At 45.4% G+C, this 71,903-nt stretch overlaps 1 protein-coding gene across 4 annotated transcripts; it reads right to left on the reverse strand.

Moving 5' to 3' along the window:
• Positions 1-5,594: 5,594 nt before the first annotated feature.
• Positions 5,595-35,255, reverse strand: TFAP2A (transcription factor AP-2 alpha). Of its 4 annotated transcripts, XM_033154544.1 has the most exons (8): positions 29,676-29,973; positions 25,350-25,376; positions 23,666-24,100; positions 19,800-19,851; positions 16,519-16,750; positions 14,095-14,213; positions 9,474-9,615; positions 5,595-7,432 (listed from the first exon to the last, which is right to left on the reverse strand). In XM_033154544.1, the coding sequence occupies exons 1-8, from the start codon at positions 29,724-29,726 to the stop codon at positions 7,144-7,146; spliced, it is 1,347 nt and encodes a 448-aa protein (XP_033010435.1). In that variant the 5' UTR covers positions 29,727-29,973; the 3' UTR covers positions 5,595-7,143. The 4 variants fall into 4 exon arrangements, with proteins under 4 accessions (XP_033010435.1, XP_033010439.1, XP_033010438.1 ...); XM_033154548.1 differs by lacking the exons at positions 25,350-25,376; positions 29,676-29,973 and adding an exon at positions 35,125-35,255; XM_033154547.1 differs by lacking the exon at positions 25,350-25,376 and having other exon boundaries at positions 29,676-29,970.
• Between the last annotated feature and the right edge of the window lie 36,648 nt (positions 35,256-71,903).

Consider the following 71,903-nt stretch of genomic DNA (forward strand, 5'->3'; position numbering starts at 1 on the left):
GTCTTCTCTTTCACGGTGGGGGGGGGCTGTTTTTTTCATTCTTTAAACGTGAACCACCGAGCATGACTCACGGGAACGATCAAGAAGTCCTCCTCTCGGTCTTCCTCCTCCTCCTCTAGCTTGTAGTAAGAAATCAGGTGCGAGGGGATGGGATGGAGGCTATTCTGCAGCGAGAAACTTCTCACCTCTGCACGGTGGAAGGGTGTTGGGTTTTGGGGATGGGGAGCGAGCGAGAGAGAGAGAGAGAAGGGGGGGCGATTAGTAATCCCGAACCTCTTCGCTTCCCGTCGCAACTCCAGCAGCAGCGGCGATGATGGAAAGTCCTTTGTCATGCCCGGCGCTCCCCTCCCACCCCCCAGTCGTGATCTAACGATCTGCTTCTGCTTTATGGCCCTGACCCCTGCGCCCAAGACTCGCCGGCTTCTCCCCCTATAATGGGCCGATAAAGGGGAAGGGGTTTTAACTGGGGGGTGGGGGTGGGAAGGGGAGCAGATGTTGGTTTTCCAGCACTTGTCTAACCTGATTATTCCTTCGGCACGTTAGGCAAGCGGGAGTGATGGATAATGACGCTTCCATCACGAAAGAGCCCCGTCGCGGCCGGCAGGGCTGGCTGGGCGGATGACGGCGCGAAGAGGTGGAGCTGATGAGATCAATACAGAGGAAGAGATCAGCCGCCCCGGCCAGTAGAAAAGCGTGCAAACGAGTTGATAGAGTGATAGATTCGAGGGCGCACACACCAAACATGCGTGTGCTGTGGGCTGCTTTGTCTGTATGGGCGATCTAGCCAGATGTTGTTGCTGCTGCAAACTGCGTTTCTTAAGACGAGGCTAATGGAGAGCTGCGGTTGAAGCCCCTGGTCCAAATCTCGACTTATTCACTAGATAAGCTTTAGACAAATGGTTATCTCGCAGCCTTGCCTCCTTTGGGTGTAATATGCCGATAAAAAATAACGGACCTACCTCGCAGGCTTGTTGTAAATACCAGTCACATAATGGATGCGAAGCTCTTTGAGCGCTCAGGCAGTGCTGCGCAAATGCCTCCAGAGCATGAGACTCTTAATCTCAGGGCCGTGGGTTCGAGCCCCAAGTTGGGCAAAAGATTCCTGCATTTTAGAGGGGGTAGGACTAGATGGCCCTCGTAGTTCCCTTCCAACTCTACGATTCCATGATTCTAGTAGTAGTAGTAGTAGTAGTAGTAGTAGTAGTAGTGAAGCTGACAGTTGTCTAAATTGTACGTGGTGAGCGATACACCGCTCAGCACTAACGAATGAAGTGACGAAACGGAAGTCTTTCAAGGCAGCGATCGTTTCCCGCCTCTTTAACTCCATTACTGCTGCGCCAAAAACAGGGTTCCTGGTTTTCTTCTAAAAACTCTCTCGAAACATGCATATTCAGCTGTTTATTTAGGCTGTCGTTTTCCTCCGTTAAAATCAATGGGATTCATTCATTCATTCAGTTTCTTTGGCTTCAAGAAAGAGCTGAATTGCGACCGTGCAGCCCAATGCTCTGTATGCTGATCTGGAAGAAAATCCCACCGTCTTCAGATAGGATTGTATCCTTACAGCCCAATCCTGTACCTGCGCGCCCAGAAGTAAGTCTCGCCGAGTTCAACAGGCCTTCCGCCCCCTTATAGGACCGGAGCCTTAGCTGTTAATGGCAAAGCCTTCGGGCGTTAATACTCCAAGTTGAGAGGGGCTATGGATTTTGCAATGGCACTTCTTTATTTTGGCAGAGTTTATTCGTGAGATATACATTATCCTCATCTTGGTTTTGGCAGTGAGTTAAGTGGCATCCCAGCTAACGAATGACATAACTGAAGAATCAAGCACATTTTCTACTTCATCCTATACTGTACATGTTTTGGAACTTCAGCCCGAAACACATTTACTTAAGAGTAGGTTCAGCCGGTTTCAATGAAACTTAATCCACATTCTGTGATCTAGCATCATAGTTGTTTTAAGTCGAACTCAGCGAAATTGTAGCTTGCCTATGTATGTGTATGTTAGAGAGAAAACGAGATATACCCATTATGGAATTTACAGCGATTCCAAGCAAACAAGCAAAGGCTTGATCTGATTATGCACTTAGATTTAACATGGGCAATCAAAGAAATCTCCTTTATATTTAAGGATTTGGATAAATGAATATTCCTAGCAAGTGAATAAAATGTATTCAATTAACTCAAAACCTCCTGCACTTCTGAACTGAAGTGGAATCGACTGTAATTGATTTATTTGAAACCAGAGGTTAAGGACTGAATTAGCTAAGTACAACTGGGTATTTCAAGCCACTGACTTATCAAATGTCAAATCTCTTCTATTTTAAATATTATTTCAGCTGCGGGGCATTGCTGTCCTGATGGCTGTTCCACCAGTTAAATCTCAAATTATATTAATATTCGATTTTGGAGGTTGGAAGGGAGGAGGGATAGATGATGATTTATTACAGAGGAGGGTGGTAACCATTCAACTCGAAGAAGCATTGTGCTACATTTTAAAAAAATGCATAAATTAGCATAGCATGAAGGAACTGAGCTATAACTCATTAACATTTAACCATTCATCCTAATTTCAGTTAATCTAAAGAGCAAAGAAAAAAACATTTTAGGGTTAGCAGCTAAAAGCATGGCCTAGAATTTGAAAGGCTGAAACAATGATTGATTACAATGTGTAAAATACCCCCCCCCCCCAAAAAAAAGAGAATGTGAAAGTAATTAGCACGATTTGGTAACTGCACTTTGGTCACAGCAGATGAGCCCCAAACTTCAATGAGCAGCATTTCCATTAATTTCACATGCAAAAGTTACCAGTTCCCTTTGTTGTTGTTGTTTTTAAAAATTGTAAACAAAATGAAATAATAGTAGGATAGAAATCATTCAGTAATTTCATTCAATTTCTCTAAAGTGAAATAGTGAGGGTACCTTACTAATAATCAACACCATAGTTTTTACAGATGCTTGTTACTTGCACTGAAAATGCAAATGAATGAGATTATGTTCAAGTAAGGATCTAAACAGCTACACTGCACTGAAAATACATTTCAGGCTTATTCAGCTTATTTTGAGTGCAATGGAAGTCAGCATATATCAATAGTAAATTTCAAGAAAACTATCAATTAGCAACTCAATTATAATGTTCTTACTTCAAAGTAGACCCACTGATTTCAATTGACTTTACTTTGAAGTAAAGGTACTTAACATTGGATTGTAGGGTGGGAGCATAGAATGCAATGGCAAATCTCTAATTGATTTCACTAGAACTGGATTGTAATCTTAAAAATATAGAAGTCTAAAATCAATTGGCTAATTATATATAATACACCTTTTAATATTATATCTGGGCTATGTATAAATGTTAGTCATTCCTTACACTCACTTTGTATAATAATGTTACAAGGCCACAATGATGAAAACATCTTAAAATAGTGGTTTGCAATGTATCAAATATGCAATATTATTCATTGCGTTTAATTTCTTAAATTGTATTTTATAGCCACATCCTTAAAATTATTAGGACCTCCTTGTGTTTTAAGATTAAGTCTGTTTTTACACATTGCCCAGCTATAGCCTAAAACAATTAGGCAGACTTAAGGGGAAAAAAAGTAACAAGCATCTGTAAAACCAGATATGAATGAATGGTATTTAATAAGATTGTTTTTACTCATTTAAAAATGAGTATTTATGCATAGCTGGAGAAAGAGCAGCAGTGTGTGCATTGCTGTTTATGAATGCCATTGTGCCTGAGGTTAGGGTCCCCCACACAATCTGTGATGCAGCCAACAAAAACAGCCCAGATAGACAATGCTTCACTTCACCTGCTACAACGCTGTGCATTTCATTTATGTCAAGGCTGCATGTACAGTTAGGGTTCATTCACCTCATTATTTTGTTACATCCACTTTACAGTTAACCAATGTATCTTGGGGAGGAAAAATGAATAAGCATTTTCAAAATGATGCCATCTTTACATGCAGAAGATCTCTCTCTCTCTCTCTCTCTCTCTCTCACACACACACACACACACACCCCATTTCACCAACAGTCTGTCGCTGTAAAAATAGCATTTCAATTTCGCCAGCTCTCCTCTGCTTGACCACACTGGTTTTCTACTGCCTTCCCTAATGAGATTGCCAAACTGGGAGAATGGAACATCTTGTGCTTTATCTTATGCATTTGGCCTCACCCACCAACCAACAGTAAAATCACAGAAGCAGCAGGCCCAATTCTCTTTGAAAGATACAATGAGACATGCATCAAGCTTGCTAACCTATTTCAATTGTGCCTGAGAAATATAAAGCCTCCAAAAACACACAGTACAGAGTTGCCTCATAAATACCATCACACATTCACCTATTTTGCAATACTTAGTGAAATACAAGATGGAGCCAACCAGATTGCACTGGGAGTAAGTTTCACAATGTTTTGCTCACTCAGACGCTTCAGGTTTAGCATTCAAAATAAGCACTGTAAGTATATTGTTTTGCTGGGGTTTTTTCTTCTTCTTCAAAGTTTCCACAGGGAGAACATCTTAAGGACAGCCCTGGAGGGGGCCCCCCACCTCCACTTCTTTTCTATCAAAGCCACCTTTGCATAGACAACCCTGCACCACAAAACACCACAATGAAGCTGAAACAATGAGGCTAACTGCATTTTCCCCACAAGCCATTTATGCTGGTTAAAAACAAGCAAGTATCTGTTTCCACTGAATACCTATTCTTACTGGAGCCAAGATCTGCACAATACAAGAATACTCTATATCTATATCCAATATTTACTTTAATATAGTTAAATATTATTTATTTAATATAAATAATAATTTAGAACATTTATTACTGGGACGCCACACTTTTCACATCCTCCCTCATCCAAAACAGTGAAAAAATATGCTGAAATCCATGAACAAATATGTACATCAGATTATACACACACACACACACACACACACACACACACACAAACTGAAACACAATTATTATCAAACATGAACAATAAAGTATTGCTTCAGTATACCTTTGTACCATTATATACTATAGACACACATTAAATCGATTATTTAAAAGTTGTGTGCAAGCATTTGCATGTGTACACTTGCAGTTATCCTTAACCAGGAATGTGCTTTCCCCTTCCTCCCCAAATGGCTAATAGAGATTAAAAGGCAATGCAAATTAAGATTAAGACATTTATGATAAGTAATACTGATCCTTAATTATGAAGCAGGAATAAAAACCTAAAGATCAAATAAATAAAATAAAACTTTATTTTTTAAAAAATAAAAGTACCTTTCAGTTAAAGAAAAGTATGCCATTTCTTTAACAGTACATTTTTTTTTATCCAAAAGAGTACATTGTGTTTTATTGTGTAATTTGTCTGAATACAGACTCGGTGGAATATCTAAATGATACCCTGCTCTGAACTCCAACTTGAAAGTAAGTTTTTATTATACTTGAGGGAAACAATGGGTTCAGCTGCTTATTGCAAGGAGCAATTGTCAAGGGAGAGTTAAACTCAATTACTGTAACCATACTGAATAAAAAATACTGCCAAGAACAAAAATACGCCTGGGTAAAGACAGCCACTGAATAAAAAAAAAATCGACATAAAGCGTATCAAATATTTATTTATCTGGGCAACAAAGGACTATGATACATTGACAGGCATGGAAACTACTGCCAGCACAACTCAATACAATACAACTATAACTGCTTCCAATATGGCTGGTGGAAATAGAGGATACCAGGTGGTCCCAAATGTATGGAAGTTCTTTGAATAAAAAAAAAAAACCAACTCAAAATGAAGGAGGGGGGGGGGAGAGAAGATCCCTAAATCCTTTATCTGAATAGACAATATCAATTTATTGCTCTGATGATGCTTTCAGTAGAAGAACACGGGATATAAACTTTTTGTTTATTTCCCCCCCTTCTTTTTAAGCCACAACACATATGGGGTTGTTATAAACTACTAATACTTGAAAAAAATCTGTCCTGAAGGAGATTGAACATCATTTCAGGTGGTGGTTAGGGGGTCCTTTTCCGCTTTTATCCATTAGAAACTAAATGTCATACTAATAATATAATTTTTTTTAAATCCAGATCATTTTATTTGTTTAGCTGCTTTATTGTTTCCTTTTAAAAAAACATGCTACAACAGGGCTGAAGTGATGAATCCCAGAAAAATACCACCCCCTCCCTCCAAAAAAGCTTCCCCCCCCCTTTTTTAAATTTCTAAATAAGTAACCATGAACCACAGTGATGGAACTAAGGAGGGGGAAAGATTTAAAAACCCACTAAACAAGAGGCAAACGAGATCACCAGATAAATAAAAAAAAAGTTTCAAACAGACTCACCATATTTACAATTCCCATTAAATTACACATAAATAAATATATACATACATGAACACTGATCCCCTTATAGAACAACTGTGGGTTGGTGTCACCATAAGAAAGTTCAAATTGGTCGCTTTACCTTGGGCAGGAGAAAAGTTCTACAACTGAAGACATGGAACTGCATGTGGTTTGTGTTCAAGTTTATTCACAATACTGATAAAATGTCATCATCATCCTTTTTGTCTCTCTCTCTCTCTCTTTTAAATATGGCTACAATCTTAAACGGAAGTTTATGTAAGGGAAGATGGTGATTCAGTCCGATGAAACTCATTTGTTTTCTCCACATTTACTTAATTGTTTATTAATTGTTTGTTTTAGTTCTCTCTCTCACTCACTCACTCACACTTTGTCTTTTTTTTTTTTTTAGAAAAAAGTTCTATTTGTTTTTTGAATTTTTCATCGTTTTTGTTTGTTTTTGCTTTTTTAAAAAAATGAAAAGTCCACACAAACTGAGTCGACCAGAAAAATAAAAATAAAAATGCTAGGCTGGCTCCATCGCCTTGTTCATCTTCCTAGATTCCAGACTGGGCAGCAACTGAGAATGAATTGAGAAGTGCAGGAGGGAGAAAGGGAGGGAGGAGATGGGGGGGGAGGGCCGTGGGTTTCCAGTCCTACTATGTGGATAAGGCTGGGGTAGAAGATCTCTGGGCTTCTGTTGCTGTAGCCTTGGGGCTGATGAGGGAAGGAGGGAGAGACTGAAAGGAAAACGCAGAGAGAGCCAGGCTGGCTGGTTGGGCAGGGGGTTGGAGAAGCAGAAATCCTCATTTTCTGTGCTTCTCCTCTTTGTCGCCGCTTTTGGTGCTGTTGTCTGTGTGGCTGTTCGGATTGTTGCTGAGGTACATTTTGTCCATGGCCTTGAGCGCCTCGGTGAGATAGTTCTGCAGGGCAGTGACTGCAGCACACACAGCAGGGCTGCCGAAGCCGTGCGAGATGAGGTTGAAATGGGTCAGGCAGCTCTGGATCCCCGGCTCCAGGATGGGGGTGGGCCGAGAGTTCCCCAGAGGAGATCGGTCCTGAGCCAGCAGGTCGGTGAACTCCTTGCAGATCTGTCTGCAGCACAAATGGAGCAGAGAGAAGGAGAAGAGGAGGAAAATGAGCCAGCCTTGTCAGAAAGCAGCCAAGCCAAGGAGTCAATGCCTTCAGAGATCAGCGGACACAAACACACACAAACGCACGCACGCACGCACGCACACCTCCATGTGCACATTTCTTTTCCAGGAGCAATATTTTCCTTTCTGCTTTCTAACACATCTATGCATTTCTAAACTGATGAAACCTCTTTTTTGTATGCAACACACACATTCTCTGCCAGCTTTGCTCCCCTTCCTTTGTGTTTCTGCTAGTCTCCTAGGCAGTTAGCCTGAAGGAGGGGGCTTTGCCTTTAGTTCCTTCTAAGAACAAAATTTGGTTCCTGTTTGCTTTAACTAACTAACTAACTAACTAACTAACTAACTAACAACATTGTCAAGAACACACTGTCTCAATAATCTTACTAAACCACCCACAAAACCTTACAAAAGCACCATACAAATGCTATTAATACTGTAAATAAAATAATCTCAACCCTACTCCCTTACAACTATCAGATGTAACCTATCTAGCATTTATTCCTCCACTTGAAGGCACTCAGGCTGACTTCAGACACACAAGACCTCTCATACACACAATAAAGGTCTCTCTCCCTTTAACACAACTCCTCACTTTCATAAACAGATGTGCATCTTCATACACACGCTAAATACAGCAGAAACCACACAGGCACACACATTTCCCCTACACTACACAATTTCTCTTTCACTTACTCTCTACATCTTCCTCCCCCCCCCCCCACACAAAATACATCCCTTTCAACCATTTTTAAAAACGCCATACCCAAGTTCAAGTCAGCAGTTAGCTTATAGCATGATTTTAAAAGCCATTATTTGTTGGAAGTAAGTTGAAGTGATTGCAATAACATTTACACCCTAGTAAGATTTTAGAGAGATGGGGTCCTTTGAACGTCCTGCTAGGCCTATCAACCAAAGGACTTCCCCTTTGACAGAAATAAGAGCTACTCTTCCTGGAGGTGAAACGTGGAGGGTCCTAAGCGGAAGTCACATTCAGAACAGTATCTGAGCCAATTGTTGGGGGGGGGGTGATACAGCAGAAAAATAAGTGGCATATTGAAACACTTGACTCTCTAAAGGCCAGCGTTAAATATCTCCCAGGCATAAACTACCTCCAACTTCAGCTGGTGAGTGCCCTCTGGCGCAGTGCCCTTTGGTGACATCGCCCACCGGTAATTAAGGAGTGCTAAACAAGGCTTTTAATTTCCAGCAAACACATCATGCACAACAGCCTGGGCTTCTCTCTCTTCCTCCCCCACCCCAGCCAACCAGGAAGTCTAGTTGGTTTTCTTATCCACTAGACTTACAAACACACATCCTTCTGCTAAAATAACCCCTACTGGCATTTTTGCAGTTTGCAGGTTAAATTGTGTCTTCAAATTAATGGACAAACTTGTGGGGAAATGGTAGGAAAATGATGCCAGTTCTTAAGATCTAGTATGTAGTCTGTCTGATCTTACACGTGTTTTGGATATCTCAAGTTCCACTGAGATCAATCCTTTTTACTCCCAAGTAAGTGAACAAAGAATTCTGATATCCTATGTATGTTTACTTAGGAATAAGTCCCACTGTGTTCAGTAGGGCTTTTTCAAGGTAAGTGTGCACAGGCTTACAGACTTAATGAGCCATTTTTATTTCACTGCTTAAAAAAATGGAATATCCCTCCTCTCTGAATTTATAAGCTCAGATATAACCATCACTTTGGAGATATCACAATCTACTTTGGGGGGGGGGGGGTCGGGGGGCTCCTTCTCAGTCAACTACACATACTTGGTTTGGACAGTAATGCTGGTAATATACTCTTGAATGAATGCATGTTTTATAAAGTTAATTATACAATACAAATCTTGTATGCATGGTTGAAAGCTATCACCCACAATTAATAAATGTGAAAGCTAATAATCACACAATATCAAAACAAGCAAGCAAGCAACGGAAAGCCATCCTTACAGCTCAGTGATACGCCACAAAGGTAAATGTCTTACTTTGTAGCTAGAAGCATGTTTTTTCTTGTGACTTGCTCATTTGGATCGGAATGTTGTCGGTTGAGAAATTCAGCTACTGCTTTGGCAGGAAATTCTGTTTCACAGACATAACCAAAATCTCTTGCTAGATGAACGGCTTCTCCTGAAATGAGGGGTGGGTGGAGTGAGAAGACAAAGCTAATCAATACACAAAGCTCAAACAGGGCTGAGGAGGAGAACTTGGTAACATGGTTGAGCAGCTAGCCCACTCCATTGCAATCAATGGGAGCTTTCTAGTTGACTTCCCTAGGTGTATAAATGTACCTTTGGACTTTTAACATGCACTCCAGACAATGAAGACTCCAAACTACTAAAAAATCTGCAAATATTTAATTTGTAAGTAAGTAAAGAAAGTACTATGAAAACCCTGGTGTAAGATTAATCAAAACACCTGATTGTTATAAATGTAAGATCTCAGTGCAAGGAATATTTTGTAAGCATTTCCTGCAGGAAATGATCAGTTCCTCATTAGCTGCTGGGTGCACTAGGAGAATGCAGCTTTTTAAAACCTTGTTTTAAAATCAAGCAATGGGCATTGTTTACATAATGAACATTAACACTGAACACTGTCTCTTCATATTAAAGTTATGTTAAAATTTGCTGTGGGAGGGGACTGTGATTAATAAACACATTGGATAAACTGCTTATTAATCCACTAAACTCTTTCCGTGTTAAATCATACCGCGATATATTTTGTTTTAAAATGCACAAAATTTATCCGGAATGCTTATTTTCTGCAAAGTGAATAGTGAGATTGTGTTTGTACACTTAAGGAGATCCATTCACGCCTTACATACAGGAAGAATATATATATATATACACACACACACACACACACACATATATATATACACACACACACACACATACACACACACATGCCTGGGCAAAAACATATGTTTAAAATATGCTAATTCTTCTTATTTCTTATCACATACTAGAGATTAATATTGATTATTGATCACCATTAATTCTAGAGCTCCCCTAAATGGATTGCATTAAACAGTTAAGTGTTTAAAATTTAACTTGATCGCATATAATTATCCACCCTTCCCTTCCCCCCCTCCCTTCAAACGATTAACCATAAGAATTTTAGGGTCATTCTGCTGAGTCTGTCTGTTTTGTTGATTTTCAAATCTTTGGTTTTAATTTCCTGAACCAGTTGGTTTTTACTGCAGGGCTTCCTGCCATTAGCTTTAGGTCCGGAAGAACGCATGCGCCAATTAGAGCTTCAAAGCCTCGGTGCAGTGAGCTTGTTTCCATAAAATGGAGCGGATCATAAACAATAACAGTACTTTAGAAACTGCCTCATCGCACAGGGACTCACAGCCAAAACAACTGTATATTATCTCTCAAAGAAAAAAAATTACCCACTATTATCAGTTTATCTGCGCATTAGCCCTTACTCCTTTGTTCCCCCCCCCTAATATAAGTGGATCAAACCCTAGCCAATTGTTATTTTTTATAAAAGCTTTATAAAGAAAAGTATGAGGTCAGCAAATAGATCCTATTAAACCTTTTACATATTACTTAACATCGCAATAGCATTAGCACTGGGCAGTCGCCCCAGCCAATTCTTTTTGTATGTTTCCCATTTTATTATTTTATTCAGTATACATTGGATTCTTTTTTTTTCTCCTTCAGCTGCTTGTAAACTTTGTTTTGCTTTGCTTGGTTACGCATCAGTTACTTATGCCATGTACTGTAAATATACTTTAGATACAAACGACAAATGAAAATCTCCTTGATACTCTTTCAGTTGTGGCTGGCATTCTTAAAATACTTCAGCTTTACATCTTTGAACCATTCGATATATTTTTTAAAGCGGGCCACAAAGCAAAGAAAACTATTAGGCTATTTCTAAGCAAAACCAAAGCTAACCAGGGGTCCAGAAAAAAGCTTAAAAAACACTCTACAGTTATTGAAATCGGGGTTAAAGACCCCGAGAATTAAACACTGGAGAAGAAAGGTTGCATGAGAATCAACCCCATATCAACTTCCTTGTGTCAACAGCTGTGGCAAACTGACCCCCTTTAAAGCTGGACCAATATGTTTCTTTCCACATTATAAGGCATTTGGTCCAATGAAGCTTCCTAGCCCTTGCACTTTCATTAATGTTAGAATAGTATGTCCTCCCCCCCTTTTTTACAATTGGAAAAGATATCAAAGAAGGTGCCCCCATAATATGCAGCAATTGGGAACAAAGGAGGAGTTCAGTGGCTGGCTTTCAGGACACCATTAAATCATGACTTAGGTCAAGGATTCCAAAACTAATTCAGGAAGTAATGGTCACGCATTTCTCAAATGCAGATGTCAGAACAACTTAAATTATTTACTGGCATGCAGTTTAAAGCAGCAGAGGTTTACTTATTTTCGGGTGGCTGCAGCAGCACCTAGCATTTAAAGCTGCCCGGTGATGAACAGAGAACGAAAGGGGGAAAGGCTGAAGAGCTGCATTTAAAGATGGTCTGCTCAGATAGACCTGTTAGACTGCATCAATGCAGCACATTAATAAATTGCCGAATGAAAACGAAGAAGGGTCTCGCCTGATTTCTAAACAAGTTTCTTTTTTTTTCTACCCAACTTCACAGAAATTGGAAAATTCGTTTGAGGCAGGAATTTGTTGGTGTGGTGGTAGTCTTGGCGCAGCAACTGGCAAAGTCGGGGTCTTCCTAGCAAAGCATAATGGTGTCATGCACTCTTTGAACGTAGGCCATTCATATAGATTGTGAGAGGTGGCCTGCTAGAACACTTTTAATACGCTATTTAATCCTGAACAGTAATCACATCCCACAGATTAACAGGCCAAGGTGTTACTGGTAGTCTAGTACTACCCCTGATATATGTATTGGAGCTGTTGTGGTACAGGGGTCTGATTGCTGGACTAGGACCAAGGAGACCCTAGATCTATTTCCCTCTCACTCATAAAGCTCACGGGGTGACCTTCCCCAGCCTTTCTCAACCTTGGGTCCCCAGATGTTGTCAGACTACAACTCCCATCATTCCTAGCCAGCATGATGGGAGTTGTAGTTCAGGAACATCTGGGGACCTAAGTTTGAGAAAGGTTGGCTCGATCACAGGGTTTTTCTGAAGATAAAATGAGGCTGGGGAAAACAGATATGCCACCTTGACCTCTTTGAAAGAAAGGAGGAATATAAACTCTAATAAATAAGTATTCTGTCCAGCTTTATATTTGTTATATTTATAAGGTCTCCACTGGTGATGGGACTTTTTGAGATTGGAAGTGGTCAACAATTATTGCAACGCAGTAACATTTTGAATTCATTATAATGTCCTTTCTGCAAGCATCTACTCATATAAGCAGCAAAGCAGCATGGGTCTCATTTTACACACAAAGCTCTTGCACAATTAAGAGTCATTTCGAACTTACTTAGGCCCACTCATTTCTGCAGAGCTAACAGAACAGAACCACAGGCTTCAACAGTAATACAGTTTTCTCTCTGTATTGCAATGAGTATTATTTGTGCCTGATTATCATCTGGATCCACAAATTAGCAAAACAGGAATGTTTGAATTCAACCTGATTTGAAGACAGAATGAATTCAACAGGACTTACGTACAATGCACTTAAGTTAGCATATTTGGCTTTTAACAATTTTACACCCAGATCCTAAACACATTTAGGCTGCAATCAAACCAAGAGTATGTCTCATTGAACTAAGTGTGTTTTACTTCTGAGTAGACATTCATAGGATGGTCCTGTCATTACGATCTGTTAATTTATTTATAACATATTTAGAGAGAAGTCTATTTGGAGAGCAGCCTTCATTCAATTGATGTGAATGACCTAAACAGGTTTAAATGCAACTGGATTGCAGTTTTACATATCAATTTAAAACAAAAAGCTCTACCCATACTGTGGAATCCAGTTACCTATAGTAGCACAATTAATTAGTTCATTAATAAACACTAAGTTTCATTTCTCCCGAAAATAAACTTCTTTTGACTAAGAAGTCCAGATAAGTCATATCTTGTTTATAAAACCATCACAACCCACAGTCCCTGTTGTCTGAATCAAGATATGTACAATGATTGTACACATCACTACCATACCCCTTTCACTGGGGACTGCACTGATGAAAATCCAATTAAAATCCACCATGTCAATCAGTGATTAATAAATTAATTCATTAATTATGCTTAATTAATATTTTCAGCCCTACTTTTTTAATGCAAGTGAACAACCCAGTTAAACTGAACTTTTAGAATTTATAACCAACTTAGTTTCATTCACTTCACTGAGACCTGGCAACCCAGATCCTAACCACATTACAGGGATTTAAGCCCAGATTTCAACAGAGTCGGCTTCCAAATATTTTGACATAAATGATTTCTGGACTGGGCTGACAGCTTCAATTCACCTTTTGAAAAAGTACAAAGCAAAAAGGTCAAAATGAGCATTTTCCTCAGACATAATGATTTAAATTAAACAATGCCCATAAACATTTCAGCACAGGCCTCCAAAAAGTTCTGGTTTTGTTCAGTGATAAAAACAAACGATAAAAATATCCATTTCCCAAAGAATGCCCTTCTCCTCGCCAAATCCAAAGCCATCACTTACCTTCCACTAGTGATGTCAGCAGGGTAACATTAGCAGCCTTACGTCTCCCAGCTGGCAAATTTAATCCTATTTTGTCCAGTTTTTCTCTCAAAGATCTCCCTCCATTTTTTGATTTTGCCCTGTTCCAAAAAAACAAAACAAAAAAACCACTTAACACACGACTAATATCTAGCAGATCGCATTGCAACTCTTTCAAATATTTTCCTCCAAAGCTATTTTACAAATCCTTATTATAAATGATATAGTGGAGTTCCATTTCAGGAAATGCTAGGCGTGGAAGACATGCTATGAAAGGGACAATTAAATGCAAAACAGGAAAATGCCCTGAAATATTTCCTTGTGTCTGAAATAACCAGGGAGATAGAACAGCTAAAATTAAGCCCTTTACGTTCTTACAGTGTCTGCTGCAAACCATAAAAAGGCACCAGGTGGCCCTTACCTTATCATGGTCTTGACCAAAGTCATAACCACTATTAGTGCTTTCACACATTTGCAATCCAGTAGGGACTTGCTTAAGACAACCCTCTTTGCATTGTTAACTTAGCCTAATTCACAATTGCCAAGTGTGTTCATTTGTCTTCCATTATGGGAACTGCACTCAATTTGCTCAAAATAGGAAGTTGGAATGATACCTGCTATTCTGTCCCTATTCAGGTGTGGTTTTCTTTTTAAAAGAAAATACTTCATCGTATCCCTGTAGCCTGCGACTTGGATCAAATCTTTTTAATATCCCTTATTGTATTGTAGCTTAGCATTACTCGCTTGTTGCAGCATTACTCAGCAAAGCAATGCTGGCAGTGCCCTCAGCTGGTGTGTGTTAGCTTTCAAGAAGCTTTGCTGAGATGCATGCCCTGCTATGATGAGGGGACAGTGTCCCTTGCTGAAGCTGCTGACTGGATGCATTGGCATTTTGTGGCAGGGCCCAAAGGGTGCTGTGATCAGTGTGGCAACCCAAACTCTGGAGAGCTATGACAGTGTTGTGTGATTGTGGCACATGCTACATACAACAACCACAATGATAACAGCAGATATAATCGAAGCTTTTTCATATTTAAGGTAATCTCTGCACTTTCAGTAAGCACTTTTCGTATCTGCAGTTTACAAGATGCTGTGTAACATGATCTCATTATTAACAACCCTGTGAGATGGGTGGTTAACATTGCAGAGGGGTGTTGTTGTTTTTCCAGGCCCCAAACTAAGGCTGAAGAATAGTTACTTGCTCAACACATTTTCCAGGTTCAACGGCTTGAAAGCAAGTGAAGTCACCTCATTAAAGACACTCAGGTCACCATTGAGCTAAAGATTCTGATCTCAAAATATTCTGCAGAGCTGGGGTGTTCTGAGGTTAACTACTGCCTTCTCATGCCCCATGTAACAACACATCCACACAAAAGGGATAACTTTTTACAATTGTTAACCCAGAACAAATATTAACACAAGAGGCACTGGGCTTTGCGGTTGCACTGAGGCAAGAACAAAGCCACTTAACACGTGACTAATATCAGGTCTGCAATTGTTGGAAGTCAGTTGAGGCCACCACCTTGCAGAAACTACGCAAATCTGGTTCTGGTTAGTGGGTGGGTGGAGACACTGCCTGGGAACCACATATATGCCAGCTTGGGTTCCATGTTGGAAGAAAGGAGGGAAATAAACAGGTGAAACATAAATATATACATTTCCCTCCAAAAGTCTGTTACAAAATATCCTTATTATGAAAGATACTTAGCTTATCTTGAAATGAAGCCATAGGCCATGAAGGCATACTAGGCTGACATTATTTTACTGTTTCAGGTAGGTAGCAGTGTTGGTCTGATGCAATCTAAATAAATAAATAAAAATAAAATTGTCCAGTAGCACCTTAGAGACCAACTAAGTTTGTTCTGGGTATAAGCTTTTGTGTGCATGCACACTTCGAAGTGTGCATGCACACGAAAGCTTATACCCAGAACAAACTTAGTTGGTCTCTAAGGTGCTACTGGACATTTAAAAAAAAAAAAATCGATTATTTTATTGTGTTTGAAATAATTGTGGGGCTTGGCTTAAAACGGCCAGGGTGGCAGCACCTGCTCTGGGCTCTTCTTGTATGGGCCCCTGAAGAGTGTGAAGCATCTTTGACAACACAAGCAAGAGCCCTTTCCTCTTCCCTTTTGACTAACCCAAGGCACCGTGGAGGATCTGCCTAGGTTTCTAGCCTAGGGGGATGCACACTGAGCAATGGACTCTCGTGGCTTGGGAATGAAGCACTGGCAGAACTGTGGAGGAGTGGCGCCCTTTGGGGAGCAAGTGATTGGACGGGGCGTTACCACCTCGAGTCGCGCGCAGGGTCCCTTCCAATGGGCTCCCTTCCCTCCAAAAACAGAACCCGCCCCTCCACCCGGCCTCTTTTTTTCCGCGGCGTTCTCTGCCCAGCTCGGGCTGCCTCACCTCCGAAGCACTCCGCCCAGCAGAGACGCGTTGAGGCACTCCGGCGGGGACAGGCGCCTCTGCACTTCTGCCACCGTGACCTTGTACTTGGAGGTGGAGCTGAGGAGGGACAGGCGCCCGGGCACCGAGCAGAAGACTTCGTTGGGGTTCACCACGCCGCCGAAGAGCGTGTCCTTGTTGATGGGGATGGAGGAGACGGCGTTGGCGTTAGACTTGGACAGGGACACGGGGCCTGCAGAGTCCGGGAAGGGGGAGCGGGTTGGGTAGGAGAGGAAGAGGGGAGGGCGAGGGGAGGGAGAGCCGCGTTAGTGCACAAATGCTGAGGGGATTAGCAGCTGCCAGCAGCCTAAGGGGGGATGTGAGGGGGGAGGGGGCTCCTGGGAGGGGGAGGGGCTGCCTCGGGATAAACGTCGTGGTGGGGGGAAGGGGAGGTGACCGGAGTGGGCGGAGGGGAAGAAGAAGACGACGACGACAACAAGCCAGGAAAGGTGGCTGGGGGGACGGGACGTCGGCAGATGGAAGACGACAGGGGTGAAAAGGAGGGGGCGCTTAGTCGACCACTATGGCGGCCCAGAAGCGGAGCCCCCTCGGGCACTGTCCGCCGCGCCAAGGGACGCTGGAAAACCCCGGGGGCGGCTGGCTGACTGGCGGCTGCTTCTTTCTCCCCCAGCTCCAAGCACCACTTCCTCCTACCCCTCGCTTTTTTTTCACTTTGAAGGCCGAAGGCTGAGAGAAGCAGTTTTCTCCCTTCCTTCCCGCATGTTGCACAGGAGGAGTGCCAACTTGAATAAAATACTCGGGGGAGGGGGGGCATCTTAGCCCCACCCCATATAATCGATCACATGCACTCCATTTGAATGAGCATGCCCATCTCAGATATTTTATTGGCTCCTATGCGAGGAGAGAGAGAGAGGGAATGGGGGACGACGGCACGAAGACCTGAAACCCCAGACTCCGCCGCCTGTTCTTAAATGCCACCGAATAAACAGGCAAACAAGCAGCTGCACCACCTGACTCAACCAAAGATGTTATTTACAGAGCACGCCACGTTTTGTTTTGTTTTGTTTTGTTTCTGGGGGCGGGGAGACATTGTGGGGGGGGGAGAGGTGAAAGCTCAAGGGGCTTGCAATTTCTGGCTTAAAAGCCTGATGCATCCCGATGTATATTGACTATGCCTTGAACTGAATTAAGCTTCTTTAAAGAAGCTGGCATGAAGCAGGGACACCGACAAGGCGAGCGTCTGGGCTGGCTTGTTCTCCGCCCGCCCCCTTCGGCGGAAAAGCCAATCAGAAGCGGGGGTTGTGTCAAGCGGTGAGGAGGGGGCGGAGCTTACGGGGAATTGCCTCTCATCTGCTAAACGGTTCCAGGGGCATCTAAGTCCTATGGATCTCGCTGGAAACTTGGAGCCAAATTAATGTTCTCAAGCTGGTAGCCTGATGAACAGTTACCACACTCGCTATATCACACACAGAGAGAGATGTTACATTCATCCTTTTAGAGATAAAAGGGAGACGTCCAAACAATGCACCTTAGCCGGTTCTGGAACATCTAAGCGTGCCATTGTTCTAGTAGAGTAGCCTCCCCACCCCCCAACACACACTGTCTCCAAGTGTTTCAAATAAACTGGGCCGAGTGTCGCAGCCTCCCTGCGTGCAACTTTTCACACTGGGAAGCGTGAAACAAGGGAGGCGGTTTCTATCATCAAAAGAACATGACAGTGGAGCGCTTTGTTTAAAAAAAGAAGAAGCACGCAGCCAAAACAAAATAGGAAAACAGAAACTTCCTAGATCCTTAAAGAGCTGCTTCTCAAAATGCGATGGGGAAGAAAACAAAAAACAAACCACCTCCCTGCTGCCGCCTTCATATCTTTCCCCTTCCCCTCAAGAGACAGAAAGAGATTCTAGGGCTTTGTTAGAAGATATCCAGGACCAGCACAAAACTCAGCAAGCCTTATTTTTCGTTTCCCAACTTGGCTAAGCATAAGTGAAAAAATAAGGGCAGCCTCCTTTACATGCGATGGGCGCTCTGCTCACGTTCCAGGCCGATTACACTATAAATATTTACTCTTTTGTCATCATCTGCTTCTTCCCCTCTTTCCCAATCCCACCCCCGTTTCACATCCTCACTTTAGTGGGCCTAATCCAAATGTTAAAGGGTGGAGCGAGGAGGGGGGGATATCTAGGTTTTGGATAGATCACTTGTGACATTAATAGCTCTGGGGAGGCTAATAGAGACAATAGGAGTTAAACGAACTCTTGAGATTACTAATAAAAGAGCCAATTATCATGTCGACTCGGAAAGAGCATCTCTTTAAGATTTATTCCTTGCACATCTAATTTGACGTGACAAAAGCTCCCCAGATTGAGGGGGGTGGGGGTGGGTGAAACTTTAGCTTTCACTGTGGCAGTGCTGAGGTTTCCAAAGCTTTGTAGAGCATCAGACCCTGGCGGTGCCTAAAATACCCAGACACTCCGCTAGAGCGAAGGCAAACACGCGCCCCTTTCCCAGCGAATAATAGCCAAGCGCTCAACCCAGAGAGAGCTTCACTCTCTCCAACAGCAGTCTTCCGAGCAGCACCCAAAAGGGGAGCCCATCGTTTCGCTCCCTTGCTAACACTGAGAAACCAAGAAAGAGAAAGAAAGAAAAGCCCGAGCCCACCAACCCCCTTGCAAAGTCATTTGAAAGGGGCTGGGAATGAGAACACTCTGTCTTCTAGACACCCAACGACAGCACACCATTAAGAACCAGTAGCAACAACAACCCTGGAGGGACTATTCCAGAAACAAGCAGAAGCCACCGCCGCGGAGACTACACCAAAGCCCCCTTCCCATATCCTTAGCTCGCTTGTTACGACAAAGCCTCCTGATATAAACAATTCAGAACAATCTCATAAACCTGAAGTCCGCCGTGGGGGCGGGAGAGAGAGAGACTAGGGTCTGGAAAGGGTTGGTGTGGGGTTCTGGTCACGAGAGATAATTTCACTGTGGAAATTCGAAGTCAGTTCCGAATCGCGGATGGGATTATTAGGAAGAATTAAAACCTGGATCAGTTTAAGATAGATAATATAATCGCACAAATACAAAAATCACGGCGCGTTTGGGCTCGCGTGAAAGGTGGTTTGCAACCAGGACTGTAAATGTCGTTGTCCACTTTCAAAAGCCTGTTGTGAATTACATGGAAGTGGGTGAGGAGGGGAGGGGAACAATGGCTTTATCAAGTTTTCTCCGCAACAGCACCGAGCTTGTGAGGACATGCCTGGAATGTTAAAGGAAATGGCTTACCTTTCTTAATTACAGTTTGATCTGGGATGTTAATACCCGGGTCCTCTACGTGCTGCAACAAAAGGGATACACAAGGATGTGAATATTTAAACATACCAAAAGAAACATGTTACGAAGCTGCTTCTCTTTCTTTCTTTCTTTCTTTCTTTCTCTCTCTCTCTCTCTCTCTCTCTCTCTCTCTCTCTCTCTCTCTCTCTCTCTTCCTTTCTTTTTCTGATATTTCCGCCTTACGGTACTTGGATCCAAAACACACAAACCGATATAGTTATATATGCAGTGCAGAAATGTTTCATTTCGATGCATTATCGTGCTAGGATTTAACAAAAAAGGGAGGGGCAATATTTTAACCAAAGCCCCCAGCTCTAATCGGGATGGGGCATTTGGCTGGACTGTTGGAATCTTACAATTAATAGTTCAATCTTTTCACTACGTTTACTCGACAATAAAGCCGCATCGGTTTCAATACAACTTACTTCCAAAAACGCATGCACACGATTGCAGCCTGTGCAGGGGAAGGCTGAACATATTTACTCGCAAGTAACACCCGCTGGCTACAAATATGGGCGTCTATTTTTAGCCACGCAACGGAATCTTATGCATGTTTACTCGGAAGTAAGTTGCAATTGTGTCCCCAGGAAGTGTGCACAGGACTAGTGTCTTAGTCTTCCAGTATTTTTTTTAATGTGATTAAAAGTGATTTTGAGATTTCAGAATGGTATTTTTTTGTGCCCCCACTGAGCACAAGAGAACAGAGGAGGAAATACAATGGAAGCCAGGGAGAAGAAGCAGGAATAATCCGTTTGGGAAGGAGGCACAGAGGTGAGGAAAAGGCAACCCATTCCACATTTTTAGGGGGAAACGAACTGGAGGGGAGAGGAAGCCAGCTTTGTATTAGCTGAATAACCCAAGAACACGAAGCCTCGCTCGCGGCTCTATTGTCCACTAGCAGATTCGGCTGATGCCTTTTTAATTCTCCTACAGATGGATTTGCGCGCGTGTGTGTGTGCCCGCGTGCCCGCGAGGCGCGCCCTCGACTTCGAAACGTGATTAGAAAGTAAAATGAAAATCATCTTTTCTAATTCCCAACCTGACAGTCAATCTAATGTGTCTGTCTGTGTTTACAAATTAGCACTAGCGCTGCTGAGATATAGAACATTTTCGCGGCCGCGTTGCAAAAATTGCAGGCGACCGACCGCCGTTCAAAACACAGGAGCGCAGAGATACCCCCCAAACCCCCTTTCCCCCCTTCCTTCTCTGTCTCTGTCCAGCAATAATACCGAGCCTAACATTTTCCATTCTGCCTTGGATTTATGCTCCTGTTAATTGTGCCTGATCTCAATGATTCCGGGTGGATGGTACGAAGTTGCTTTATTACGGGTTTTTATTGTACTCAATGCTCTCATTTGTAACTTGCCTAAAGTGCTTCTGGATTTGAGCATAATTAAATTGAGAAATGTTCAGAAATGACTAACGCTGCAGTTTTCTTTGGGGGTCTTTTTTTTAAAACTATATAGGGAAATATGATCCCTTCAAGCAGGAGGCCCCAAACCCATAAAGTAAATGTAGTGGGGCGTAACGTTTTTATTTGTCTGATTCCTCTACCTATATGGAGTCCACGCAAGCCACCGACTGTTAGGTTTTAAAATCCCGCCGAGATATTTATGCTTAAATAATTCTAGCCCTCGACTTAGCATGTCTTCAGAACCGAGGAGTCGCTCCTAGGAAAGGTTAACAGCGGCAGCAACGGGGACACTGAAAATGACCCTTTTTCTATGACCCACATTTCTTGATAAAGGAATTCACAACCAACCCCACAAGAGAGATCTCTCTCTCTCTCTCTCTCACTCTCTCTCTCTCTCTCTCTCTCTCTCTCTCTCTCTCTCTCTGTGTGTGTGTGTGTGTTCAATTGCCAAAGCAGTTTCACGCCACTTTTGTCTGCTTAATGGAACCACAAGTCAAAGCAACGTGCTCCAGCTTAACTGGGTTGTGGATCCGGCTCAGTTTAAGGGCGGGCGTGAGGAGTGGGGATTTAAACTAACTGGCAACTGATTTTTCTGAAAACGTGCCAGTGATAAGTCATCTCTTGCCAGAGCAGGGAATAAAATGGGATGTATTTATCATTCAAATGCAATTTGAGCTTTGCAATACACTTTGAACAAAACGAAATTCCGAAAGAGGAATATATTTTAGCTCATGTTCCTTGCAGGAACCGAAACCCCAACTACTAGCTTCAAAATCATTTATATCTTGACATGTGTTGGGAAGTCCTATTGGTTTCAACTGTACTCCTTTCACTTGAAAGTAGATCCCGGCCATTTAAAAGGCGTTTCCATACAGACAAGTGTGTTTAAGAACCGCAGCCTGTCCCAAACGTGCTTTGCGTATTGTTCTGTTCTTTTCATCCCCAACAGTTCCCTAAATTCCCACACACGGGAATGCATGCGTTCGTTGCAAAACAACTGAAGGTAAGAAGCGGTTTCGTAGGGAGGGCGGGATGTCACGAAATCTCCTATTCAACACCAGCTCCAAGTATGTTTTACTAAACCGGGAAGGAATAAAAGGCTTCCAAAATGACCCCCAAATAGGTGAACCCATCGGAACATTATCCTTGCAACATGAAACTGTAAATCATTAAACTGTCAATGGATATATTGTTATAATATTTGATCCTGTAATTTGGGGTGGCGTTTTAGCAACAACAGCAAAAATCACATCCAGATACCAGGAGCTACTTCTACCAGCCGCCGCCCGCCCCCCCCCCCCCGCAAGTGCTTTTTGCCTGGTATAATGAGCCTTGCATAATATTACTGGCCTACTCAAATAACTATTTTCAGCCGGGGAGCCAGAAGGCAAGGGGACCTCTCACTGTGAGTTGCCCTTTGGAGCCAAGCACGTAAGGTGCTTCCCCGCGGACAATGGCCCTCTTCGCTTGCAAGGGGGCCGAGACCCGAACACCGGGCTTCATGAGAAAACTTCCCCAACGAGTAAGAGAGCCCAACTCCATAAAGTGGTCAGCAAATATTCAGGGTACTAAAAGATATTGGGCACAATATGACTACTTATCTGTTGTTAGCTACTAGTTCCTCCTCACCCCCCAACGAATAAACGACATTTATTTATTTATTTTTAAAAAAGAAAAACACCCAAAAATAATGCATTCTCTTTCTTCCATCCGCCTGGCTAACCACTTCAGACTGTGTCAATTATTCAGTCCGGAATAACGTGTTGTTGTTGTTGTTTTTAAATGGTTTGGTGTTGATTTGCAATTCATTTTGCAGGCTCCCTTTCTTCTCCCGACCGAGAAAAGCATGAACCCTTAGGCATGTTTAGGTCGACTGATTGTTTTTCCAAGACATCTAGGATGCTACCGAAGGCAAGGCCCGAGGATCACATTATTAATTCTAATACTATTTATTATTATTATTATTATTATTATTATTATTATTATTATTATTACACTGCCTTCCCTATAGTTCCCACTCGTTGTCATTAGGCATGGGGGGAAAACCCTCAAGGATGACTTGGGTTAGATTATTTCTCTGCTGGTGTGTCTCCCTCTCAACTCCCCATTAATGCAATGGTGGGGACAGATGCAAACAACTATTACTGTGTGCTGGGTATTACTACTAATATTATATTTTTTTTTTGCAGGGGAGACGCTGGCGCGATTAAGGCAGCCCGGTTGCAAATGGATGGAGAGACACCATCGCCTTGCTGCTTTTCTCTGCGGTCATTTGGCTGGGTGCGCCCAGCGCAAGTCCCATCCACCAGCCCGAGGGCGCGCAGGATGTGCGCATCGCAGGCCGGAGAAGGAAGCATTGCTGGTGTCAGCCGCCGCGAGGATACAGGCGTGGAGTTCTCCTTACCGGTACGTCTTCTAAAGAGTGAGGTATCGAATGAATGGGGATGTCTCCTAGTCCTGAGCTCAAGCCGTGAGGTCCGTGCAATAGATCTTCATGCCGCCGGTAATCCCTTCGCGGATCCAAGCCGGAGAGCTGGTGCGGAAGTCCTCGGTGCGTGTGCAAAAGCCCCGTTTCCTGGTTCTGTCTCTGTCCCGGCCAGCCTGGGTGTTGGGGTTGGGGCTGGGCGTGAAGAGGGTTCAAGCTATAGGGGTCGTTAACGTGGGAATAGGGGTCTTGGGACTGAGGGTAGATGGGCTGGTACGGCGGCGGGAAGTAGGGGGGCTGGAAGTCAGCGTTGGGGGTATGGGAGAGCGGTGGGGCGCTGGTGTAGGGCGACTGGCCCACGCTCCCCAACTGGGGTAGGCGGGCTGTCCCGTTGCTGGTGCCATCGTGACGGTCCTGGGGAACGAGGAAAAGAGGGGGAGAGAAAGAGAGAGGAGATCAAAATCAAGACGGTTTGAAGGCCTCGCACACACCCATTATACACCCAACACACACACACACAAAGGATGCGATGTGCAAACATTTGGTTCCAAGCACCTTCCAAAAGGAAAGGCGTTGAAATTCCTTACAACAAAAGGAAAATCATAAATATAAAAACCAACCAAATCCGTATGCTGACAGCAGATCCGAGGGCGGGGGAAATCTTAGAGGGGATTTGGTTTTTTTGTCGTTCGAAAATTCAGCCTATCTTTCTCCCCACCCCCACCCACCCAAAGCGTTCCCACACCATTTACGAAAAAGACTCTCATCTGCCTGGAACTTTTAAATGGGAACGACTGTAAATGGTGCAGAAGCGGACCTGTATCGTCGTCGCATTCCCAGGGCAACGTCACCCAAAAGAGCTGCTATTCCTTCAAAGCGCGCCCATAAATATGATCAAAATGTTGGTTTGAATAAGTCATTTGCATAAAGAAAAAAGATTGACGACTCATCAAAAATGTGCTGCTTTGTTAGTTGGAACTGTGATATAATATAAAATATCACACACACACACACACATATTATATATATTGCATATACACACATATTCTTCATAAAATAATGAAATGTCCAAAAATTAAGCCGAATAACTAGAAAACAAAAATAAAAATAAAGCGCGTGGGGAAAGAGGAACAAAAATGTAAATGGTTTTGCCGGCGTGCAATTGGGACTTGGAAGGTTATGAAATTATAGCCCACAGGTACGACTAAAGGAAATTAACAGCCACACAAATGGAAAGGGGGGGGGACGGGCGAGGGCTGCAGTTGGGAATTATAAGAAAGATGTCGTTAAATGCCTTCGACTTCAATCTCTCAAGGAGCGTGATGATCCCCGGGAAAAAGAGAGGAGCGGAAAAGATGTGAAATCCAGCAGGGAAAGCGGGAAGGGACAGAACAGGACAAAAACACCAACACAATAGACGGGCATGGAAGCGGAAACGAGGATTTCTGTAGTTAACTTGAAGCAGCCAACGCAATAATAAAGAAGTTGGGGGTGGGGGTTGTATTCTCGAAATAAAAAATAAAAAAGGAGGAAAGACACAGAGGACAGACAGAGGATGTGAAACACGCACACATATAAGCAAGACTGAGAAAAGGCACAAGCAAGACCAACCCAGCCCAACAGCCCACCAGCCCCCGATAGAGAATCTAAGAAAGCCACTCACCATCGCTGAGAAACTGTGAACTAACATCTGCGCGGATTCGGGGGTACCAAGTCAGGGCACAGGAGAAAAACAAAAAGGCAGAGAAAAGTCGGCTCTTTTTAGCTCTGGCTCTCTGGCTCTCTCGCGCTGCCTGCGTCTCTTCCTCTCTGCCTCTCCCGCACGCGAGCAGCGCGCTCTCCCTATCCCTCTCCTCTCAGACACTCACACACACGCACAAAAGGAGGAGAAGCCCAGGTCTAGACTGTGACTACACCAAGTGCCCAACGCCCAGGCTGGTCCGCGAGCAGCACTGGGGACGCGGCGCGACTCAAATCCATCAGAACTTGACCAAAACGCCCGGCGATGTGCAGCGGCGAAAAAAGGCGAGGGAGAGCCGGATCCGGCGGTGCTACTGCGGTGCAAAGTTGTGTGTGTGTGTGTGTGTGTGTGTGTGTGTGTGTGTTCCTTAATCCGTGTGTGGTGTGTTGCCCCCACACACCTCTCTCTCTCCCCCCTCCCTCTCCGACTGCTTCACGTGAGCTCCTAATAAGAGAGAGAGAGAGAAAGAGAAGGAGGGAGGGAGAGATCTGCGGCTCGCTTTCCTCGAGAGTCCTAATAGCAGATATTCATGACTGTTAATATTACACGAATACTTAATAAGGGAAGAATGGCTGGAAATCGAGCGTGAAGCGAGGAAGCAACTCAAGGCAGAGGCTGTTCTAAATGACGTCCATTGAATGAAGAATCACTGTATCTAATCAGAGGGGGGAGGGGAGCGAGAGAAAGGGGGGGAGGACGGAGAGAGAGAGGGAGAGGGAGAGACAAAAAGAGAGCGAGGGGAGGGAGAGAGAGAGAAAAAAAGAGAGAGAGAGAGCCATGCCGCCGCAGCCGCTGCGTCTGACGAATCACAGGAAAGGGGCAACATTTTAAAAGGTTGTAGGGCATGCAGAAGTGAAAGAGAGAGAGAGCCAGGCAGAAGCAAGAGAGTGGGAGCAAGCAAGCAGGCAGGCAGGCGAGGGGGGGGGGGGGGAGAGAAGAAAGACGAGTGAAGAGGAGAAAGATGGGGAGAGGGGTAAGTAGAGAGGGAGGGGAGCGAGCAGCGCGCGTGGGAAAGGGAAAGAAAGAAGCGGCAGGCCGGGGGAAAGGTCCCAGGTGGGTTCCGGGGCTTGGGGTGAACTTGGGGAGGGGGCAGCAGGGGTATCTCGGGTGGAGGGGAGAGAAAGAGACTGAGAGGGGAAGGCAGGAAGGCAGTGAACGCGGAAGAAGCGAGAGGGAAGAGACGGCCCGACGAGGAACGCAGCCAGGAGGCAGGGAAAGAGGAGACCTGGGCCCGGTGGGGCAATCGTGGAAGGAGCGAGGGAGGCCGGCTAAGGCCGTGGCAAGGTCATGAGGAAGAAGGGCGCACCTCGGGCGGCGGAGGCTGGGCGAAGGCCGCGCCGTCGAAAGGCAGCGCCAAGAGCTGCGCGTCTCCGGCTGCCCTCTTGCTCCTCGAGGAGCCGCTCTCGGAGGAGCCCGCCTCGGCGCCGCCGCCTCCTTTCAGCTGCCCCGGCTCTCCTGGGCCTGGCGGCTCGGCTACGGCGGCGTCCTGCTGCGTCACGTCCATGGCTCGAGGGCCCGAGGCGGCCGCGGCGGCGACTGCGGCAGCAGCAACAGGGCCTCGCCGGAGCCCCGGGCTGGAGGGGAAGGGCCCTCCCTGCTCCGCGCGTGGAATCTCCGCCGCCCTTTCGGAGCTCCGTTCTCCCAGAGGTTGTGGCGGCGCAGGGGACGGGAATCGGGGCGGCGGAGCTACTCTCGAGAACCCCGCGGAGCCTTTTTTTCCCCTTTGGGGCTGAGGATCGTGGAAAAGGGGTGGTGAAGACTGTCGGGGGGGGAGGGGAGGGAAAGAAAAAGGGAGGCGACTGGCGCTTGGCTGGCCCGGACAAGCTGGGGCTCCCAGGCTCGGCCCAACCCGTTCAACTGGCTGGGCAACTCGCAGCCAGTGAATCCTGGGAGGTGACAGGCATGCTTCACTTTTCCTGCTGCCGACTTATCATAACAACAGGCGCTCTGCCGCCGACCGAGCATGTCCCTGCAAAACTCCCAGAGAGCGCACCTCGCTGAGTGGAGAAGGATAAGGGGGGGGGGAAAGCGGGGAGAGAAGCATGCACCTTCAGCTAGTAAGCCTGTTACCTCCCGACTTTCTATTTCCATATAGAGAAAAGCAGGAGAACTGTAGCTTCACCGCCGAAACACCCTCTCTTATGATTGCTTATGTCTCCAAATTACCGCATGGGCGATTTGGGGCGCCATCCGAAGCCAAGCGCATTAAGCAAACGCCGAAGCAAGTCCAGTCCAGCTCAAGAGCACTACCGCGTTCCAGAAGCTGCCGCACACAGACAGACTTTAGAAATAAAATTGAAATCAAGCCCATCTCCTCCGAACTCTGGAGCACTCAATACCTTATATATGTTTACCTGAAGTGAATCCCACTAGGATCAAGGGAACTTACTTCTGCGTAAGTGGGCGGGTGTCACTGCAGCCATAAGCTGCAATTCTGCACCGACTGACCTGGGAGCAAACCCCATTTAACTCCCATGCATGTCTAGGATTGCGCGCGCACGTCTAGGATTGCGTTGCTAGTCCATTTCAAGAGCTGCTAGTCAGCTTCAAGCGTTTTGCCACCGCCCTAACCGTAGCGATACCTTCTCTTAACATAAGAAAATCGCGCCTAAGCACTCACAGCTCTCCAAACACACCACCCTCGCCTGCTCTGGAAGCCTCGCCGCTGGATTGGTTTGTTTATCAGGTCCATGTGAAGCCGCAAGAGCCAGGAAGCAGCACAAGCCATTTCCAAGCAGATCCACAACCACACGTGCACTTCGCTTCGACACTGAGAAGCGAACGGCTTTCGCCCTAAAGCGGCTTTTTTCGGAGGGGTGGGTGAAAAAGAGGGAGACAACCACACATCCTTCTCCGTTCTTTAGAGAAAGTGAGAATGAGATCTGCATGCCGCCTACGCTCAGTTTCTGACATTTGTAGACAGGCTCGCCTCTCCAAAGGAGCCATAAATCTCAGCACCAACCCACATTTGTTTTCTTAATTAATCTTCCAGGCTGGCGCTTGTCAGATTCTATTCTGTGCACAGAATTAAGGAAGTGTATGTGTATTTGCGTGTGTTTGTGTGCGCGCGCAGAGAGAAATACTGTGTTGTTCACCAAACCGTTGGATTGAGATAGAAAAGAAAGACTTGCAAAACAGAGTTTTGAAGCACCAAATCCCACCAGGGAAACACAAATTTTAAAGTATTCAACAACAGTACACAACAACCACTCTGAGATGCGTTTACTTGAAAAGCATCCTTGAGGTCACCCTAGCGGTTCAATCTATCCATCTATGCCTGTCTATGCACCTATCTCTCTGGCTTTCTAAAAATAATAATCAACATCAGACATCACATATATGCATCTCTCCGTCTCTTTCATCAATCTCCAACATCATCACTAATTACGTTTTATATACCTTTAATAAATATCAAGAGTCTTGTAAAGCGAAGGAACGAGTAAGCATCTTCTCTGCCACCGCGCGCAGAAGGCATCCCTGATCTGCTTCTGCCTCTCCACCACACTATCTGTGCGAGGAGCATCTCCCAATAGCCTTCAAGGAGGCTTTGCAGTTTGAAAGGCGTGCTCTTAAAAGCCCAGCAAGTCGTTAAAACCCTCACCAACTGGCTGAGGAGAGCGAGGAGAAGAGAAGCCAGCGAGATCTGAGGCGGAAGTGACAACGGTCCAAACCAGAGAAAAACGTCGCTCAGTGCGCCTCAGCATAACTTGTGGCTCAAAAAGACCTCTGTCGGGGGCAGTCCTCTTTAGGACATCTTGGGGCTCCTTCTGCTAATTCAGAAGGGTCGTCTCGCTCGTCCTCATTCATTCGTTTTACTCATCCATTCCATCTTTCCCCCCTCCTCTCCTCAATAACTGTTTCAGCACTGGTGCAGAAAGATCTTCCTGGGCTTCCTCCCCCCACCCCACCCGCTTTCTATCTCTTCTAGTCTCCTTGGGCCGAGGAGGTCGACTCCCCCACCCTGCCTAAGCACCCCCTTCCTTGCTCAACGCGTAGCCTCCTCCACCTGGCACCCAGGTATAAACCCACCACAGACGCCCTCTCTCCAGCTGCGAAGTCTGCTCAGTCGCCTAGCGCAGAAGTTGGTCTTCCAACGGCATCGCTAGCTGCTGCAAGGTGCTTCCCCAAAACAGCTGGGTTTTCTGTTTGTTTGTTTGTTTGTTAGGTGGAGCGGGAGCGGGGAAGGCTGGACCGATTGGGAGGGGAGATCCTCTCTGATGTGTGCCCCAGCCGCGGGAAAGCGCTTACCTCACATTCCTCATATTTGATATTATCCGTCAGTTTCCAAAGCATTTTCATGGATTGGCGTGGCGAGAGAACGAGAGAGACAGACAGATACAGACAGAGTCAGAAAGAGAAAGAGGGAGGGAGGGAGAGAGAGAGAAAGAGAGAGAGAATGAGAAAGAGAGAGAAGAGGCTCTTTTGCCCTGCCTGCCTGCCTTGCGCTCTCCTCTGGCATGCAGAGCGCGCCCGCTGGAGTGCTTGAGCAGGAGGAGGAGGAGGAGGAGGAGGAAGAGCAGCAGGAGGAGGAGATCTCCCGTGCCCGCTCGGAGATCTCCCTCTAATGGTCGAAACTTTTTCCTTTTTTCTTTCCAAGCGAGTCTTTTCACCAACAGCCTAATCGCCTCATTAGCATAGCAACAATAGGCCAATTGCTCCGCTGCGCAACAACCTGCGCGCGAATGGACTCAGGTAGCCAAGAAAACGCCCGCCACCGTCGCGTTTGGGCTGGGTTGGGCTAAGCTACTTTTAAACAGCAGGACTCTTGGCAGGCGAGAAGGAGGGAGGTGAGACAGAGGAGGGGAGGGGTTTGTTGTGATGGAGGGGCGTATGTGTTTTTTTAAAGTCACTATTCTTGCGATCTTCTACGTTGAGTCCATTTACTTTTTCGTTCTCACATCCTTCTGTTCTTACTTTTGCTATATAATTGCTCTCTGCTGCCTTTGCCTTTCTCTCCCCCCCCCCCCTTTGAATAACTTTTAAACTTTAAACTGGATGCAGTTTTACTTGCAAAGCTGTCATAAAGGAACATTCCCATGGGCGCGAACGGATCACAACGTTCAGCCCGATCCTATGCACGTTTACAAGTGTGCGGGGAGTGGCGCTAGTTTACTGCCGATTGTGATAAGGTTTTACCCGCGCAGCCCTGTCCTGTTCGTGTTCACCCAGAAGAAGTGAGTCCTATCCCACGGAGTTCGATAGGATTCCTTTTCATAGGGTTGCAGTTCTTTGACTTAAGGACGCTACCGCGTTTAGGAGTTCCCAGCAAAGCAGTCCACCCTTCCTTTTCCGATTTGGGCTTTGTTTCACCAAACTGAGGCCTATTGTTCCCCCCTACATCGTAAGGACCAGATTTGAACCAGCAGCTCCATTTAGGGGACGAAAACAACAACGCCCACTTCCTGGGGGTTTTAACATCTCTCCCCCGCCCCGCCCCGCCGCGGGGACAACCGAGAGTCTATTATGTATTTGTGTGGTTTTCTTTGCGTCTAAGGACAAGCGACACTTGGGCTGAAAGATAGATTCGTGTAAATAATCCTAGAAAAATAAGACTGCGCCAGTATTGTCCAAGCGTGGGATCCTGAGCGCAATTATTTCGGAATAAGTTCGGCAGAAATCAATGACAGCTGTGGCCAAGAAAGGCGGCGGTGCAGTTTGGGGAATGTAGACTCCGGAGTTAATGGACTTGGTGGATGGGGGGGGGGGGGTATCGTTGCTTCAAGATGTGCCCTGACGCATTTGGGGGCCCTTCAACTCGTTCTGCTGAGTGGAGTCCTGAATTCTTCTGCCCCCCCCCCCATCCTGCCCTGTGAGGGCACCACTGAAGTACAGTATTAGGTCAGAGGGCAGAGACAGTGTAGGAAGTTGGGGGGTGGGGAGTGGTCTCCCACTCTACCTGTTTGAACCCCATGCAAACCCTTCTCTCAGCCACATGAAGAAAGGCATAAACGCTTAGCCTGCAGGCTATTTTGCGCTGTGATCCTAAGCAGACCGCATTCAGAAGAGTACAGACAGGCAATAGGATTTACTTCCGGAAGACTGCAGTGTTTAGGGTCGGATGGAGGATGTGAGGGAGAATGAGTGGTGCCACCGGAATCAATGCCATCTGAGCTTAAACTGGGGGCTGCGAGATCCAGCTTCAGTTCCCTTTACTCTCACCCTTTTTTATGCCAAGGCTTCTGCCTGCTCTCTCTTTTCGGAACCTGAGGGCGAATGCCGGAACATGTGAAGTCATACTAGAAAGGAAAGTGCCTCATAAGCATGTGCAGAGCGTTTTTTCTCTCAACAGCACTCTGTCCCCGCAGCATTCAGGTTTAAACAGCAGGTTGCAGAGCACAGCATTCTGACTGGTTCGACCAGGGTCCCGGAATTGCTGTTTTGATCAGCACTGACACCAGGGACAGACAGGAAGGTGCATATGTGAACTTGCCCCTAAATATAGTGAGGACTGCAACCTTGAGCTCTAATGGGAATGGCTGCGCCCCCTTCCTCTCCAGCTCCCCGAGTGCACACCCGATTCCTTTCTTATATTTGCTTTGTATAGCTCAAACACCCTTTTTCATAATAGATCCCTTCGGACTGGTTTTTTTTTTTTTTGCCGTGGCTGGCACTGTTTTTGATTTTTAATCCAAATTCATCTCGGATCGCTCAGGTTGGGGTCCTCCTCTGTCTTTTACTAGAAACTGTGCTTCCTGAGACAAAGAAGCAACATCTTTCCTACTCTCCCAGCTTTGCAGGTCAGAATCAAAAGACACCAGGTGTCAAGGCAGGTGTGCCGCCGGCCCTTTTATGAGCGAATCGTCGCATTTGGCGGAATCAGATACCGGCACGCGTACATTCTCATTGGGGTCTGTACGTGTCTGGATGAAGCGGCCACCTAGAGCTGCAATTCGAGACCAGCCTCCTGAATAGAACCAACCTTCCGCGATGCGCTCCTATTGTTGAACCACAGCGAGATCTACAGGTCCAAGGAGGCAGAGGCATCCTTTGCACGGGAAACGCACTGCGATTCGCCTGTCTGGGAGACTCTGAAGTTCCCCCAAAAGGAGAACTCAAGCCAGTTAAACCGGATGAACTTGGATTAAGGTCCACTGGAGAATTCAGCATTTGACATCGACTCAGGTTTGTTCCGGCTTAAGCAGCTTGTTAGATCAGGATGGTAAGGGATTTTATTTTCTTTCTTTTTTGAGAGAGAGAGAGAAATATATACAAGTCAACGCCACGGCGCCAGAGATTCTGGACGATCCAAGAAACGGCGAGTTTCCCCAGAGATTCTGGACGGCCAGAAAACGGTGAGCCCCCTTTTTTCGGATTCTTCAGGGCCACCGCGCCTGGCTGGCTTCCTCGCCACCTCTGGGCTCTTCCTAAGAATAAAAGAGTCGGTGCACTGTCCGTTGGTGGTCCACTTCCAAGGGAGCTGTGAGGAGGTGGCGAGAGAGAGGCCACTCCGAGTAAGGCGCGGTCTCCCTTCCTCTCACCCCTCCGATACACAGGAGTCCAGGGTCCGTCTAAAACGCCCATTGCCTTGAAGCCAGGGTGCTCGGTGGCAGATCAATGTGTGTGCGCGCGCGGCCCTGCGCCTTCCAGCGGCGATTGCGCCACTGGGCTCCAAGGCTCTAACGGGAGTGGAAGATTCCCCCCCCCCAACACACACACACCACCACACACACACACAGAGAGAGAGAGAGAGAGGGAGAGAGAGAGAGAGAGAGAGAGAACAAACTCAATACTACTGCGGGTTTGCATGGATGCGGGGAGGGGGTGGATCCCTCTCTCTCTTTCTCCACTTCTCTCCTCCGCTGGCGGAGAGAGAGAGATCCGTCCAACCGGCCGCCCTGGCGGCACAGCCGTGTGGGAACTTCGTAAAGCTTTGGGTGCTCCCTCCCGCCGTAGACTTCGGCTGTTGCGAAACCCAACAGAGAGCTAGAGGCGTGCAGGCAGCTTTTGCAAGACTCGGGAAATTGCATTCCCGGACAGGGCTTCAAGCCCTCGCAGGAACCGAAGCTAGTGGTAGTAGTTCCCCAGGTGGCTGCGGAAAACCGACCTAAACGCACTCACACGCGCGTATCTATAAAGACCAGCGCGCGAAGGGCCTCAAGGCGCCGCGTCGCCTTCCCCTCCCTCTCCCTCGCTGCGCCTTCCTTCTGTTGCCTGCCTGATAGCGGCTGGATGAGTCCCAGTTGACTTCAGAGCCACAGGTCGAAAGCGAGGCGACTACTTGGGAGTAAGTGGAAAGAATGGCCGGCCCTGGGAATGTAAGGAAAACGCGGGGTCCTAATCAATCGCTTGGGGTCTTCTGTCCGCTTGAGCTGAAATCAGTGGCGCTTCCTTCCTTCGAATTAGTGGGGGAGGAGGTGCTGCAAAGCCCACACCTTTTGTGACAATCCCCATATTGTTTGTACTGTTTGTACAGAGCTACGGGGGAGGCATGATTAAGATGAAACTGGGACTAGTCCGGAATAGGATCTACCTGGATGGCTACCCACCTCGCGGGCGGGCGGGCGGGGGGGGAAAATCAGTCCGAGGGGGTTAGGCTCAGAGTACTATACATACAGTATTTGCGACCCGATCAATATCTGCATAGCTGTACTTAAGCCAATGCCATTCTGTTAAATAGGGACAAAATAGGAAAACAAAACAAAAGACCTAAACTTTTATCCAGCCTCATTTGGACACATTTTCCACGGAAGTGTGCTTAGGATCAGGTTTCTTATAGGTAAGTTATGCTCCATTCAAACAAATGTCAGGTGTGTGCCCCCACCCCACCCCAGTAAATGCCTTAGAGATTTGGGATTGCTCTCCATGACTCAGCCAAAGTTAAGCACTCTTAAGTCCCTGAAGATTTTCAGTTGGAGAGAGTTTAGCTTCGGAATAAAAGGAACGGAAGGCAAAAGCTGAATTTTAACTTCCTCGGGATAGTTTACCCGAATAGGAAAAGCCACCGGTTTCAATGGCCCACCGAATTCACTTTTTCCTGTTTGCGGGGCTGAAATCCGAAAAAAAAGGCGCGAGCCACAAGGAAGCGGCGCAAGTTCGGCCACAGGTTGAGCATGGAAGTTCGTCGCGGAGCGGGAGAGTTTCCCAACTCTGATCCCCATTACAAAAGAAGGCCCCTACCTTTCACCCAGTAAAAGCCTGCGAGGCCTAGTCTAGCGCGGAGCAGCGTTCGCCTTTGAAAGTGCTCAGAATTGGAGCACTTTAAAGAGTTAGAACTCCTGCAAAACTTAGGCTGGGTCTATTAAAACCTTTAGAAAAAGCATTTCACACAAGCCAGTTTTCGGCGACCAACATAAAGAGAACCAGTTTACAGGAGAACCCCACCACCGGTTTGCCAGATCAGTGGTGGTTTAACATCAACAGCGATCACGCGGCAAGTATCTTTCGAAATGTCGGTGGGGGCGATTGTCGTGGACGAGGAAGCCCGTGGCACCGTTTGTTGCTCAGTGGGCTCTCTTCCCCCACCTGTTGAGCAGCCATCAAAGGTCTCCTTTACGCAAACAATTTTACGCGCTGTGAATTGTCCTTATTAGGTGGCTTGCCATCCCCAAAATGCCTCGAGAGGAACCCCAAGTCGCTCTTCGTCTGTTGGGTCTGGATCCGAGCCTCCTAGTTTCCCCTGTCTTTAATCCCCAAACAAAACGAGGAAGAAAAGCAAAGGCGGGCGGGGGTGGAGAGAAGAGAAGAGAAATCGCGTTACCTGCCAGTCTCCCATTTTCGCAAGGAGTGACATTCTGGCTCCGGGCTGCCTATCACAAGGTCCCTGCCGGTCATGGAAGGAGTGATCTGCCCGCCTGCCTCTCCTGCGATCTCTTTAGGCAAAGCTTTCTTTTACCTGCCTGAGGAGCTCACCTGGTCATTAAAAAAAAAAAAAAGCAGGGTGCTGCCTGCCCGCGCCTGCGCACTGGCGCAGGAATGCATTTCGACCAGCTCCCTTCCAGAGCTCGCAACCTGTCTCCGCGGATGATGGATTTACAGCAAACAGCAGCTCTCTGGAGCGGAGTTTCTTGACTTCCCACCTCCGGGGAGCCGTCCTGATCTCCTCCAGGAGGGAGTCAGATGAGCTGCTGAGATTCCTCTTTCCCCTCTCGTCGCCTTTCTCCCCTCACCCCCACTCTCCTATTGTTTGGCTTTACTGCAGTGTGGAGAAAAGTCAAGGGAGTGAAATTGGGTGTATATTGGTGGGTGGGCGAAGGAAAAGAAAAGAGAGATGGAGACCGGCAACTAACTCCCGCGTGCCCCAGAGATCTGAAGCGTGGAGCCGGCGCCGCTGGGCAACCTGATTTTGAGCTGGGGGGGGGGGGACGGGGACGAGGGACGGGGGACGGGACGACCAAAATAAGGAGAGACGAGGAGTTTGTGTCAAAAAGGCAGCTGCCACAGGGTTCAGTTGCAGATTTGGGTGCTTTAGGTCTCCTGTCTGCGCTGCATCCTTTCAACGGCTCTCTGACAAGACGACCCACTTGCGCAGAAGCAGCACCCAACGAGTCTGGAACTCGATCGGCTTCGGCTCAAAATAGCCGGGGCTGTTGATATACACAGGCATCTCTCACGTTCAAATAAAGCGGGGATTGTTTTAAAATGTGTTCAGTATCCGTTAGCAAGACAGTTAAGACTTTTTGGAAAACTAAGCCTGGGGCGCGGGAGGCAGTAAAAGGAGTGCTGCGTACGCGGCAGAATTGCGGGCTCCAGTTGCTACAGCAAGAGGCACAATTCTGTTAAATCGTCGCCGTTGATGGGTTTAATTCAAATTGTGGATCGGGTTGTTAAATTCTGCACGGACTCTGTTTACCGAAACAATGCAGCTGTTGGAGTGATAATGCAATGGGGGAATGGGGTATAAGACAACTAAAAGCAGCATCTTTTAAGGGTTTAAGATTTTAAGTGTTTAAGGGTTTAAGATTTTCAAACCGCGTCTGAATTCACCTTTCCATAGTGAACGAGGGGCTTCCACTATTGTTCCAGAAGAAGCTGGGTCTGCTTAAATGTATGAAAGGATATTTTCACCTAATTACGGTGAGCGAGCAGCAGAGTCAGAGCAGATCACCGCAAACTGTAGTTTTCGTTTTACCAACTTTCAGCGACTTTCCATTCCACATAATGTTAAACTTCCTCCAACAAAATAAATAAATAACAAATCTTAAGACAATGTCTAGGAGTTTTCAAAGCCTTCTTTTTCCGAGAGGGTTTTTTTTTAAGCCACATTTCCTGTGACGCCATTATGTGTAAGTATCGGGCGAGAGATCTGCGCGGAACTGTGCTTGTATATCAAGATGAAACTTTGTAGGTGGAAAGGGAAATACGGTAATAAAAAGAGTCACGCTCCTTTCTCCTTTTCAGCTCTGGTCTCAATGCGCTGAGCCGGATCTCCGACCAGATGGGCGCCCGCTTTTGCTAGGAAATAAGTTTTACTCTACAGTAGCTCCGTAAAAAGTTTAGGGTCAGTGGCGTCTGTAGAATCTGCCCTCCCCTAAATACCTGGAAAGAAGGACGGGAAAGAACCTGCATAGCCGCGAGGTGATCTCTCTGGTAGACAGAGAGACTTCGCGTCAATTTCAGCACTTATGGTGCACAGTTGCATGGTCCCGTTTTATGAGTTTTCAGCAAGACATCAGGGAGGGAGGGGCGGAGGCAGGGAGAGGAGAGAGAGAGAGAGAGAGAGAGAGGCGAGAGAGAGAGAGACTGAGAGGAGAGAGAGAGCGGAGGAGGAGAGAGAGAGAGAGAGAGAGAAAGAGAAAGAAAGAAAGAAAGAAAGCAGTAAAAGAAAGAAAGAAAGAAAGGAAAGAAAGAAAAGAAAGAATAAGAAAGACAGAAAAAGAAAGAAGAAAGAAAGAAAGAAAGGCAGCCATTAGAGAGAGAGTAGCCATGTATTTAGGATTTGACTGAATGCACGCTTGATCCCTGAACACTCTTCTCAAAAGCAACCGCAACCTAGCAGGCGGTAAATCCTGCAGCTTCTGCCTTAACAGATTTATGGATCTGCCTCCTCAGAGTCAAGGAGACTAAAGTGCCCTCTAGCTTGATCGGGGTCGTAGACCCTCTTTGGATCCTGTTCACCTTCAGGGCGCAGGACCTTGGGACGGAAATCCAGGCCCCATCAAATCCAGCAGAAGGAGCAGGAGAGGCCCCCCCCAAAGGCAACAGGTCCCGCTTCTCAGATTTCTAAGCAATACACCTCACCTGTCTAAAAAGGGAACTCGCGCCCTCCCCTCCTCACAGGACCACGAATCAGAGTCCACAGCGCCCTAACTGTTCCACTGCTACTCAAAACAACCCCAATTTAAGCAGGAGGTAAGAGACCCTTTAAGTCACCAGACCTACATCAGCTGCGTTGGGTTGCGGATCGGTGCCCTAGCTTTTACCCTAGTTTTTTCTCAAGGGGCTTATTTCTTCCTGGGAAACGATCCCTTCCCCGAAAGGAGGGAGGTCTTGCACGTGCCCTAAAGTGGGGTTCAGGTTGGTAGCTAAGCGATTTTTAAAATTTTATTTTAAGGGAGCGTCCTTTATTTTTCCGAAGGGCAAAGAGTTCATCGGATTAGCAATTACGAGATTTATATCCCTGCGGGGGGGGGGCAAGGCGGGCTGGGAAGTAGAAATCCGGGCCCAGCTATATATTTGCCACCTATGACTATCACCACCAACACTAGCATCATCTTCATCACGGTGCTTTGAACGCCAGGAGGGCTCAGAACCAAGCTATGCTCTGAATGAATCCAGCTCACCGATTTTCCCCCTGACCATTAGGCGCGTTTAGGATTGCTTGTTTCAAAAGTCTTCGGCCGAAATGCCTTGTGGGTCTCAGTCCCACCAACGCCCACTGGCAAGCATTTAAAATCAACGAGCAGGAAAGGAAACGGATTAGATCCCGATTAGATCCAGTCCCATGTGCGAATCACTGTGGCATCACATTTTCCCTCTGCACCTGGTTCGCTTCGTCCTATTAAAAAAAAGTTCTATTAAGTGGCTCTAAACCCTTGGATGAGGGCGAGAAGACGCCGTTTAATCGGAAAAGAAGCGTCCGAGTCCGCCCGATTTCTCCGCATTGACAGCAATAGCGCGAACAGGTTTTACCCCGCTGAAGGTTAGGCTGTTCAGAGGGCGCTGCAACAGGTGAGAGTCGTTAGGAACTTCAACGGAGGAAGACTGACAAGAGTGGCTGGGGAAACCCAGCTAGATGGGCGGGGTATAAATGATATTATTATTATTATTATTATTATTATTATTATGGGTGCAAGTAGGCTCGGACCCCTGTAGTGTACTACTTTGAGTATCTGCTAAAAAATATTAATAGCGGGGACTTCAAACCCTTTACTGGGATGCAGTAGGGTCCTCAGTGGGATGTACCTCGTGAACCACCAACCAATTGCTTGGATTATAAATTCCTATTGCAAACAATGGCAATTTCATTCAAGGATATATGAAACTCACCCGATATTCCACTTTTCCAGTTTCTGCCTGTTAGAACATGAAACTGGCAACCTTTCCTTGCTGATTCCCAGCAAGATATACTGCTACTGTTAGTGGAGGTTCTACCGAGTTATCATTCCGTTTGGAAAACCTCGCGATAGACACTCCCCCCCCCCAATAAACATCTCTTTTTTCAGCCGTCTAAACCAGCGGCTATCGCCACATCTAGCGACCCTTTGAGCTCAGCGAAGTTTACTGCCAAATCAGTGGGCATAGGATTGCAGCCTACACACGGACGATGTCCGGTGTGCTGCAATCTCATTAGTCTGCAACTGACGGCCAATCAGTTGCATTTGAGTATATGGGACAAGTAGAAAAAAAAGTTTTCTCTGCATTCTTAGAACGTTATGACCCGCTATCTTGCTTCTCGTCAGGATGAGCAAAAGGTAGTTTGGGATCTACTGGTAGATCTCTGGATGATTTAGATCAGCAAGGGTTTCCAAATCCCAAGAGCAGCAAAATTAGTTTGCTAGGGGAAGGGCGTTTATGGGTGGGAGCAGGAGTGGATTTACTTACTTATTTAGTGTCAGATGACTTTTGAGCTTGATTCTGGAACTGATCACACATTCTTTAGCTCATCGTGTTCTTAGAGGCACATCCTTACTTACTTACTAACTGAGTCACTATTTTGCACCCTGTTCTCATTGGTGGACCTCACGGTTGCGTTTACAAAAATACCAAAAAAAACCCACAGCCCTGAAGTATGTGGGCTAAGCTAAGTGCAAATCTGCCCCAAGCAAATAAATGTGATTGAGGCGCTAGTCCGTGTGAATAGCGCAGCTACTGTTTAACATAGATTTAGAGACAATGCTCGTGCTAGGCGCTGCGGCTTCCCCCAGTTACGTGGGGGACCACGAGTCTGGGCTAATATTGGACTTTGGGTCTTCGTCATCGTCGTCAGAACAACATACTGGTCCTAGTCTTGCTCCCCATTCCTGCTAAAGCCAGATGAGTCCCACTGAATCCAAGGGGATTTACTCGGAGGTAAATGCGTATAGCAGCCCTGGATGCAGTGTGCTCCATGGAAACCGAGCCGTCAATAACTTCACCTGGATCGGCGCCAAGATCAATTCAACAGGACATCATTTCCAAGCTAGTCTTAGGATGGGGGTGGGGGAGCAGTAGATCCAGGGCTAGTCTCTCCTCCTTGCTTTTTTCCTTATAGGCTCCGAGGCAGAAAATACCCTTGGGCTGTGTGGATTGAATCCCCAATCTCCCGGGGAATCGCGCGGACCATCGTAGATGGAGGGTCCCGGGAATTTCTCAGCCTAGCCATGCCCATGCAGAAACTATTCGACTTCATCCCAGTCCTAGCGCCTCGGGGCGACCTGCTGCAGTTTGTGGCTGCAGTTACAGTCAACCGGGAAACACGCGATCCGCATTATACGAGGTTAGATAGTTTAAGGTCGTCGGACTGTAACAGCCGGCAAGGTAGAGACAATGCATTCATTTCTCTCCCTCTCTCAAAGGTGGGATTCCATTCTACCCTGGGCCAAAAAGAAAAAAAAGGAGGGCGGAGGGAAGTTAGCAAGGATCTGGGAAAGAACCATAAACGCACCTCTTTGGCAGTGGAAAGGAGGTTGAAGGTGACACCTCAAAGGAACCTACACTTTTGCACCTCGGAGATTGTAAGCCTTGAGGGGAGGGCTTGCCTCGTAGCAAAATTAATGGAGCAAAATTAAAGTGCTGCGTTCAGTAGGTTTCTTCCACAGTACTTGCCAAAATCTAACCTTGATACTTATACAGATATAACTGAAAGGAGAAAGGACACGATCCAGCCAACACTGAACTGTTTTAGATCTCTTTGGCTTCAGCTGGGGGATTAATCATACCCTTCACTGCTTCTCTTCGAAATCAAGACATAAAAATAGTTGGCTGGCTGGGTCGTCGTGCCTGCCTAAATCTTCTCGGATTTCATTGATGTTTTCCCAGGTTTCAACTCTGAAACCGCCGGTTCCAACTCATGTAACCTACACGTGTACAAAAGGGTGTCAGGGGTTTTCCTGGCCCCAGTACACAGTGTACACTGTATATACTGTACACTGTATGAAGTCTGAGTCCTCCACTTCACCCGCAATATATTGGCAAAAACTACTATATCGCCTACCATACCCTCACTAGCTCCTCCTTTGGTTTATGGTTCTGTTGTTGTTAAGGCTGCTACTTGGGAGTAAGTACCTTTGACTCTACTGGGACTTATTCCAGAGGGAACCTGCATAATAGGACCGTAAAAGGCCACAACCTTTTCGGAAAAGCGGTCCAAGCGGCGGCCTATGATCAGGCCCCATATCCTTGACCCATGAATTGTGCGTTTAATCCAAAAACCCGGGTGAGATTATAACGTATAATTTTATTTCTCTGACACCCTCCCATTTGCTACCTAGAAACTGGCTAAGAACTGCCATCCCCCGCAGAAGAGAACTTTGCGCCCGATCCTAAACAGATAAACAATTGTCCGGAAGTGGAATAGCTGCAGCCCACTTCCGGGTTAGGACAGGGCCAACAGGCGTGGATTTAGATCAGGCTGCCTGGAAGGTCGAACTCCGTTAAACTAAAGCCCAATGGGTTTAATCCCCAGTATTTTGGTTTACACCCGCCAACAAATACAACTAACCCAGCACTGGGTCCTCACCCCCTGTCCAGAAATTATTTCTTCTGTGGATCCTTTCAAAGTGCGCGCGGGGGGGGGGTTTCTTCCCCCTCCCCCGCGGCGCAATTGGATCGGGAGAATTGTTCTGTAAGCTCTCGCAAGTTGCTGCGGAGGCATGGCCATTATCAGCCTGAGATTTTCCTTCTGTTTACACAGCAATCCCGCCATCAAAGGAGGCGAAATCACCACTTATCCGTCCTGTCAAAAGTTTAATCCGCCCTGGAGGAAAAACAGTATACAGTAAATACTTGTGCAGGGAGAGGGACGGAGGCGAGGAAAGCAGAGGACACACTTCAAAACGCAGCTTCATCTGTGACTTAAAACTTATTTGAATATTGGCAAAGGCTGCCCCTGGAACAAGATGCCCTCCCTCAATAAATCCATTGTCTGCTGAGTAATTTGACATTAGTAGGAAAGACATTAGCTACAATCCTAGGATCCATTTATCTGGAAGCCCCTTGAACTCCCACTGAGTTTCTTCGGGGTAGAGTTGAATAAGATTGCGCTGATAGGGAAGTGTTTATAGAAGCGTCCACTCCTTAGCCTTTTGTTGCGGAATGATCACCCGCAAAAATCAGAGGGAAGGCCATAATACTTTCCATAGAGGAATTCCCTGTTCAACAAGGATCCTTATAAATGAGCTAGGAGTTCAGCTGGGGATTCCGTTTTCCATCGTGAAACGTCTACGGGTTGCAGCGGGGGAGGCTCAAATATGCCCCCTTAGAAAGCGAAGGGGATTGAGGTTCTAGGCGCACGCGCTTGTGAACCCCATTGGACTCAGTGCGGCTTCTGCGCAAAGATTCTCAGGGCAGGGTTTACCTCCGGAGTTGCCTTTTGGCTAGAGATCGTGCGTTAACTTCACGAGATGAATTTGGGGGAGGAGGAAAGGGGTTGTTGTTGTTTTTTTTTAAAAAAAGTTCTGGGTCACGAGTAATCCAGACAAGCAACCGGATCTGAATTCCGGAACATGTTAAAGTCTAAACTGAATGAGGTTTGATGTGTAATTTGAGCTGAAGATAAGAGAGGACGGGTTGTTGCTCACATTACTGCCCTCGTTATAGTGACAAACCCACTTACCTGGAGGCAATGCGGAGCTGAAGATCAGTGGGTGAGGGCTCGATCCTAAACATATTTACTCGGAAGTAAACAAGCCTCGGTTTTTTGCTTATAAAAGAGACTGATACGCCTTCAGGCAGGGCTAATTGTCCCTAGATATACGTGTGTGTGTGTGTGTGTGTGTGTGTGTTTATATATGTGTGTATACACCCCCTGCCCCTCCAGGTTTTCACATTACAGTATTATGTATTGTATATGAACCCTCTCTTAACCAGTTTTGTGTTTACTTATCTTTAACATATAATCTGAGCATTAGTTATAAACAATATGTACATTTAGAGTAACCCTCGTGAATTATGCTGTGATCCTCACGACAACCCTGAGAGGTAGGTCAGTGTTAGTAATCAGAGAGGGATTATATATCATGTTAAAATGCAATCCATGTTATACTTGGGTCCTCTTCCTCTCTTTTACACACTTTCCCAAGCGTTTTGTATGAGTATTGCTTTTTTCCCCTAAGGAAAATTTAAAAAAACAAAACGTTTTAAATCCGAAAAGACTCGAGCTATGCAATCAAAGCAAACCACCTTGAAGTCGCTTTGATTTAAACTGGAATGTGAAGCGTCCATTGAAGTCAATGGGATTTAACGAGCGCTTCGCTTTGTGTCCCGCGCAACCTTCCAGCCAGTGACGTTTATCCAGCACGAATGTTGCTCTGCAAGCCTTTTACTCTGGTGAGATCTCCCTGAAACCCGGCCGAAAGTGTTCTACTAGAGTTACTCCAAAATCATGCTTTGGGGTGGATGGGGAGGCACCCTATAACACGTCCAGTCCTCGGCATCTCCAGTTGAAGTGAATATACATATACTATACATTTAAAGCACGTTATTCCCCCGCAAGAGATTTCTGGGCTCCGCAGTTTGCTTCTCACAGAGTTACAAATCCCAGCAACCCTCAACGAACTGCAGAGCCCACAATTCTTTGAGGGGAAAGAAGGTACTTAGAAGATGCTTTAAATGTACCGTGTGAACACAGACTTCGTACAGGTAAATATGAAGTGGGTTTGCAACGTTTGCGTGTTCCAGGGCGGGACCTTTATACAAGTCATATTTTTCGGGGTCGGATTAAGCCTTAGCGCTATTTTTGCACGGTGAAAGTAATCGGTAGTGTAAGGCACTCACAGAAGAACGAGCCTGCTGCTCCCTCACCTCCGCTATGGGAGTTTTAAGCCTTGGTTGAAGCAGGAGAAGTTGACCGACGTTCGCCTTATCCACCAGGGGTCGCCAAAGCGGAGAGATTTCCTGACAAGTAGCGCGAAATCCTATACGTCTCCCCAAAAGTAAGTCTCACTGAGTTCGGTAGCAGGACTCGCTTCAAGTCAATGGATAGGATTGCAAATTTAGTCACCCCCTTGGATAATCTGAGGCTCGCAGCCTTATGGACTCTTACCAGGCGGAGGAAACCTCTTAGGACTTACTATTTGTGAGTAAACATGCATAGGGTTGTTGGGGGGGGGGTCAGCCTCAAATAAGACGTTGGCATTTATATGTGAATACACATGCAACTCCCATTCTTCTCAATGGGACTTAAGGACGACTCCCTTCTCTAGGTCGGGCCCCAGGGTGTGTTAAAAAAAAAACCAACTCATTGGGGATTTTGTTTTTCTCTTAGGTGGTCGGGTGACGCCCCTTCTCTTGCACAACCCTCAAAGGTGCAAGGAACCCTCTTTTCTTGTTCGCCTGGACTCTTTAGTCTAGTAAAAGCTTTGCATCAACTCCACAGAAGAACATCCCACTGGGATTTCACCTGCAGACCAAAATAGCACAGAGTTTTGAAAGTTTCGCTTTCTGACAACTTCGAAAAACTGCTGTTCCTCATGCCAGGGAAAGTAAAATTTGGGGAAACCTGGATCTCTTTTCTATCGCGTTCAAGCTGATCATCTGCAACCACGAATGAAGAATTTAAGCCCGTCCCTCTGTGTGCAGGAGTGGCATTGTAATTTCAGATGAATTACAAACTCGATCCTCAACTCAGTGGCGCTGGAATTGGATTGAGAAGAAATCCCATTAGGGTAAATAGAACTGGTATTGTAACCAGCTGCGGATTTCGAGCAATTTATCTTGAGAAAAGCGATTGTTCAAATCTGATTGCAACAGACCGAGCATTTTCAAGGACTGCAGTCTGCAGTTTAACTTCATTCAGCTCTTCAGGCAGGATGCTCATGCTAAACGCACCTATTAGCCGAAGTAGATTCAATTGATTTGAAATCGGAACTGTTTCCAAGCTTCTACGCATGTTTATTCGCCACTGTTTGATAGGGTTACCCACGGAAGTTTGCAGATGCTTGCAGCCTTGCTTCCCAATCCTATACCAACGGTAAGGTAAAAAAAGGTAAAGGATCCCTGGACGGTTAAGTCCAGTCAAAGGCGACTATGCGGTGCGGCGCTCATCTCACTTTTCAGGGCCGAGGGAGACGGCGGTTTGTCCACAGACAGCTTTCCTGGACATGTGGCCAGCATGACTAAACCACTACTGCGCACGGAGGACTGTGACAGAAGCCAGAGAGCAGGGAAATGCGGTTTCCCTTCCCACCACAGCAGTAGGCTACCTATTTATCTCCTTGCACTGATGTGCTTTTGAACTGTTAGGTTGGCAGAAGCTGGAATAGAGCAACGGGAGCTCACCCAGTCTAGGGGATTCGGACCTCCGACCTTCCCATCAGCAAGCCCACGAGGCTCAGGGGTTTAGACCACAGCACCACCCGCTCCCTTTTTCCTATACAAAGATCAATACCTGGCAGGCCGATCCCTATTTAGGTTTACTCGGAAGTAATTCCCACTGTGTTCCATGGGATTCACTCCCTTGAAAGAGCTCTAGTTTACCTCTGTGTAATCTCCGGCTGTGCACTTGCAGTCGTCGGCACATTTACCTGAGTGCACCATTGGACTTAGTGTGACTTACTACAAGTAAGGGCATATTATTGGGGTGCTCTTATCTTACTTTCAAAGATCAGCAAAGATACTGAAATGAGTATTTTGGCAGCACAGGTGGCATTCGGCAAGTAGGTTATGAGGAGACCAATTTCTCTCGAGTGAAACGCAACCACCACCACCCGCATTATTTAGAAAGCTACCTCCAACGTTTTTTGGATGTGGAAATGTACTCTTGGCAAAAAGACTATCAGCACATAACGTGCTTTCAGTCAGCAGAAGCCTCAATTAAAACCAGTCTCAAAATTAATCTACATTTGAATTTTTAAAAAGTAAGACTTCCTCGATGAAGCACGACCAGTGCATCACCAAGTCTTACTTAAGGGTCCGCAAAGGCACGCCAGGTGTGTTCAAAGTCAGGTTTCCCCAACCTGGTGCTCTACAGATTTTGGATCCCAGCTCGTATCTGCCCCAGCCAGCGGGATCCAAGTATGATAGTAATCGGGAGTCCAAACTACCTGAAGGGCACCAGATGGGGAAGCGTGGTCGAGACAAAAAGCGCACCGTCCAGTAAAAGTGTTCTTGGAGCATAGACCATTTCAGACTGCAGGTGAAAGACTGGCGAATGATATTCTCAGAACACGCAATGCAGGAATATGCAGCTGTAAATCTCTTTGTACACAGAAAAGTAGAGTAAGGCAGAAGGATTCCAGGATTCCAGTTTTTAAAGCCTATACAAAGCGATCCTCGCCTGCATGCAACAATATTGAGATGGATTGCCACATTACAAAAAACAAAACCAAACCAAAAAACCCTAAACGTGTGCTTCCGCTAGGTGTCTAAGACAGCGACTTTAGTTTAAAAGAACGTTTTCTAGGCAAACAAGCGAATCCTCCCCGCGGGTTCCTTCCTGGTATGTGTCAGCCAATGGCCGTCAATGGACTTGACAAACGTTCGCCTTCCAAGCATTTGTTTGCTTTTCACACTTCATCGCTTCCGATCTCTGGAATCCACCTGCAAAGCAACTCAGGAGGAGGCTCCTCCGGCAGGACTTGATGGGCGGTTGCCAGCCGGGATTGGACAATCTAAGACTATCCTCAGGTCAGGTGCCGAACTGCAGCTGAAATAGCCTCCCGAAACCTGGTGCCCTGCAGATATTTGGATTACAGTGTATGTGTATACAATCCCCACGGTGCTGGGTGGGGCTTGTGTGTGTGTCGTAGCCCAAAACATCTAGAGGCTGCGAAAGCATCGGCTCATTTCTTCCTCCAAGAAAGACAAGATATCCAGGCAACCTCTGGATCCGGGATTCTGGGAAACCCAGGCCTGAGTTTCCCTTCCCCTTCCAGTGAGGCATCCTTGGAACGCGACAGCGCCACCTTCCGAAGGAGCGGGAGACTCGCGCATCTGGTTGTGGCTGATGACACTTCCGTCAATGTTGACAGCCACTGTCCACCTGAGTTCCCCATCGGTTCAATGGGCATAACCGTGCCTCCTCCCCACACAGTGTTGCCCTGAGGGTGACCACTGTAAAGATGAGAAAGAACTTTAAGGGGGGAAGGGGAGACGGGGGGTGGGAATTGAGGAGAGGCATAAATTGTGGGTTTAGCTTTGCTTCTGGTGCCAGATCTTGTGTGCGCGTTTATAACTGTTATAAAAGGACTGAACCTTTAAAGTTCCGATTCTTCGCACCCTTTGATAGGCATTAAAACAAAAAACAAAAACAAAACGGAGCGATTAGACTGCGGTCGGTTCAGTCCCAGTGCTGTTAACAGGAACGAAATCGCTTCCTAGGATTGACTGGGGCGCTCGCCTTTGGTGTCTGCTGCACGTCCCGAGCCATCCAATCCATCTGCCCTTAAAAACGTTGCATTCCTCTGGGTGCCTGCTCCATTTGACGAAATGTAGCTGCTGGCAAGCGCTGAGGCACCTTTGCCTTCCTCTTCTCCTTTGATCAAGACCTGATTTTCCGGGTGGGGCTGTTTGAATTCCTTTGCCCTGAGAACTTTTGTCAGCTTCCTCCACTAGCGCCTCGGGAACGTGAAGGCGCCGCCCTAAAGACTTTCTCTGCTTGGAGCAGCAGAATTTCAGAAGCCTCCTTTCCATTCGAATGCCTCCCCTCCGCTGCCCCCCAAAGCAGGGGTTGGCAACCTGTGACCCTACAGGTGTTGCTGGACTACAGATCCCATCACCCGTGACCATTGGCCTTGCTGGCTGGGGTTGATGGGAGTTGGAGTCCAACATTTAGAGACCCTCCAGAGGCAGATTTAGGGGAGCACAACTAGTTTGGGTGCACTGGGCGCAGAGCCGTGGGGAAGCTGCAGAGGACGCCACAACTGTTATTTAGAATGGAGTGTGTGAGAGGCAGCAGGGCACTGAATTTTGGAGTTGCACAGGGTGCCGCTGAAATTTGAGCCCTCAAGGTCCACCACTGCCCCATCCTTTTTAAAGAACTTCTGGGAGGAATATTGCGAGAGCAGAGACATCTCCAATGTATTGTTGGTGGCTCGGGGAAGACACCCTTCTGTCCAGCACCCCAAGTTGAGTCAAAATGGGGCCTGGAAGGTCTTTTAAAGCTGCAGGCCTCCCCTCTTTGTCACCCACCAAGTGGAAAGCAGTCAAGCAACCATGATGATCCTTTTGTTTTGCAGTCCCCCTGACAGGTATGAAGATCAGGGGTCCACCCGACGACGTGGTTGATGGGTTTGGTTTGGTTTTCAAGCCTGGAATGGATAATTCAGCCCTGTATGTACAGGAAAGCATATCCCCAGAGTGGCTGGGGAAATAATATTATTATTATTCCAATCCTTGCTCACCTATAAAGTTCGATGGGTGACCTTGTGCACCCATTGTGCACAGTATTTATTAGGAAGGCTTACTGTAAATTTTAAATGAATTCAACGTACACCACGATGAGCTCATCAGAGGATGGGCAGGAGATAAATGTCCTCACTGCCACTTAAGCACATTTGCAAGAGTGTGATATGATTGCCCCATCTGCACCCAGGTCGAGTCTGTTTTTTAGCTGTATAGAAGTGAATCTAATATCCTGATGCTCAGCATTTCTCTCTTCCTATCCAAACTGCTGGAGTGCTGTTCCTGCAACTGCGATACATTCGACACATTTTTTGTCCGACATTGTGCTAGCATGCTGGTGGGTACATCCATTAAAAAACTTTTAAAGCTGTCTTAAACATGTTAAACTCTCTGAAGTGGTGTTTCTATTGCAGGCGTAGACCAAGCCTCAGTCTGCCTCCAGGATTTTCCATGAGAACCACAGCATAGTTTCCAATCCCAAAGACACTTTATTTTGCAAGCTGATTTTTGTTTTGCACCCCGGAAAAGGTTTCTTTAACCACTTTCTTCCAGGGTGAACAGCGGGCTGAACTCTAACAAAGTCTCTCTTGTTGTTCACATTTGGCAGAAGGGGCTTTTGGTGTGACAGGGCCTGTGCAGGAGCACATCAGTGCTCAGAGCCAAACTGGCTGGTCCTTCCACCCATATTCAATTAAGAAGATGGCCTTGGATTCCCAAGTCATAAAAACATAGAATTTTAGCACTGGAAAGGACCCAGAGGACCATCTACTTCAGGGTTCCCCAAACTTGGGCCCCCAGCTGTTTTTGGACTACAACTCCCATCATCCCTAGCTAGCAGGACCAGTGGTCAGGGATGATGGGAATTGTAGTTCAAAACAGCTGGAGGCCCAAGTTTGGGAAACTCTGATCTAGTCCATCCCCCTGCAATGCATGAATATGCAGCTGTCCCATATGGGGATCAAACCTGCAACCTTGGCGTTATCAGCACCATGCTGTAACCAGTTTCCCAGCATGGTCAATGTGAGGTCCAAAGTTTCATTCCAGGGAGCAGCATTGGTTTCTCTCTGCAAAGGTCCCAGTTTTTCAGTGCCAACTAAGGCTAGCCCCAACTTACACGGGAGTGAGTGCCCATTGAATTCAGTAGGACTTAGGTTAGGCTTGCGCAGTGCACAAAACCTCTTGTAACTGAAGCCATGCATATGTCACTGCTGGGATGCCATGGTAGCGCAGACCTACAGGAGAGGAAGAGCTGGCAAAAGGTTTGTATTCAGTGGAAGGAGCTGAGGATGACACACTGCCCAGGCATGTCAGAGCGGCCTCCCTGAAACCCCGCCATTCTGCAGTTTCAGAGGGCAGGCATACAGTGGCACAGAGGAACAAGGTTACCGAGTCCAAGGAGGAGCACCAATTAGCCTGCGATGCAGTGGGTGGAAATGTACAGGTCCATGATTGGAGAATAGCCTGCCCAGCTGGATTCACTCGGCTTATTTGTGCATCAAATAATAACCTTTGTTTGACTTCTGAGTGGGCAGCAGGCGCTGCAAGATTCAAATCACTCACTGCTCCCAAGTGATCTTATCTTACTGCCGTGACAGTAAAAAGATTGCCATCACCACAGCCACGAAGCACAAAACATTTCCCCATTTCATCGTTCAGATAAAGTTACCCCTATGTGTCTCTTAAATTACATTGACGAGAGATTGCCACGTCTATACAGGGTGCAAATATACGATGCATTACAACAATAGTAGGAATTGTGTTTGCTAAGGCTGGAAGAATACCAGCCCCTCCCCAACAAACTAGACACAATTAGGAAAATATGGGAACAGCTCCATGCAATCCAACTATCAGCGATATTATGAAAGAAAGATGATTGTGCTGATGTGCTAGACAAAGGAGTTTGATAGCTGAAGGGATGGACTTCTTATTGTTATAAGTCATAAGAGTTACCTATAACTTCAATATTTAATATTCATATTTTGTTAGATTTGTTACACTAGCACTGTGATGACTTAGGATGTATTTACTCTTTTGGGGTAGTTCCCTCCCCCTGCGTAATTTTGTAATATGTACTCTTATTAGAAAGCTGTGTAGCATGCAAATAGCTGAATAAAACAGTAAAGTTAAGTCACCAGCAAGTATAATGAACTACAGATATATCAAATGGTGTTGATAGAGGTGTGAATCCCAGGAAGCAGCGATGAGTAGAAACAGGAAGTGGAGTGACACTCTGTTCTCTCTATCCCAAGCCAGGTGAGAAAGTTCAAGTTCAATGTTTAGACCAAGAGATATGTTTTTAGGAAGGTTGAGTATTGTTTCAGCAACATTGTCAATCCAGGTATCAGCAGAGCTAGAATTTGCCCTGATACCATGAGATCAAAGCTACATGTGTTTACCTGGATATGACTCCCCTTGATCCCATTGTGTCTGAGTACACAATCCTAAGTCCATACACTGAGTAGGGTCCTGTAATTTTACCAGCTGCAGAAATGTAAGAATTTCACCATCAGTAACAGGAAAAACTGCATCTGGTGGAACTCTGTCCTGTTCCATTCTTAAAGGTACTCGAAGATTCATCTTGACCTGTTAGCCCTAATCAACTTTCTTCTTACTAAAATAAAAATAAGAGAACAGGCTAAACAAAAGTGAGAGTCAAGGTCTAAACTTAAGCTCTTACTTTTCCTTGAAGAAATAGGTGATTTTATAAAGTTATGCAGATCTGACCCAAAATTTCAAACCTTGGGTTATCTGCTGGCATGCTTAACAATCATGGCGTGCACCAACCCACCAAGAATATATGAATCCTTAAAAGGACACTTTCAATGGGGTTTATGTGAGTTCATTACACAACAATGGCATCATGAAGCATTGGTCACCATGTGTATATGAGTCATCACAGATCAAACATTCAGGCAGAGCTTCCTATGACTGCAACCACCATACCTCAGTGGAAGCAAGTTCACATGGGAGTCATTGAGCAATTTTATTTGCATGGATTTGTGTCACAGTGATTTATCAGGTCACTGATGAGTGACATACATGTGGCTGTAGTCCAGCCTTTAAGAACATAAGGAAAGCTCTGCTGGATCAGCCTAAAGTCCTATCTAGTCCAGCACCCACCCACAGATGTCCATGGAAAGCCCAGAAGCAGAACCTGGGAACAAAAGACTTCCATCCACATAGTGTGATTTGTTGATTCCTCACCACCACACACACATTCTCTAGCATATAAAATGCTTACCTAACAAGTCCTTATCCCAGTCAGAAGAATGAAACACACCACAAAGGGGCAAATCTTCATATCAAGATTATCTCTTGCATTATTGTTGGACAATATTACTGAATGTAAAGTCCTTTTACTTCTCTGAATAAATTGAATAAGGCCAGGACGAGGGACACTTGCTTCTTCACACTGACTCTGTGTCTGCATCAAGCACCATCAGAAATCACTTTCAGCTAAGCAGTTTTTCTACTCCTTCATAATGTAAAGTAAATACATCTAGCTATCACCAGCAAGCTGCTAAGGGAGAGGCTCTTTTTTTCTTTTTCTTTTTTAAGGGAGTTGGAGTCATTTTGTTGTCGCCATCATTAAACAACTGGCAGACAGAAACCCTTGTTGTATAAATGCCGGCATAAGATCTATGTGTACATCCAGATTTACTTACTTGCCCTAGAAGTAATTACCAAAGTGGAATGTACTCCACATTCAAGGTAGATGCAGGAGGCGGCTTTGAAAATGTCCCATGAAAACTTGTTATAGGCTGCACATCAAAACAGAAAGACTTGCCATCATTTCTAAAACAGAAGGTTCTTTTTACCTGAACTGTTCCATGATTTTTATAATGGAATATTAAAAGGAGAAGTTTGGCTGTGGCAAGACATAAAAAGAACATTGAGGGAATCCCATTGATTCCCTGCTTAACAACTGGTCACAAACCAACACAGTCTCAAATGCAGTTAAACCCTTTGATGTCAACAGCTTAAGTGTGCTTAACTTTGTGTTGGACCAAGGCCACTCTGGGAGACCTTCAAAATGTATTTGTGCCCTAGAATCGGGTTGCCACTTTGGAGCCTTTGCAGTTAACATACATACACATATTTAACTTATTTTCCTAAGCAAGTCTTTATTTTGTCTTGCATCGACAGTTGATGGTAAGTTGCAGGACATACAAAGTGATGATTATCTTAAAGCTGACTGCAAAAATGTGATTCTGGTTTTTTTTGGGGGGGGGGGAGGAAAGATAGATAAATCCCCCATTTAAAGTGTGGAGCCCTTTAGGCATTTCTCTTTGGCTGCTTGTCCTCTCAAGTGCTGCTCATTAATGGCTGGATCCTGAAGACATTATTCAGACAAAACCTCCATTGTAGAGTCAGACAATAAGACTCAATCCTGCTAAAATTTACATGTGTGCTTAATTTTACCCAGTGAGTCATTCAGCAGATTTCAGCAAGCCTTTAGATCAGGATCTGGGATGTAGTAATAAAGTTTTGTAGATGTTTTGCCTTGGGACAAGGGCTCTGAAACTTGGCTGATCTTTTGTACCACAAAGGTCCATATTATGACAGTGGTTGTATTGTTCCTTAGGGCTGTTGGGTCACTCCTGAGATTCTCACCTTAACACACAGTACTGTAACTCGTTGTTTCTTACACCCAAGGTAAGCCGTTCCCTCGCTTGACGCCACTTTGAGGTTTTGGAATCACACAAATCCAAGACAGACCATCCTACTTCCTGAGACAGACAAAGAAGTTTAAAACATTAAACAGGAATTTTCACAGAAATCCATCCCGAGAGTGCCATCAAGTAGTTGGATGAATATAAAGTTTTTAGTAGGAGCCTTGGGGCAAAATTTATGGCATGTTTCAAAGCTCATTCTGGATAAAATTCCATATAAAATGGGAGAAGAAGACTATGGGTGGATCTACACACAGGAAAAACCAGCTATAAATAAGTCAGAAATTAAATCGTTATAAAAAAGGGGGGGCAACCCTATGGAAAATTGCAAAGAACTTTTTTTTTGCTCTCCAGCGCTATCTGGTGTTACATGTTTATAATGCATTCAAAACGCTGGGTTGTTTTTTTTTTTTTACTAATGTAGTTGAATCCTATATTAAACCATTTGTTGATGATATTTTCTTCTGCATTAAGTTGTATAGCTGTCATCAATACAGATCAAACAGTCACTGTTTTGTACACTTGGGGGGCCTTGGTATGACTAGGCAGAGGGAGGACTGTTGACTTCCTGCACAAATTGTGGTCTTCTTGGAGGTATCTTGTTGGTTACTATAGGAAGAGGATGCCAAAACTTGATTCTTGTGTTTTTAAATTGTTCACAACAATAGACTTAATGTCTGTAAAATCAGTGGAAGGTTCTACAGAGGCCGGTCCCCCCCCCCTTCTCTTCAATCAGGGATGGGGAACCTGTGGGCTTCCAGGTATTGTTTGGCTACAGTTCTCATCATCTCTGACAGCTGGTATCTAACAACATCTGGAGGCAATCTTTTCCGTAACTGAAACCCTTGAGTGACCCCTCTGGACAGTGATTGGCAAGATATGAGTTAGTAGTGAACAACAATTGTGTACCCTTTATGGATCCTAGCTGCTCAGACTGGTGTACCGTAATTATTTGCTTGTTGACAAGGACTTAGCTCAGATGCTGTGCAACCCCCCAACCTTCTGTTGTCTTGTCAACAGCAATAGCTGGCCAGAATGATACATCTCCATTCCCTTCTTTCCCAACTAGTATGATTCAATGGTGGAAACATAGAGACAGAAAATGACTAAAGTCACATAGAGCATGGTATTGTATTGAGAGTGGCCATTGACCATGCTTCTCTATGGATGGATCACTCCATACCAGGGGTAGGCAACCTAAGGCCCGTGGGCCGGATGTGGCCCAATCATCTTCTCAATCCGGCCTGCGGACGGTCCAGAAATCAGCATGTTTTTACATGAGTAGAATGTGTCCTTTTATTTAAAATGCATCTCTGGGTTATTTCTGGGGCATAGGAATTTGTTCATTATTATTTTTCAAAATATAGTCCAGCCCACCACATGGTCTGAGGGACGGTGGACTGGCCCACGGCTGAAAAAGGTTGCTGACCCCTGCTGTATACGCTGAGAGCAGAGGAAGGAAACAGGACTGGGTTTCTGTAAGGAAGGACAATATGCTATTCAGTTCTGGCACTCAAAAACAAATTCCTGGGCTCAGAATTCTGCAGTTTGAGTAAGTGAATCTGTCTGTGCATGGGAGATTTGGGGGTTCTAGTAAAAAATAAAAGGAAAGAAAGTACTATTTATCTTTATTCATTGGATTTGTTTATTGACCATCCAATTATGACCGTTCACAGCGAAATAACTGGACAATTCACAATATATTAATAAAACAATAAAAACACCACCCATAAAACCATCGCATGTAGGTAAAACCAGGAATTTACAGCTCCTCGTGTCAGTACAGCAAACAATAGGAGCAATTTAGATTACCCAGCCATATACTCATACCGCCCAAAGGTCTGGATGAATAGGTGTGCCTTGAGGTGTTCCTCAAGGATCAGTCGCTGGCATCTCCATGTAGGGCTGGGAAATATTCCTTACCTGAAACCCCAGAAAGCCACTGCCAGATGGCATGGACGGTACTGAGTGAGAGGGTCCACCAGTCTGACTCTGTATAAGGCTGAGTTCCTGTGTTCCTTTGTCCCCATACAGATCTGCTGGTCTGCACGCTTGCATGAAACGAGGATGAACCTGCAACATACCTAAGGCTTCCTGGGGGCTGAGCGTTGCTTGGGGAAGATTGACAGCTATAAGCAAGCCACCTGCCACTGAGGACATCTTGTTTGACTCAGTACCGATCATCACATCACAAGAAGCTTCCCAAGAATCCCAGGGGTTCCATCGAACAAAGCCTGGAATCCATTGTTCTTAGGGGTTGCTGCAGGTTTTGCTTCTGATATCCTTTACTGTACTTTGGAAACATGCAAACTTTGGACATCATTTCAACCTTGTAACCTTCGCTTTATATAACTTCTTGGCTCCTCCCCTCATTCCACATGCACCAACGTCCTTCCCCTCAGCTTTCATTTATTTTCAAACAGGTGCACGTCCCAAGGCTTTCTCATCATTCAAGGCAGAAGATACAACTGTTGCCCTCCATGCCCTAGCTTTGTTGCTAAAGATAATTCCTTTTGGCACAGTTGACTGAAGCAGCAGCATCTCTATCCCAGTTGCTCAGTCCAGAGCAGTGGGGAACAGCAGGGAGGGTTGACAGCTATGCTGAAGCCCAGCTCTGAGGGCCTTCTGGTGGTTCCCTCTCTGTGAGAAGTGAAATTCCAGGGAACCAGACAGAAGGCCTTTTTAGTGGCCGCATCCGCCCTGTGGAACACCCTCTCGGTAGATGTCAAAGAGGTGAACAAGTGTGTAAGTTTTCGTAGACATCTGAAGGCAGCCTGTTTTGGGGGTTTTAAAAATATTTGATGGTGTGCTTTTGTTGGAAGCCACCCAGAGTGGCTGGGGCAACCCAATCAGATAGGTGGCGCATAAGAAATAAATTATTACTGTTGCTTTTTAATGGATCTTCTAATTAGTATTATTTTGCACGCACGCACGCACGCACGCACGCACACCGGCTTAGCACCCTGTGCAGGAGAACCGCCTGCACTGCCTTAAATCCAACACTTCTGTAGGGAAGTTGTACAGCTCCCATGATCCCTGACCATTGGCGATGCTGGCTGGGGCTGATGGGAGTTGGAGTCCAGCAACATCTGGACAGCATCAGGATCCTTGTCTCTTTACTCTACTTGCTTATTTTTAGTATGCCAGGGTCTGCTGGAAGATGCAGACTTGCATTAGGACAATGGTTAAGAACTTAATCCCGGAGGTAAAATTAATTGCAGCTGCAGCAATCTGGTGTAGATTAAAGAACACCGCTTTGTAAGTTTCCTGTTAAAATTATCTTTTAAGGCTTTGGGGAAGGAGGGGTAGGGGGAGATTAATATTGTTCAGGACATTGCAATCTTCAATCGTCAGTTTCCAGTCATGTTTTTGAAAGGCTCTGATTTTTTTGTAGTTATGAAACCCTAAGCATTTCTGATCATTGCCCAGATATCTGAGAAGACAGTGGTGGGTAGGTGTACGTTTAAATCACAGACTAATGCCACATATTTCATATAAGCTGCTTACAAACAATAACATGCATCAGGGGGGGGGGGAAACTCCACTTTGGTTTCATTGCTCAAGATCTTTAAAGAACTCAGATCGAAACACTTCAACATTGAGTCCTAAAGCTTAGCAGTCTCTGGGCATGATCTACCAGAGTGTTCACCTGTGCAGACATCAGTGAAATTAAGAGGAACTACACAAGAGCACAACCTGCCAGGAAGTTTTCCTGGGCAAGCCTGATTGACACAAATGAGCCTCACTATCCTCTCAGGCAGCTTCCATTCAGTTCAATGGGATCCTGAATCAATGCATAGAGCTCAGCTTCTGAAAAATCGGTTTTTATCAAAGCAAAAAGGAGTTGCCTACTGCCATATCCTGAAGGGTCCCTGACTTTAGCTGGTTTTGGACATGAATGCCTTATTTACATTAGAGCACAGTGAAGCTAACCCCCATCCCACCTGCATTCCAGCTTGGGAGAAACTAGGTGGGGAATAAATTTATTTACTAATAATAATAATGGCAAATTTCTTCCTCATTCTCAGGTCTTATTAGAATTTCTTCAGAACTTTCGGAGGGCACATGGTTTAGTGTATCATTGCCAAGTGCCCATGGATGGTGTATGTGTTTTTCTTTCCACTAAATATTTCTACAGCATCTCCTACGCCTCCTTCCAACAACTCCTACAGCCAAGCTGGTGCCCAATGTATTGCTTTGCCACATCAGTGAAGCCAAGAGAGAGGTCTTGTTGCCTCAGCAGCCCAAGACCTCCATACACACTGCCCAGATTTGCACCCTGGAAAGGTCACTTTGGAGCTGCTAACGCAGCAAAAGCAACATGGGTGGCAGCAGTTACGAGTTACCAGTCTCTGCAGCCACAGCAGGCACTGCGATTCTCCAGCAGTTTGGCTTCACCCCCAGAGGTGCACTCCATTGTCTCCTGAGACAGACATATGCCAACAATAACTCTGTAGCCTCCTTGGCTTGCTGCACTTCCTGATATGAAAAAGGCCCACAGGACGACCTGCTTTATGATGTTTCTGGCTTAACTGAAGCATGGAAGTCATGGCTACTGAATAGCTGGGATTGGTGTGTCTGTTTTAAAAAAAAGAAAAGAAAACCACACTGATGCCTTTAAAGGTTATGTTTAATGAAATAAGAACAAACAGCTATCAATGAAGAGTACCTCAGATAAAATACAAAACCGTGTATATCTCTGGTACAGATACCGCGACTGTCTGTTGTTGTTTCTACTGTGTAATCAATGAAGAGTAGGCAACCTCCCAGCGCTAACAGGAAAGCGCACTTGAGGGTGTCATGGGGTTTGCAGGAAAGATGAGCACCCAGGAAGGCTGCAGAGTGCAGACCACCAGAGAAAAGATATGTAAAATAAAAGAGAAGACCCTCACAAATGTCCTTTGGCTCATCTTGAAAATAAAGTAAGGAAAACAAAACCCTGCACCCCACCCAAGAGAATGTGGCTGAAATTTTTGATCATCTTCAATAACTTTCAAATGTAATTTCTATATCATTAATTGATGGAGAACGGTTAAAAATAATGTGGCAGATTTCTTTTTGTTATTGGGGGTGAAACCCTGCACTATTCTGAAAACATACTTTTCAAACAGTGTAATCCATAGCCCAGAAAGTTCTTGGAGTGAAGTCAGTAACAATATATTTATGGGATCAATAGGAACTAACCAGTTAAAGCACAAATATTTCAACTTAACTGGCCACAAAACCCTAAGCAATTTTTTTAAGGAAGTTAGCTCCATTAAGTTCAGTGGCACCTGTCTCTGAATAGAAAGCAGGACTGCACAACTCACTATGGATCAAAATTGAGAAGACTTCATTAAGATTTACAGTACAATCCTGTTTTCATGAAACATTTTCAATGCTGCCCGTTTTCAGAGCAGACAGTTTTAAAAAGAAAGTCAAGTATGTACAAAAAAGGCAATAGTTTATTTCCATTTTATTGTTTTATTAATTTCATTATCACTTTGTATCATGATCATTTTGCATTATGTTTGGTTCCACTGTGACATGTTTTTCTGTAAACAACAAAATACAAAAGGAGGACACAAATACATAATAAAAGAAAAACAAACCAATAACCTGCCAATAACCTGCCGTAGTCCCCCAAACACATTTAATCAGCCCAAGGCCTGGTTGTAGAGAGACGTTTTCACCTGGCGCTTAAAGATATGTAATGAAGGTGCCAGGTGAGCCTCCCTGGGGAGACCATTCCACAAACAGGGAGCCACTGCAGAAAAGGCCCGTTCTTGTGTTGCCACCCTCTGAACCTCTTGTGGAAGAGGCACATGAAGAAGGGCCTCAAGTGATGATTGCAGGGTCACTACCAAACAAGCAATAACTATGAAAAATAATTTATTGTTAATCCCCCCAAGGTATGGAGACATGTTAGAGTGTCTCATGCAACAAGTTTGTCAACATGACTAAGAATAATTTCCACTAAGACAGGCGTCGTGAATTGATTTTGAGGAGCCACTTCCATGAAAAGGAGCATGGAGATACAGTACTCTAAATCTTTTCCTAAGCTTTTGGCGCCCTCGTGTGTCTAGTCCTGTGAAAGGCTAGAGAATTGTTTTTTTGTCAATCACCTCCTTGCAAAATGGGAAGAGCAACTGGCACTAGTTAGTGTGTGTAGAATCATAGAATCATAGAGTTGGAAGAGACCACAAGGGCCATCCAGTCCAACCCCCTGCCAAGCAGGAAACACCATCAAAGCATTCCTGACAGATGGCTGTCAAGCCTCCGTTTAAAGACCTCCAAAGAAGGAGACTCCACCACACTCCTTGGCAGCAAATTCCACTGTTCAACAGCTCTTACTGTCAGGAAGTTCTTCCTAATGTTTAGGTGGAATCTTCTTTCTTGTAGTTTGAATCCATTGCCCCATGTCCGCTTCTCTTGAGCAGCAGAAAACAACCTTTCTCCCTCCTCTAGATGACATCCTTTTATAATATTTGAACATGGCTATCATATCACCCCTTAACCTTCTCTTCTCCAGGCTAAACATACTCAGCTCCCTAAGCCGTTCCTCATAAGGCATCGTTTCCAGGCCTTTGACCATTTTGGTTGTCCTCCTTTGGACACGTTCCAGCTTGTCCGTATCCTTCTTGAACTGTGGTGCCCAGAACTGGACACAGTATTCCAGATGAGGTCTGACCAGAGCAGAATACAGTGGTACTATTACTTCCCTTGACCTTCTAGATGCTATACTCCTATTGATGCAGCCCAGAATTGCATTGGCTATTTAGCTGCTGCATCACACTGTTGACTCATGTCAAGTTTATGGTCTACCAAGACTCCTAGATCCTTTTCACATGTACTGCTCTCAAGCCAGGTGTCACCCATCCTGTATTTGTGCCTTATATTTTTTTTGCCCAAGTGTAGTACTTTCCATTTTTCCCTGTTAAAATTCATCTTGTTTGCTTTGGCCCAGTTCTCTAATCTGTTAAGGTCATTTTGAAGTGTGATCCTGTCCTCTGGGGTATTAGCCACCCCTCCCAATTTGGTGTCATCTGCAAACTTGATCAGGATGCCCTCAAGCCCATCATCCAAGTCATTGATAAAGATGTTGAATAAGACTGGGCCCAAGACAGAACCCTGTGGCACCCCACTAGTCACTTCTCTCCAGGATGCAGAGGAGCCGTTAATGAGTACTCTTTGGGTTTGGTGAGTCAGCCAGTTACAAATCCACTGAATGGTAGCAGTGTGTAGCCCGCATTTTACCAGCTTCTTTACAAGAATATCATGGGGCACCTTGTCAAAGGGCCTTGCTGAAATCAAGATAGGCTACATCCACAGTGTTCCCTTCATCTACCAGCAGGGCAGTCTTAAAGGGATCGGCCGCCGTGGTGCGACGATCCCTCGGTGCCCCCGGCGTGCCGCCTCTCCACCCGCCTTCCTCCCACGCTGACCGCCCCTTGGGAGGGGGGGGGTGGGCGAGCGGGGGATGAGGGGCGTGGCGCTGGAATGGCGCGGGGCTTTGCGCGCCCTTCCCAGCACTCCAGCTGGGGCTCCGGAGGGCGGCCGGCTTGCAGCTTGCCCACCGGCGCGCAAGTGCCCGCCCGCCCGTGGGGGCGGGTGCGGGTTGGGGAGGGGGTGCCCGGTATGCCGGCGGGCTCACGGGGGCGCCCCTGGGGGGCCCGGCACCCTGGCGCGCTGCGCCACCCAGCCCCTATGACGAGACATCCCTGTCTACCAGGCTTGTAAATCTGTCAAAAAATGAGATCAGATTGGTCTGACATGACTTATTTTTCAGAAACCCATGCTGACTTTTAGTGACCACAGTGTTCCTTTCTAGGTGCTCACAGACCGTTTGCTTAATGATCTGCTCTAGAATCTTTCCTGGTATTGATATCAGGCTGACTGGGCGGTAATTGTTTGGGTCTTCTCTTTTCCCCTTTGTGTGTGTTTGTGTGTCACAGTTTGTACTTGATGGGCAGGTATCAACTGGCATTCTTTTCACAAGTATGGTGAAATAACAACACAAAAAACATGATTAAAAAAGAATTGTTTGGTTGCCAGGAAGTAGCATGGCTTAGCTTTTCCTTTACAGCAGTGGTTGGAGGCAGGTAGAGTGGAATCTACTCAGATGCTGATTTGGGCTTGTATCTCGAGACATCAGAAGCTGCCTTAGGGCTTGTCCACACTTGGCTTCTCCTGTGTCTAGGGGGCACAGGTTCATGTGGATTTCTGCTTTCCCTATGCTTCCTATGCACAGATCTGAGCAGCTTTCAATTTGCCCTGCCACTTCCTCCCAGGGAAACCCAAGTTACATTTGCTCTGATTCAGCAGTAAAGAGCAGGTTTTTCCAGGAGAAAGCAGCAGGGCAAGCAGTTGTGTGAATGATTGGATCCCAGCCAAGCAAAGCTGCTCAAAGGGAACACAGCGTCCTTCTCACACAGCCTTCCCTGAGCCAGCCATGCTTTATGAGACTGGGATCTGATCAGATCCCAGCCTTGCAAAGTGGCACAGGGCTGGTTTGGAGAGGGAAGCGTGAGTAGCGCCCCCCCTAAACGTACCCAGGGCAGCGCTTCTCATTCTATGCCCCTGCATACAAGGAATACAGAGCTTAGCACCTCTGCTGGTTGTCGTTTCATACATTTGCCTATTTCTGCCTAACTTTCCAAAGCAGAGTGAGGAGCATGTTCTGAACTGACTTCCAAGACATGTAAAAAAGAAAGGAAAGATAGTAACTGATGGTCAGTTTGCACAATTAATGGAATGAAATGGCCAAGTGATTCCTGAACCATACAAGAAGCACGTGGAAGAGAATTAAATGTTTGAACGCTCCTTCATGGCAACTGCAGAGTTCAAGTCATCAGGCAGCACAAGGCATGGGATTGATCTTTCAGCATAGTACAATGTGAGCTATTGCATAAGCAGCAGCTATAAAATCTGAGAGCTGTCTGATTGCTCCCTCATGTGTCTACACCTTTCTGCCCACTTCGCAGAGGACATAAGAGCCTTCTTCTGAGCTGAGGGAGTATGAATCAGACACCTGCCTTGCCAAAGATGCATTGCTCACCTCTCACCCAGAAGCTCACATCTTCTCATGCTGAAAAGAGCTGCGTAAACTGGCTCCATATCAACTTCTTACATCAATTTAAGCACATGCTAAATAGGCTTGGGGACCGATGAGGATGGCACAGTGGGGCTGTGCTACTCAGCTGACCTCATTCCACCTGAGTCCGTGTTGCATACCCTGAGCAATATTATTATTCTTACAAATGTTGGGTGCCACCCCACTCTCTGCCAAGTGATAGCAAGATCTGGGGGTGGGCGGGTGGCTTCCAGGCACTCACCCAGGGTCTGTGTTCCTTTGGAAAACTGAGACAAGGTGGAAGCTGTCATAGATTTTTTTAAAAATATGGTTTATTCACCTATTTACACCTCCAGTCTGCATGGAGGGGATCCAGATCTTACAGCATGGTCATTTCAAGGGGGGTTTGTTTCCCACAGCAGCGCAGCACCAGAACTCCCAACCTGCCTTCAGTCAGCCTGCCCAAGATGGATCCCAGTCATTGTTCTCCTCCCTCCTTCATCCCAGAACACCTTGCTCAAAAAGTCTCTTTTCCTGTCACCCCAAACTCGCCCTCATAACCTTGGCAACACCCGTCTCCCCAAGACAAAAGGATTTCTCTCAGATGGCCCATCAATCGCTTTTGTCATATTAACAGATCTGGGTTCCTTTGACTCCCATGGTTCTGCTCATATTGCTGACCTGTCAGTGGAAGGAATCAGCCAGATAACAATCTTAGAGAGTGCTAGGCAACATAATAGCAGGCACTACAGCAGATCTCAACCTCTAATTTGGAAAGCTCCAAAAGCAACTGCTGCAGTTCTTTAATGCAAATGCTGTGAGATGTAAACACAGAGCAGTCAAACACAACATTGCTAGAGTGGACATGAAGGTGTCTCAGTCCTCCAGCCTTAACTTCCTGTTTACCTAGTTAGATAGGAAACAAGGCTTTCAATCAGAGAAATCCAAGTTGGAAACAGAACTAATTGAACCAAACACTAAGAACCTTTCCAGGATGTATAATTTGTTGCTAGAGTGGCATACAAAAGATGAAATGGTTAAATCAGTAATGATTGATTGGGCAAGAGATGTGGGGCATAACATAATGTTGGAGGACTGGGAGAGGTTGTGGAGGGAAGGTATCAAGTTTACTGCATGTAATGTATTAAGAGAAAACATCATGAAAATGATATACAGATGGTATTTAACACCAGTGAAACTAGCTAAGATGTATCATGGTATGAGTAATGAATGTTGGAAGTGTAAACAAGTAGAAGGTACCTTCTATCACATGTGGTGGACGTGCCCAAAGGTAAAGGACCTCTGGGAGAAAAATTATAATGAACTGAAAATGTGTTGAAAAACACATTTACTAGAAACCAGAGGCCTTTCTGCTGGGCATGACCAACCATGAGATCCCCAACAAAGACAGAATATTTTTTATGTATGCCACAAGAGCTGCTATGATTTTAATTGCTAAAAACTGGAAAAGGGAAGAACTACCAACAGTGGAAGACTGGCAGATGAAGTTAATTGAGTATATGGAACTCGCAGAACTGACCGCGAAACTCCGAGACCAGAGGGAGGAGAAGGTGCAAGAAGACTGGAAGAAGTTTAAAGAATACTTGAAACGACGTGAAAAGTTAAATATCTGAATTGAATCAGTGGACATTATAGGCGATAGCATTAAAATGTTAGTTTAAAATAGAATATAAGAATAGAATTGTGATTTTTTTGGAATTATTTGTATTTCTGTTAAGAATAAGGTGATAGATAAGATGTTTGATAAGGATTAAGATTAGTTGTAAAGAAGAGTTAAAGGTGTTACAAAGTTACTACAGTATATTTGAAATGAACGCAGAAGAGAAGGCGTGAGGAAGTCCCCCAAGTAAGATGATAAATAAGATTAAAATAGTTAAATAAGTGATTGAATGTAAGGTAGGTTTTTTCTTCTTTTTTGTTGTTGTTTTAGGTGTGTTTTTTTTTTTTATTTTTTTGTTTTTTTTTTTTTTTTTTATTATTGATTGTATTAGTTTTCTTTTGTCTTGTATTTTGTATTGTATTGTGTATGTATTCTTTTTCTTGTATTTTGTTTAAATGCCAATAAATTACTTAAAAAAAAACCACTTCCTGTTTACCTGGACTCAGGGCCGGCGCATCCATTTAGGCGAACTAGGCAATTGCCTAGGGCGCCAAAATGGAGGGGGTGCTGGCCAGGCTTGGGCAGGACAGGCTAGCAGCAGCTTCTCCACCGTAGCGGAGAGGTGCTGCTTGCCCCCTACACCACCCCCTGGCTCCCGCTAAAGCAGGCTTTGTTGGGGGGCGGGGGAGCAGCAGCTTCTCCGCTACAGCCGAGAAACTGATGCTTGCCTCTCCACCCCCACCTCTCGCTAAAGCAGGCTTTGGCGGGGGGCGGGTGGCAGGGGGAGCAGCAGCTCTCTGCTACAGTGGAGAAACTGCTGCTTGCCTCTCCACCCCCCCCTCCCGCTAAAGCACGTTTTGGCAGGGGGCGGGGGGCACCAGAAGGTGGTTCGCCTATGGCGCCAGAAGCCCTAGCACCGGTCCTCCCTGGACTGAGACAACTTCCTCTATGTAACTTGAGATGGGTGTGGTTTTACCTGGGGAGGTTTACATAAAACCACAGGAAGCAGACCCCATCTTTCTCTTTTGCAACGTCTTTTGAATAAGCAGCATCTTAGGAGAAGATGCTCTCTTGGCTTCCAGCCAAGAGAGCACAAAGAGGCTTTCCTCCCTTATGGAGTTAGCTTCTACATGTAAATACATTTATCTAAACTAGCCTGCCTCTCTGAGCCTGTACTGTAACTCAGGATGACTGTAAGAAAATTCTTTTATATCTTATAAACAGTACTGTGTTGTGTCTTTACTTTTAAGAGGGAAGAAGGGGAATATACCAGGAATATATATTTCTTCTAGAGGCTTTAGCAAGCCTATGCAACCGTTTCTGCTGTGTTTTAAAAGGGAATGTAACTCTGCTAAGTTTGGAGCTTGTTAACACAAGCTGGGATGAGATATATAAAGTAATATATCATCATCCACACCCCTAAGCATTCCCACAAATGCAAGCCATAACTAGCAGAGTTATTGCCCATGAGAAGGTTTGTTACTTGATGCTAACAAGTTCGGGAGAGTTATTTTCCTTTGTTTGCTTTTAGTAAGATGATCTCAGTTTAGTTGACTTCAGTGGAATTACAGGAAGGTCTGTCCATCAAATGATAAATCCATTTCTTGAACAAATTTAACCCCCCAAAAGCCTGCAAGGATCAAGAGATTGGACACCCTTCTTTTGATCACAGGGTCTGATGGTTCAATGGGGAAGAGATTTTTGCTATGTTTGCAATAGACTGACTTTCTTTCTCATGTTAGCTGCTACTCATTCTTTCCTGCAGGAGAGTGTTTTCTTCACACCCCACTGAAATGAGGAAAACTAGAGTGCCTAGCCTAGCATATGCTGCAGAGTCTTCTACGACTCCTGTCTGCCAGACAGGGAGGGATTATTCAAAAGTAGAAAAATCAAAGAAGAAGAAGAAGAAGAAACCACCTAGAGTAGGGAACTGAAATGCACTTCTTTGATTTCCTTGTGATATTTTGTTTCGCAAAGAATAATTGAGCACCTTCGCTACCCATTTGTGTGGTCTGGCTGTACTGAAGCTCTAAGGAAATTTATTTGCCCTAGCAAGCATTTCCCATAATGTACCATGCTTGGACTCACAGCATTCCTGACAAGAGACAAGACCAAAATAGACGCGGAGCAGAAAAACTTGTGAGGTAGAGGAGGAAACAACATGGGTACCTGGTGGCCTAATTGCAGTCACAGTGCTGTCTATTGCTGGGAAAACAACTTTACTCAGTGACACAACCCTGGTACGCATCCCTATCACAAAACCCTATTATAAAAATCACCATAAAACATGTTCTCCATTCAGCATGAGTCAAATGCCATGGTCCAGCTGATTCAACTTCATGCCATATTATTAGGCTTGTTGGATGAGAACAGCTTCAGTATCTTTCCTGGTTATAATTGTTTTAATTATAGTGCATTTCCTCATCTGCCCTGAAAACTGCAATTTATGTGTACGGTGTGTATATATGCTGGATGATTCAGTCTGCTTAGCACAGTGGCCTCAGATAACACTTGTTTATACAAGTTTTTTTGTTTTTTTATTTTGTTTTTTGCTTAGCTCACATCTCTGTTGCAAAGCCAGCTGCATTCAAACAAAGAGAGAGAGAGAGAGAGAGAGAGAGAGGCAGACAATGCAGTTCAGCAAACAGGCAGAGCAGGAGAAGAGGGGAACTATGGAGCTTGTTTGAAACCTGAGTTGGCTTTAAGAATCTCCAAGCAAAAATGCTGGATGGCTGATGTAAGTTTATGGGAGATTTGATATTCTGCCACTTGCTAGATAATGAACCGGCTGGGTCATCTGCCTTTGGAGAGGCATAAGATGGCAGTGAACCCATCATTTTCTCTCTTTTTTTGCTAGAAATATATATTGAATGCTGAAACCTGGACATTTTGCTAATGTTTTAATGAGCCAAGATGATACTTCAAGCTCTATTTCCCTCCCACTGGTTTGGAAAATTATTGCTTAAAAAAATAATAATCCAGAGTCGGTGGAGCTTTTTGTTGTGTCATCAGGCAGGTTTCTATTTTTCTTCCATTCTTTTCCTTGTTGCTTCATTTGAGGATCCTTAGCCAACAGTTGTAGGATAAAATACTCAGAGCTGAAGTTTATTGCGTGGAAATAAATGCCAGTCAGTAAGTGAGCATTGCTCTCCAGAGGGAGAGTGCAATGAAACTAAGATCAAATAAAGAAGGGGTATAACCTGGGATTCTATGGGGGAGGGGGTATTTCCTCCAGAAACGTTGTGTGCATAGCAAAATTTAAATGCATGGACAAGCATTGCCCCTGTAAAATTCAGATTATAAGAAATACACAACGGCAAAGAGGATCTTTTCTGGTTACTGACTTAAGAGAGTGTTTCAGCTGTAGAACAAACTACTTCAGGACATGGCAAGCACTCCTTTGCTAGAAGTATTTAAACAGAAGCTGGGAGACCAGCTGTAAGGGATTTACCGTATTTTTAGCCACTGATCCTTGCAGTGGGGAGGAGTTGGTCAGGAAGATCTCTAAAATTCATTCCAACTCTAGGATCAAATGCTAGGATTCTGTGCACCTCACAAATATGCATGGACAAAATATGCAACTAGCTCTTGAACAAAAACGTAACAGTCCAACCATGATTATGATTATTTTTTAATTATATTTTATTAAGTTTTATTATTTTTAACATATACAGTCAAAACACAATTTCATCTTTTCTCTTGTTTTTGTCGACTTACCACCCCTTTTCCCATGGAGTTGTTGTTTCTCTCCTTCTGCTGCACTTTATCTTCAAATCATAACCACAGTATTATAATTTAATTACTTCTGTTGCTCATAGCTCAAATCCTGCGTGGGTGTTCACCGTGCTGTAATATTTATTGCAGTAAGTAGTCCAAAAAAAGGGATCCATTCTTACATAAACATGCATTAGATTTTCTAAAATTTGCTGTTCATTTTGCCAGTTCTGCATAGTCCATTATCTTACTTATCCATGAGGATTAAATAGGAAACATGATGTCATGTAAAATAGTATACAGGACTGATCCAGATATCTAATAAAGGGGCAGACCGACTGTAGGGCAATCTTTACAACTGACATGAATGACATATATGACCAGCACAGGGCAGGTGCTGTGGTTAGGATTCACTGCAGGCACAGCACCGTTTGCGGGGCTAGTGCGTGCCAATTGTGTCCTTCTCGGCTGCCTTCTGGCAGCTGGGGGGGATGCAGCAGCTCGGCGCTCTGAGAGCCCAGCCCCAGGCAACACTGCTTTGGGGAGCAGCAGGCCAGGTTCTGGGGCATCTGGACTTGTGTATCACCTTGGGCTTAGGCGTGCAACCCCTAAAGGTAAGTGCCACCGGGGGCACCCTGCCCTCTTGCCCCCTAGCTATACTACTGTGCCACAGACTCTTCCTGCCCACTAACCCCTGTTATCTCTTCAGCTCCTGACTTCTCCTCCTCCTCCCAGTCTTCTCCCTTTCCCCCCCCTCTGATCACTCATCGTTGTCCCACTACCAATCCTCTGGCTCTTAGCCTTCTTCCCTTGGGGGTTCCCCAACTGGTGCCTCTCACCACTCGTGCATCCAGCCAGTCAATGGCATTAGGGATAAATAAATAATTCTTTTCTTTTTTGGGGGGAGGGGGAGCATAAATAATTCTTTGTAACGTTTTCTGTTGCTTTGAACTTCCATGAAAATAAGGAACTATCTCATGCTGCATCAGCTATGTTCTGTTTCCTCTCCCTGTGTGCCCCCAAAATCTGCTTTGGAGGGTCCTCCCAACCCTGCAGAAGTGATCTGAGAGCATGCAGATGGGAGAGGGCTGGAGAGGGAGCTCCTTTGAGCACACAGAACTCTGTTGCGCCAGCAAAGCTGCAGCATTGGATATGGCCCAAAGAACAACTTCAGCGCCATAGCGTCTACAAGCATAGCTTCGTCACCAAAAGAGCTCAGATGCAAATAATAATGTTCAGGCAGAACCTGCACAACCAAAGAAACCATTAAAAAATGCCTTTTCAAATGGATATAGCCAGGAGGGAGGGTAAATAGGGAGGGTATTTCTGAGTTGTTTCAGAGGAAGAGGGGAGGGGAGGAGAGGAAACAAGCAACCAATAAAGCTGCACTTCTTTTGGGAGATATGATTTCTCTATTCTCCACGGGAGTGTGAGAAAAAGTGGTTTCACAATATCTAATTATGTGTGAACTAGATATTAGACAAAACAAAATAGAAAATTCTTTCCAGTAGCACCTTAGAGACCAACTGAGTTTGTTCTTGGTATGAGCTTTCGTGTGCATGCACACTTCTTCAGATACCAATATCTGAAGAAGTGTGCATGTATCTGAAGAACTGTGCATGCACACGAAAGCTCATACCAAGAACAAACTCAGTTGGTCTCTAAGGTGCTACTGGAAAGAATTTTCTATTTTGTTTCGACTATGGCAGACCAGCACGGCTACCCACCTGTAACTAGATATTAGACAGGCAGTCAAAAACCTGGGAATCTGACGCAACTTCTGTTAGGTCCTTTCCACTTTTGTCCTTTATTATGGTAATTTTTGTACGAAATGTTCCTTTCATATCTCCAATTTTCTTGAAAAGATCTCTGGTTTTTCCCATTCTGTTGTTTTCCTCTATTTCTTTGCATTGCTTGTTTAAGAAGGCCTTCTTGTCCCTCCTTGCTATTTTATGGAAATCTGCATTCAAATGCCTGTATCTTTCTCCCTTGCATTTTGCTTGCCTTCTCTCCACTGAAATTTGTAAGGCCTCACTGGACAGTCATTTTGCTTTCTTGCATTTCCTTTTCATTGGGATGGTTTTCGTTGCTGCCTCCTATATAATGTTACGAGCATCCATCCATAGTTCTTCAGGCACTCTGTCCACTAAATCTAAATCCTTAAACCTGTTCCTCACTTCCACTGTGTATTCATAAGGGATTTGATTTAGATTGTATCTTACTGGCCCAGTGGTTTTTCCTACTTTCTTCAGTTTAAGCTGGAATTTTGCTATAAGAAGCTGATGATCTGAGTCACAGTCAGCTCCAGGTCTTGTTTTTGCTGACTGTATAGAGCTTCTCCATCTTTGGCTGCAGAGAATGTAATCAATCTGATTTCGATGCTGCCCATCTGGTGATATCCATGTGTAGAGTCGTCTCTTGTGTTGTTGGAAAAGAGTGTTTGTGATAACAGAACTCTGTTTGTGATTGACAGAACTCTATTAGCCTTTGCCCTGCTTCGTTTTGAACTCCAAGTCCAAACTTGCCAGTTGTTCCTTTTATCTCTTGACTCCCTACTTTAGCATTCCAATCCCCTATAATGAGAAGAACATCCTTCTTTGGTGTCATTTCTAGAAGGTGTTGTAAGTCTTCATAGAATTGGTTGATTTCAGTTTCTTCAGCACTGGTAATTGGTGCATAAACTTGGATTACTGTGATGTTAAAAGGTCTGCCTTGGATTTGTATTGAGATCATTCTATCATTTTTGAGATTGCATCCCAGTACAGCTTTCACCACTCTTTTGTTGACTATGAGGGCCACTCCATTTCTTTTACAAGATTCTTGCCCACAGTAGTAGATATGATGGTCATCTGAACTGAATTTGCCCATTCCTGTCCATTTAAGTTCACTGATGTCAATATTTATTCTTGCCATCTCATTTTTGATGACATCCAGCTTACCAAAGTTCATGGTTCTTACATTCCAGGTTCCTATGCAATATTTTTCTTTACAGCATTGGACTTTCCTTTTGCTTCCAGGCATATCCGCAACTGAGCGACCTTTCGGCTTTGGCCCAGCCGCTTCATCAGCTCTGAATCTACTTGTACTTGTCCTCCGCTCTTCCTCAGTAGCATGTTGGACACCTTCTGACCTGAAGGGCTCATCTTCCAGTGTCATAATTTTTATATGCCTGTTCTCTTTGTCCAAGGAGTTTTCATGGCAGGGATACTGGAGTGGCTTGCCAGTTCCTTCTCCAGGTGGATCACATTTAGTCAAAACTCTCCACTATGACCTGTCCATCTTGGGTGGCCCTGCACGGCATAGCTCATAGTTTCTCTGAGTTATTCAAGCCCCTTCGCCACGACAAGGCAGTGATCCATGAAGGAGATCAACATGCTACAGTAACAGTAATGGGATGATAACAAAATGCAAAAATGATGATGATAGTACATTAATTGCCATTGATGCCACTTAAGGGAATGAAATGTCACCATGGTGGGAAAAAGGAGACAGTTAAGGTGCACACTTAATTCCAGAAGCTCTAAGTTTTCATATGTGTAGTGCGTGTCAGAAGTTGCCCTAATGGCAAAATGCTGTGTGTGCTTACTCAGCAGGAAGCCTCACTGTGTTCAGTTGGCCTTACTTCCAAGTCAGCATGCACAGGACTGCAGCATGGCAGGGCAATCCTAAACTTCCTTTCCTGTGAGTATCTTGTTGTATATAAATATTTTTTACAAATAAAGATGAAGTGAAACTAGTTGCAAACAAGTGGCTTTGGAAATGGCAGCTTCTGCTCAATGCATTTGAGCTCTGCAATGCATTTTGCCACTTCATACTTGCCAGATAAAATCTCTATTCGAAGACACTTCTTTGTTTTGGTGTCCCTCCCAGGCTTCTTAACCATGCCTGCGTCCCTGGCCATCTCTTCTACTGCTGAGTAATTTGTACTCTGATAAGATTGCTCCTGTCCATTGCTAGCATTCTCATGGGTTTGGGAGATTCCACTTAGGTGAGAATGCCTCTGCTTTGCTTCCAGACATTCAAGTCCTATCTATTTGCATATCTCCTTTCTCACATAAAGGTAAAGGTAAAGGGACCCCTGACCATTAGGTCCAGTCGTGTCCAACTCTGGGTACCTATTTATCTACTTGCACTTTTGACGTGCTTTCGAACTGCTAGGTGGGCAGGAGCTGGGACCAAGCAACGGGAGCTCACCCCGTCACGGGGATTTGAACCGCCGACCTTCTGATCAGCAAGCCCTAGGCTCTGTGGTTTAACCCACAGGCCACCCACACCCCATTTTCTCACATAGATTCATGTTAATTTCCAAACTGCACATACTGGAGCCTTTGGTTTAAGGGCATGTGAAAGGAACAGAGATCTTGAATGGGTGTGGGTGAGTGGGTAGGTTGGAGGCTTGGAGGCTTGCAGCCAATCTCTTCAGGTTGGCTAGAACCATACTAACCACCAGGAGGACCCCTGAGGGGAAGAGAGCAGGCAAAGATTCCAGTTCTGTCCCA

The sequence above is a fragment of the Lacerta agilis genome, chromosome 7, assembly GCF_009819535.1.
Source record: "Lacerta agilis isolate rLacAgi1 chromosome 7, rLacAgi1.pri, whole genome shotgun sequence".
In the NCBI taxonomy this organism is placed as follows: Eukaryota; Metazoa; Chordata; class Lepidosauria; order Squamata; family Lacertidae; genus Lacerta; species Lacerta agilis.

Coding starts and splice junctions, on each gene's coding strand:
- TFAP2A (XM_033154543.1), bottom strand. CDS start 26,931: ATGGACGTGACGCAGCAGGACGCCGCCGTAGCCGAGCCGCCAGGCCCA. Junction 16,751..19,799: donor TCAAACTGTAATTAAGAAAG/GTAAGCCATTTC, acceptor CGGACTCTGCAG/GCCCCGTGTCCCTGTCCAAG. Junction 9,616..14,094: donor GCTGACATCACTAGTGGAAG/GTAAGTGATGGC, acceptor CCCTCATTTCAG/GAGAAGCCGTTCATCTAGCA.